Source organism: Myxine glutinosa, chromosome 6, assembly GCF_964187855.1.
Source record: "Myxine glutinosa chromosome 6, kmMyxGlut1.1, whole genome shotgun sequence".
NCBI lineage: Eukaryota > Metazoa > Chordata > Myxini > Myxiniformes > Myxinidae > Myxine > Myxine glutinosa.
This window is the reverse complement of record NC_136266.1, coordinates 69527696-69589328: the sequence shown is the minus strand read 5'-3', so window position 1 is coordinate 69589328 and position 61633 is coordinate 69527696. Positions and strand designations below refer to the sequence as shown.

The window sequence follows — 61633 nt, the reverse complement described above, 5'->3', positions numbered from 1 at the left end:
GGCCATCTTGACGATAGACCAGACATCTAGACTCGTCACTGAAGATCACGTGATTCCAGTGTCCTGGCTGCAATTGACGGTGCTCTCTGGCCCACTGCAATCGGCGCTGGTGATGTTGTCTGGTCAGGCGTGGCTTTCTCAGGGATGCCTGGCACGATAGCCTGCTTGAACCAGTCGTTGGTTGACTAGCCTTCTGGATACAGGCACATTTGTCAGTTGCTGCCACTCAGCCCTAAGCCGATTAGCTGACATGGTACGGCCATTGCGGACTAACCGGTGCAGCTGGCAATCATCCCTCCTTGTGGTTCTGCAGGGACGTCCTGGCCTCGGTATTGGAGTAGGGACACCCCTCTGAGCATTTCGTTACAGGATCTTTGACACCTGACCTTGAGTGATGCCATACTGCCGAGCAATCGCACGCTGTTTCATGCCGTAATTTCGTAAAGCCACCACACCAACACCATGACAAACAGCATTGTTGAGTTGACGGACCATCTCCAGAGGAAGCGGCAATAACTTTTGGAGACGTGCAGCAGTTGTTTTCCACAAATACAGAACGCAACAACCCTTGTATACCCGACTGTGAAGCCAATCATCAAATGCACCTGTCCGTACATTTTGCCACGCCACCTGTGATATAATCCTGTTGTTGACTTCTTGCTGCGACAGACAATCAGTGACATGGTTCTTTTAACAAATAAATCACCAAAGTGTAAAAGAAACTCACCAGATTGATATACTGAGTTAAGAAAGTAAACCCAAGTCAAGAAAAAAAAAAATACCATATTAAATGCCAAGTCTATATATATATATATATATATATATATATATATATATATATATATATATATATATATACAGTCACGTGAAAAAGTAAGTACACCCCATGTAGAGTTTTGAATTTTTCAGCATATTTCAACATACAGCTATTTGTTCTTCATTTCAACAATATTGATAGATAAAGGTGATATAATATAACAAATATCATGAAACATTTACATTTTGTCGTCCATTGTATAAGTTAAATAAACATAAATGCAAATTTTGCATGTGGAAAAAGTAAGTACACCCCTACATTTATCACCACTTCAAATACCTAAAATTAGAATCAGGTGCACCAGCTCAGGTGCAAATGATTAGAACATCGTTAGAGAGGATATTGGAGGAACCTGTCTTATTTAAACCTCATACATTTAGTTTGGTTTGCTCTTTGATGTTGAAGTGCTGAGTTGAGTTTGATGTTGAAGTGCTGAAGTGCAGGCCCTGTGCTTTTTCTGGTCTTCATCAATGATCTCTCTGACTCTCTTGAAAATCCTCTGTATCTCTTTGCTGATGACTCTACTCTCTGTTGCTCCATTCTTCATCCCTCAGATCGGCAGTCTGCTGCCTCCTCACTCTCTGCAGACCTGGACAAAATCACAGACTGGGCAAACAAGTGGAACATGTCTTTCAATCCTGACAAATCTCACACTCTTACGATGTCTCTCCGAAAAGACCGACTGGACAACCCTCCCATCCACTTTCTGAATAATCCTCTCCAAGAAGTTCTGTCACTCAAGCTTTTGGGTCTCTCTATCTGCCATGATCTTTCCTGGGAAAACCACATTTCAAATCTGGCCTCCAAAGCCAGTCGCCGACTGGGCATCCTCCGTCGTGCGAAGTCCTTCCTTGGCACACCTGAGCTCCTCACCACATACAAGGCTTTCATCCGCAGCTCAATGGAATACTGCTCTCCCCTCTGGGCTGGTGCTCCTGCCTCACACCTAGCTCGTCTTCACGCTGTTGAAACCAAAGCATTCAGAATCATTGGAATCGCCCGCGATGAAGCTAACTCCAAGGGCCTCTCACTCACTCACCGCAGGCAGGTTGGTGGTCTTTCCATCTTCTACCGACTCCTCTCTGGCCTTGCCCCCCCCCCCCCCAGCTCTCTCTGGGCTCTGTCCCGCAAATATTCCTACAGGTCGCACAAGATCTGCCTGCAACCCTCTTATGGTCAAACTGCCAAAATCAAGACTCTCTGCTCACCTTCACTCCTTCATTCCTCTTTTCTCCCGCCTCTGGAACAAACTCCCTCACTCTCTTCAATCCCACTCCACCCTCCAGGTCTTTAAAACAGCTGTTCACCACCATCTCTTATCTTCCCCCATCCAAAACCTTGATCTTTTCTACCCCCGCTAATTTCACCCCAATTCCACTTTTTTGAAATACCAACTTCTGTCCTGGAAGTCATTGGTGTCCTTGTGTTTTATACTTCTCCCTCCACCCCCCCCCCCCTTCCCATGCCTCCTCCCCCCAAGCCCTCTCCCTTCCACACATCTCCCTGCTCTCAAATGTTGTGTTTGTGTGCTTCACCTTCTCTCCCCATCTTGTTTTCCGCTCCCGCTTTTTGTGTGTTTTGTTTGTCTGGTTGATTTGTTTGTGAAGTAAATGTTAGCTCTTTCACGAGCCTCGATTCAGTATACAAAAAAAAAAAAAAAAGTGTGCGGCGTCACCATGCCCAGATCAAAAAAGCTCTGTGAGGCCTTCAGAAACAAGGTTATAGATGCCTACAAGTCTGGGAAGGGATTTAAAAATATCTCCAATCAATTTGAAATCAGTCAGTCGACTGTCCGGAAGATCATCTACAAGTGGAGAAGATTCCAAACAACTGCCAACTTGTTCAGGCCAGGCCGCCCCAGCAAGTTCAGCCCGAGAGCAGACCGCAAGATGCTGAAAGAAGTCTCTAAGAACCCCAGAATGTCATCACGGGACCTACAGGTAGCTCTTTCCACTGTTGATGTCAAAGTGCACGAGTCTACCATTAGAAAGAGGCTGCAAAAATTGGATCTAGATGGGAGGTGTGCCAGGAGGAAACCTTTGCTGTCCAGAAAGAACATCAGGGCAAGACTAAATTTTGCCAATGAACACCTCGGCAAAGACCAGCACTTCTGGAACAATGTGCTCTGGACAGGTGAGTCAAAGGTAGAGATATTTGGCCACAGAAGACATGTTTGGCGAAAACCAAAGACAGCATTTGACCACAAGAACCTGATACCAACTATAAAGCATGGTGGTGGAAATATTATGGTTTAGGGCAGCTTTGCTGCATCAGGGCTTGGGCAGCTCACCATCGTAGATCCACGATGAATTCTTCATTGTACCAGAGGGTGCTTGAGGATAATGTGAGGCCATCTGTCGGAAAGTTGAAGCTCAACCGAAGGTGGACCTTGCAACATGACAATGACCCTAAACATACCAGTAAATCCACCAAGGAATGGCTGAAAAGAAAGAAATGGAGGGTTCTGGAATGGCCAAGTCAAAGCCCGGATCTAAATCCCATCAAGATGTTTTGGGTGGGTTTGAAATGAGCTGTGCATGCAAGAAACCCCTCAAACATCGCACAGCTGAAAGAATTCTGCATGGAGGAGTGGGCAAAAATTTCTCCTTGTCGATGTCAGAGACTGGTAGACCGTTATAAGAAACGCCTACTTGAAGTTGTTTCTGCCAAAGGGGGCAATACCACCTATTAGAGCCAAGGGTGTACTTACTTTTTCCACATGCGAAATTTGCATTTATGTTTATTTAAATTATACAATGGACTACAAAATGTAAATGTTTCATGATATTTGTTATATTATATCACCTTTATCTATCAATATTGTTGAAATGAAGATCAAATAGCTATGTTGAAATATGTTGAAAAAGTCAAAACTTTACATGGGGTGTACTTAGTTTTTCACGTCACTGTATGTATGATGGGGAATGGTCTTTACCTTTTCACGAACACACCCAATCACAATTTGATAGACTGTTTATTTCCCTTTTTAAGTGCAGCACGGAAGAACAAGGTCCCAGATGCCTTGAGAACCCTGTTTCCTGGAAGCATAGCAACAAGCGAGTTACATTTCTAGACCAAGAAGATGACGGCCTTCGGAAGGAAAAACAGACATTAAAGTTAGAAAGCTGCCTCAAAGGGAGGCGAATCATCGCTGCGATGGAGAAAAATAGCTTTGAACTCAAGGCTGCATTGCCTGAGTCCTTACAAGAACTGAGAGTTTCCCGAGGGAAAAACTCTTCAATATTATGCATTCTTTGTATAGAGAATATGAAGAATTGAATAGATTGTAAATACATCGAAGTCCGACATATATATATATATATATATATATATATATATATATATATATATATATATATATATATATATATATATATATATATATATATACATACTGTATATATATATATATATATATATATATATATATATATATATATATATATATATATATATATATATATATATATGTGTGTGTATATATATATATATATATATATATATATATATATATATATATATATATATATATATATATATATACTGTATATATATATACTGTATATATATATGTATGTATATATATATATATAATATATATATATATATATATAGATATATATATATATATATATATATATATATATATATATACTGCTGTATATATATATATATATATATAATTATGCTGTATATATATATATAATTATGCTGTATATATATATATATATATATAATTATGCTGTATATATATATGTATAAATTTATATTTATGTCTTCGCTAACGAAGGTCAGAGGTCCATCAGGTAAAAATTCTGTTCCAGAGCTAACCGGTGTGTTCGGGTTCCTGTTTCTCATCCTCTATGGCATGCGATGGTCGGCAGGATGGATTCAAGACATCTGGTGCACTGGGTTTCAGATGGCTGTTGAGCTTGTGCATGAGGATGTGAGGATACACACGACTTGGGGACTTTTTGATACAGCAATCGTTAACAAAATGTTTTGTGCTCAGGAACACCAACTCTGCGGTGGCAAGTAGTGTGCACAGCACAGACCCAGTGAACATGAAGTAGTTAAAAATGGTCTTTTCCATGGGCCGAGAAACGAAGCAGTCAACGGTGTGTGGGCAGGGAGTCACTGAACACTTCACCAGTGGTAAGAGTGTAAACCCATCGTATATCTGGTAGAAGGACCATGTGAATCCGACCTGTGGCGATAAAAAGTTGGGCAGGTAGCACAATGGTAACAGGGTCAGTTTATTGATAACATTGAGGGGAGAACTGAACAGCAAGTCCATGATTGAGATTATTCAGGCTGAAATCATCGACCAGGGGGGAATGACCAGGATAAACAATATTTAGAGCTAAAAGTTAGATACAGATCAATCTAACAGTTGGATACTTTTATTATCTGATTTACACATTCCTAAAGGTGTAAACAAAGATTCCGATCTGTAATATTATTTGGAATGGGGGAAGGGAACCACAGGTACAATGTGATAATTTAGCACAGACCACGTGTATCGGGTAGGCTAGCTTTACACTTGTTATCGGGACCTATCTAGAGCCGGACAACCGGATAAACGTCATAATCAAATGGTACCCGAACATCAGTCTCAAAGGTTTCGAATGAAAGAAACGTAGCAGATCTATCTCACAAAGAATATATATATATATATATATATATATATATATATATATATATATATATATATATATATATATATATAGAAACACACACACCCCAAAGACCTAAAAGACCCTGAAAACCCAAAAGACCCAGAAGACCCAAAAGACCTGGAAGAGCCAAAACACCCTGAAGATCCAAAGACCCCAAAGACCCTTAAAGACCATTTAGACCCCAAATACCCTTAAATACCCCCGAAGAACCAAAATACCCTCAAAGGCCCAGAGGATCCAAAAGACTCTGAAGATCCAAAAGACTCTGAAGACCCAGAAGACACCGAAATGGTCAAAGATGCCTATCCCTCTGAAACGACGTGTGGTGAGGTGCACAGAGCGCGCTGAGTCACGCTAGTATATATAACTGTGAGAAATAGCAGAAACTCCTCAATATGAGCAGGGTGCCTCATTTGCATTCAATAAATAATCGGAAGAAATTAAATAAGTAGCGGACGTAGCTTCAAGACAGTCGATCTTTAATTTTCAGACAAGCTTTCGACCAACAGGTCTTCTTCTTAGTCTACAAGAACAGCAGGCATGCATATCAGACAGGTATGTATGATGTTGATATTTGAATAAAATACATACAAAGAGCAGAGTATCGTTCAGGCCGAGAAAAATATATTTCCGGGTTCTGGTCAGCGCGCGCATCGATTTTGACCCTGCGCGTCAACAATTGTTTTTTTCAAATTTGGTGTCGACGTTCGCGCACGGTTCTCCCCTACAAAATTGCGTTTAGTTTGTCCAGATCCATCCAGCCGTTCCAAAGATATGAGTAGTTATGTGTGACGTGACGTCATGAATCCAATAGAGAAGTTGCATGTGACGTCATCGTCTTAGTCACGTGACCGCTTGGGTGGCAAAACATTGCTTCTGCCACCATACGTAATGGCGGCAATTTGAAACTGGTCTCACATATAAATTGCCCCCTACACGATGGTAAAGAGTTGTTGTGCTGTCGGATGTACAGCCCCATTTCATAACATAAGGGATCCGACTTGTCATTCTACCGTTTTCCGGACGACACAACGCTAAACCGGATTCATGGCTGCCTTGACTGCAGCTCTCAGGTGAGAATATGGCTTATGAGGTTGTTACGTTCGCTCGCGAAGCGAAAAGCAGGATTATAGTCCGGCAGCTAAATAGGGATTTTTAGCTGAACCTTGCACCGAAGGTCCCACAATGGTTTTTTCTTGATTTTGCATCTTCAGACCATGTAGAATCAGAAACTCGAGGGTGCCAAGCTGGCACCCTTGAGCGTTTTGCAGAAATCGCAGGTTACCAAGGTAACCATACCCATCGATTTGGGTGTAAATAATAAACAACGAAATCTGCATATATTAGCAACTATAGCTGCCCTGATATTGATTAATATGTCAATTTGTATGTTTTCTAACACGAGGAATCCGTTGGACACATTATTCTGATGATTGAAGGTCAAGGTCATATTACAATGTCAAGGTCACAACAAAAATATCATAATTCGAACACTGTTTTATTGTTAAAACTAAATATTTCACCACACTGAGTAGTGTTATGGTGTTCTAAAGTGTACATAAAGTGGACACATTATGTTGATGATTGAAGGTCAAGGTCATATTACAATGTCAAAGTCACGCCAAAAATAATAACAGCGGTCTTCACATTGTTAATTCGTGCTTTCCTGTATTTTCAGATAAGAAGCATGGAGTGTGTATTCAGCAGAGTTGATGCCTGCAGTCACCCCAATCAGCCGCTATCAGTTTGCACAGAACGACGGATATCAAGTATTATCGATGCAAGCAAACTTAGAGACGATGGTTTGCATGTCGACATCGCGAAAAACTTCTCCGATGATTCCAATTTCACAATGCACTATCACAAAAACTGCGTTTCTTCATATACTTCAAAATCTCATCTAAATAGATTACGGAAATCAGAATCTCGCTCCGTTTCCCCACTACCTCACGGAAAACGTCAATGTCGCTGTGACCTTCGTAGTTTTGAATTCAGGAGAGACTGCATCTTTTGTGGAACGCCATGTGAACAAGATAAGAAAAATCCGAATCGCCAGAAGCGGCGGGTAGTCTTGTGTAGAACTGCTGATCGTATCCATCATAAACCATTCAAGACAGCAATACTGGACAATTGTCACGCGCGTGCAGATCAATGGGCTAATGAAGTATTAGTGAGAATAGAAGGAGCTGTCAGTGATCTGCATGCAGCCTACGCTATGTATCACTATGACTGCAAGACTAAATTTATGGCACCCAAATCGGTACAGCTTGCAGCGACACGTGCTACTGAAGTTCATGGACCATTAATAGTAGATGCAGCTTATGGCAAACTTGTTTCAGATATAAGTGCGGATCGATCGCGCAAAAGAAATTCAACAGAAATATACAAACTTTACCAAAGCTTTGGAGGCACCGTCATGTCAAAACGAACATTACTGAGTGCAGTGTCTCCGCATTTTACAGACGATCTCCTCGTTTTTACAGCAACAGGCATTGCAAGTATACTTGTGTTCCGTGATAAAGCCAAAGATGTCTTCAATATGGTTCCTGATGATGACGATGATGACTTAGAACAAGCTATTAGAAAAGTGGTGAAACACGTGAAAAGCGATACTAAGACGATTCCGCACCACAAAGAAATATATCATTGTCGAATGAACACTGATTTAGCAGATGAATACACAAGCCAAACAATGATGGATCTTCTCACCAAACTGCTACCTGGCACTACTCAGAAACTACCGGTGATAATGATTTGCAATATGATTACGAATCTCCTAACCAAAACCCCCACACCATTGCAAGTTACAATTGGTGGACTGATAAAAGAAAAAGAACTAATTCAAAAGTTATATAAGTTCGGTGTCGTGTGCTCATACGATGAAGTGTTGAGGTTCCGCAGGTCTGCAGCCATTGCATCAAAAGAAGTCACGACCAAAGCTCATATATCTGCCCCCTACCAATGAATCTTTTCAACTTAATGTAATGAGGGGCCACTTACAAGCCTGCCTCTGGAAACATGCCGCAGAAGCTTGTCCGCCAGACATGGACCCTACCATGTATGGATGGACACGAGATACAGAGAACAAAACTTTGCAACCTGTGATGGTTCCACAGGACACATCATCTGCACCGGATGACATACTCAAACTGATCAAGTGCTCTTGCGAAAATTGCAAGTCATCAAGGTGTTCATGTTCATCTTCAATGTTGCCCTGCACAATATTCTGTCATTGTGAAGGTGGATTGGACTGTTGTAATGAACGTACTAAAATGGTAGTGCCAGACGTACCTGATGAGGAAGATGTAAATGCAGAATTATAAACAATTAACGTGATAAACTGATTAAACTAGGACGCTGAAAAACATTATCATACACAGCACAAATACCTTATTTGTGCTGCTTATTACGGCATCGCTTATCTCACATTTTGCTGAAATCCCAGGGGGGGGGGGGGGGGGTAATAAACAGTACCGACTGTACATATAATATACATGTATATAAAACCGTTGATGCTCATATTGTAATAACAATTAAGAGCTTTATCATATTTGAGCAAATTGTGTTGGGCTGACCGCTGAACTTTTCCGTGCTTTAGACTCATATTTAGCTTCGTAATAATATGTTGCCCTTATGGTCGGACTTATACACACTTATTTTCGTGTCAACATTATTAAGTTTTCGTTTAAATATCTAGTGTTTAAGTTGTATCTACAACTGGTGACATTTTATGTACACTTTAGAACACCATAACACTACTCAGTGTGGTGAAATATTTAGTTTTAACAATAAAACAATGTTCGAATTATCATATTTTTGGTGTGACCTTGACATTGTAATATGACCTTGACCTTCAATCATCAGAATAATGTGTCCAACGGATTCCTCGTGTCAGAAAACATACAGATTGACATATTAATCAATATCAGGGAAGCTATAGTTGCTAATATATGCAGATTTCGTGTTTATTATTTACACCCAAATCGATGGGTATGGTTACCTTGGTAACCCGCGATTTCTGCAAAACGCTCAAGGGTGCCAGCTTGGCACCCTCGAGTTTCTGATTCTACATGGTCTGAAGATGCAAAATCAAGAAAAAACCATTGTGGGACCTTTAGTGCAAGGTTACCTCAAAGTTCTGCTGGACTATGAGGCATTTGGTTACGTACATGTGGAGTGCGTATGGCGTACGTGTGCAGTGTGTGTGGCATACGTGTGGCGTACGTGTGCAGTGTATGTGGCATACATGTGGCGTACTTGTGCAGTGTGTGTGGCGTACCTGTGGCGTACGTGTGCAGTGTGTGTGGCGTACATGTGGCGTACTTGTGCAGTGTGTGTGGCATACGTGTGGCGTACTTGTGGCGTACATGTGGCGTACTTGTGCAGTGTGTGTGGCATAGGTGTGGCGTACGTGTGCAGTGTATGTGGCGTACTTGTGGCGTACGTGTGCAGTGTGTGTGGCGTACATGTGGCGTACTTGTGCAGTGTGTGTGGCATACGTGTGGCGTACTTGTGGAGTGTGTGTGGCGTACTTGTGGCGTACGTGTGCAGTGTGTGTGGCGTACGTGTGCAGTGTGTGTGGCATATGAGTGGCGTACTTGTGGAGTGTGTGTGGCGTACTTGTGGCATACGTGTGGAGTGTGTGTGGCGTACATGTGGCGTACTTGTGGAGTGTGTGTGGCGTACGTGTGGAGAGTGTGTGGCATACGTGTGGCGTACTTGTGGTGTACGTGTGGCGTACTTGTGGCGTACGTGTGGTGTACTTGTGGAGTGTGTGTGGCGTACGTGTGGAGTGTGTGTGGCGTACGTGTGACGTACTTGTGGAGTGTGTGTGGCGTACGTGTGGAGAGTGTGTGGCATACGTGTGGCGTACTTGTGGCGTACTTGTGGTGTACGTGTGGCGTACTTATGGAGTGTGTGTGGCGTACTTGTGGTGTACGTGTGGAGTGTGTGTGGACTGTGGAGTGTGTGTGGACTGTGGAGTGTGTGTGTGTGTAGCGTACTTGTCGGTCCACACGGGTCCACAGGCAGATGACACAGCCTCAGTTTCTCGCAATACCGCGAAAACGCCTCAACGGGCAAGCTACGGGCGTAAACTGACAGGTCCGTCTGATCAAACGACAGCTTTCCCGCCATGTTGTTTATGCCACCCAAGATGGTGGGCGGAACCGGTTGCCATGGACGACGCTCACGCGATGCAAGGCCTCTATCGGCTGGATATTGTCATTTATTGAAACGAAGACGTTCTTTGTCGGGTTCGTGTGAAGCAACCAGAAGGCCTAGAGAGCTGCGGATGGTCTCGTTAGTTAGGCCTGGATCCTATCTCGTTTGTCTTGAAGTGTGTGTGGAGTGTGTAAGTGTCTGTGATAATCTGGTGGACTGGGAGAAGAGATCCTGGGAAACCATCGGCCTGTTAGACCACTTGCGCATGCGCAGTGTTGACGCGATCGACGCATTGGAATGTTTAACGGAACGGCGAGGCGATCTCGAGAACGAAATAGCAGTCTATAATATGCTTGAAGAACTTAATAATTTTCAGAATAAATACATTTTAAAATAACTTAATCTTGTGTTCATTATTTACAAAAAAAAAGGCCTACAAGTCCCATTGGCTGTCTTTAATTTCTCTCTGGACGGCGCCACAGCAGATGAGGAGGACCGCAAGGCATGAGGACATGTACTTTGAATGTATCTTTACTTGTTTCTTCTTTTTTTTTTGGAAAAGCATGGATTGCACATATAGAGGTTTTTTTTTGTGTCCTCATGCCTTGCGGTCCTCCTCATCTGCTGTGGCGCCGTCCAGAGAGAAATTAATTCATGCCAAATAATTCAATATTCTACAGCGCGTCATATGCCGGGGCAAATCAACAAATATGAAAACTATTTTCATATCACAATGTTAAATATAGAATATATAGAAGATAATGTCAAAAAAAAAATGAGCCCGATCTTCCAATGGTAAAAAAATCCTTCAAAAAATTCCTGGATCGGGAATAAAATCCTGAGCTTCACCAAAAACGAATCAATTCTTCCTTATCCCAAGGGCAATAATGCCACCAACTTTCAGCCAAATCCGTTCAGAACTTTTCCAGATATCTTGTTCACAAACACACGAACACACACACACACACGGACACGAGTGAATGCATTACTCCCTGGCGGGAGTAACTAACACATGCGCCATACCAACACATGCGCGAAACTAACACATGTGCCAAACCGACACATTCGCCATACTAACACAGGCGACAAACTAACACATGCGCCAAACCAACACATTCGCCAAACGAACACATTCGCCGAACTAACACGTGCGCCAAACTAACACATGCGCCAAACCAACACATTCACCAAACTCACACATTCGCCAAACCAAGATATGTGCCAAACCAACACATTTGCCAAACCAACACATTCGCCAAACTAACACATCTGCCAAACTAACACATGCGCCAAACCAACACATGCGCGAAACTAACACATGTGCCAAACCAACACATTCGCCATACTAACACAGGCGACAAACCAACACATTCGCCAAACGAACACATTCGCCGAACTAACACGTGCGCCAAACTAACACATGCGCCAAACCAACACATTCACCAAACTCAGACATTCGCCAAACCAAGATATGTGCCAAACCAACACATTTGCCAAACCAACACATTCGCCAAACTAACACATCTGCCAAACTAACACATGCGCCAAACCAACACATGCGCGAAACTAACACATGTGCCAAACCGACACATTCGCCATACTAACACAGGCGACAAACTAACACGTGCGCCAAACCAACACATGCGCCAAACCAACACATTCACCAAACTCACACATTCGCCAAACCAAGATATGTGCCAAACCAACACATTTGCCAAACCAACACATTCGCCAAACTAACACATCTGCCAAACTAACACATGCGCCAAACCAACACATGCGCGAAACTAACACATGTGCCAAACCGACCCATTCGCCATACTAACACAGGCGACAAACTAACACATGCGCCAAACCAACACATTCGCCAAACGAACACATTCGCCGAACTAACACGTGCGCCAAACTAACACATGCGCCAAACCAACACATTCACCAAACTAACACATTCGCCAAACTAACACATGTGCCAAACCAACACATTCGCCAAACTAACACATGCGCCAAACTAACACATTCGCCAAACCAACACATGCGCCAAACCAACACATTCACAAAACCAACACATTCGCCAAACTAACACATGAGCCAAACTAACACATGCGCCAAACCAACACATTCGCCAAACCAAGACATGTGCCAAACCAACACATTCGCCAAACCAACACATTCGCTAAACTAACACATGTACCAAACGAACACATGCGCCAAACCAACACATGCGCCAAACTAACACATGCCCCAAACCAACACATGCGCCAAACCAACACATGCGCCAAACTAACACATGCGCCAAACTAACACATGCCCCAAACCAACACATGCGCCAAACCAACACATTCGCCAAACCAAGACATGTGCCAAACCAACACATTCGCCAAACCAACACATTCGCCAAACTAACACATGTGCCAAACTAACACATGCGCCAAACTAACACATGCGCCAAACTAACACATGCCCCAAACCAACACATTCGCCAAACTAATACATGTGCCAAACCAACACATTCCCCAAAACTAACACATGAGCCAAACTAACACATGCGCCAAACCAACACATTCGCCAAAAGAAACACATGCGCCAAACCAACACATTTGCCAAACAAAGACATTCGCCAAACTAACACATGCTTCCAAACTAACACATGCGCCAAACCAACACATTCGCCAAACCAACACACGAGCGAAACCAACACCACTGCCAAACTAACACAAGCGCCAAACCAACACATTCGACAAATTAACACTTGTGCCAAACCAACACAATCGCCAAACTAACACATGTGCCAAACTAACACATGCGCCAAACCAACACACTTGCCAAACTAACGCATGCGCCAAACCAACACATTCGCCAAACCAAGACATGTGCCAAACCAACACCTTCGCCAAACTAACACATGTGCCAAACCAACACACTCGCCAAGCTAACACATGCGCCAAACCAACACATCCGCCAAACTAACACAAGCGCCAAACCAACACATTTGCCAAACTAACACATGCGCCAAACCAACACATCCGCCAAACTAACACAAGCGCCAAACCAACACATTCGCCAACCTAACACATGTGCCAAACCAACACATTCGCAAAACTAACACATGCGCCAAACCAACATATCCACCAAACTAACACAAGGGCCAAACCAACACATTCGCCAAACCAACACATGTGCCAAACTAACACATGCGCCAAACTAACACATTCGCCAAACCAACACATTCGCCAAACCAACACATGCACCAAACCAACACATTCGCCAAACAAACACATTCGCCAAACTAACACACGTGCCAAACCAACACATTCGCCAAACCAAGACATGTGCCCAACCAACACATTCGCCAAACCAACACATTCGCCAAACTAACACATGCGCCAAACCAACACATTCGCCAAACTAACACACGTGCCAAACCAACACATTCGCCAAGCCAACACACGAGCCAAACCAACACATCCGCTAAACTAACACAAGCGCCAAACCAACACATGGATCAAACGAACACATGTGCCAAACCAACACATTCGCCAAACTAGCACATGCGCCAAACTAACACATGCGCCAAACCAACACATTTGCCAAACTAACACATGCGCCAAACCAACACATTTGCCAAACTAACACATTCGCCAAACCAACACATTCGCCAAACCAACACATTCGCCAAACCAACACATTCGCCAAACCAACACATTCACCAAAATAACACATGCGCCAAACCAACACATTCGCCAAACCAAGACATGTGCCAAACCAACACATGCGCCAAACTAACACATGCGACAAACTAACACATGCGCCAAACCAACACATTCGCCAAACTAATACATGTGCCAAACCAACACATTCGCCAAACTAACACATGCGCCAAACAAACGCATGCGCCAAACCAACACATTCGCCAAACTAACACATGTGCCAAACTAACACATGCGCTAAACCAACACATTCCCCAAACCAACACATTTGCCAAACCAACACACTCGCCAAACTAACACATGCGCCAAACCAACACATCCGCTGAACTAACACAAGCGCCAAACCAACACATTCGCCAAACTAACACATGTGCTAAACCAACACAATCACAAAACTAACACATGCGCCAAACCAACACATCCGCCAAACTAACACAAGCGCCAAACCAACACTTTCGCCAAACTAACACATGTGCCAAACTAACACATGTGCCAAACTAACACATGTGCCAAACTAACACATGCGCCAAACTAACACATTCGCCAAACGAACACATTCGCCAAACCAACACATGCGCCAAACCAACACATTCGCCAAACCAACACATTCGCAAACCAACACATTCTCCAAACTAACACATGTGCCAAACCAACACATTCGCCAAACCAAGACATGTGCCAATCCAACACATTCGCCAAACAAACACATTCGCCAAACCAACACATCCGCCAAACGAACACATGCGCCAAACCAACACATTCGCCAAATTAACACATGTGCCAAATGCGTGATACTGCTCCTCCTAACCTGCCAGTGCCTTATTAATAAAGGAGCACCTTGCTTCACTGTTGATTGTTAAATCTTGTTCAAGGAGGTGGCGTAGCTGGCAACCCAAGTCTATCATCTTCTTGATGTCGGCCATGGATAATCCGTCACGCCTCACATTTACCCCTTCCTCATCCTCTCCTGAACTGTCCTCTTCTTGTGCTACATCATCTTCCTCAATTATTTCGTCGACAGTAACTGCAGCAAGCTGAATCATTTGTCGGATGTCCTCACCAGTAGTCTCAGCAAAACCAGCTCCAGGGATTCGGCGTGCCTCTTCCGCCGCTGCTTCTACTTCTGCCTCAACAGTCTGTGGCGTACCTGGCAAAGCCACCTGGCGGTCCTCAGGCAGACCTCCAAAATGTTACGCCAGGCATGTTTGATACTGGCAGGCGTAACATTGTTCCAGCAGTCTACCATTAAGTCGATAGCCTGTTTCACATTGTGGTTTTTCCAATACCGAATCACTTTTTGTTCTGCCTCAGTATCCCATTGAACCATGTCCTCATCCTCATCCTCACTATCTAGCAATTGCTGGATAAAGGCGGTGTCTTTAGTTGCCTGCCGCATCTTCCTAAATTGCCGTGTGGAATAGGACGCCTTCACAACTGATATGACCTCCTGATCGAGGGGCTGGATCAAGGAAGTCGTGTTTGGTGGCAAAAACTCGACCTTCACATTAGCATGCTCGGCCCTTAGAAGTGGCGAATGTCCAGGGGCATTGTCGAGGAGCAGGAGAATGTTAAACCTTATGTTTTGGGACTTGCAAAAATCCTCAACCTCGGGAATGAATGCCTCCTTCAGCCAGTCCTGGGAAAGTTTGGCCGACATTTACCCCTTCTTTGATGTCCTCCAATGCACATTTAATTTGTTCATGTTGCATCCTTTGTAGGCCCTGGGTCTTTTAGCTCGATGCACAACTGTGGGTTTAAGGCGGCACGTTCCTGACGCATTCATAGCGAACAGCAGGGTGAAATGCTCCTTTATGGCCTTCCTTACACGAACTTTGGCTGACTTGGTAGTGATAAATGTTCGCCGAGGCATTGTTTTCCAAGAGAAATTGGTTTCGTCCATATTAAAATTTTGATCGGGAGTGTACTGGCCTTCATCGATAATATTTTTTAGAGATTCAGGGTACTCACGGGCTGTAGACTTGTCCCCACTTGCCGCCTCGCCAGATATCTTAACACTTTTCACTTTATGACGGGACATAAACTTATCTACCCACCCTTTGGATGCAAGAAAGACTGGAGGTTGTTGCACACCCATCTTACGAGCCACAGCAGCATAAATGTCCTTGGCAGTGTCCATAATTTCACGAGTATCAATCGCCAACTTTCGCTTTGCTTGCCTCTCCAGATATCGTCCTAGTAATTGTTCTGTCTTGAGGAGCAATTGATTACGGCTTTGCATAGCTTGGGCACCTGCTTCTGATGAGGCAAGATTCATATGGGCCTTGATATGGTCACGGTTTTGGTAAATACCTCGCACTGTTGACTCATTTATCCCAAATTTCTTTCCAACACTTCGCTTTGTTTCAACATTGTCTATCAACTGCACAATTTCGAATTTCTGAGCGTAAGTTAAGTTCTTCCTCTTCTTGATTTCCCTTGCAGGTGCCGCCACATTACACTGGGCAATGGTGGGAGGACGGGGTCAGGGTATATTGGCCATTGTTATATCACAAAAAAGGCCTGGACACTGCTATTACTTCACTCTGAGGCGACGCGCACTTGAATGCCACCGGGCGGCCAATCACAGCGCCCCTGACGTCCTGACGTCACAACCAATCAGCACGTGAATCACCCCACGCTCGGTGAAGACGTCGCACCCGGACTGTTTGAAATTTTTCCACCATTTCCGGTGCGCTATAGCCCGTATTTGGGGTGCGATAGTCATGTGTTTGTGCAGTTTTTTAGTTAGCCGCGACTGCAGAGAAACACGATAGCTGAAGTCGCGATAGCAGAGGGTTGACTGTATATATATATATATATATATATATATATATATATATATATATATATATATATATATATATATATATATATATTGTTACGGTTTTTAGAACCTTCACATGCAAATTTAGTAATAAATTCCCTTATAAATGACCCCTGTGTACATGTCCCCTTAATTGGCTGTTAATTAAAGATTGCACCTTAGTTAGTCCATGTACAACACGAAGGACACTTTAGGACCTCTCTTTAGTTATGTCATTATTATGTGTTCCAGCTAAGGCTGTGTTCCCAACAGTGTGACCCTACGTTGCATCAATCAAATAAGATAGGTCCCCCTTCAATTTTCCCCAATCGTCTCCCGCTCTTCAAGTGCAGTAGTGGTAAGGCAGCGTTCGCTGGCAATAACAGTTGGGCTGTTTCGTTGGCATTACACCGCCAAAACTCCATTGCCCACGAGGGCAAGATCGGAGAAGAAGGGGGGAGGAGCCGCCAGAGCACGGGCATGGCACCACCTCATCATCAAAGGTGGAGTCAGAGAGCCCTTAACGACCAACCAGGACTCAGTGGGCATGGCTTGATAGGGCGTGGCAAGAAACATCGAGAGAGTTCGAGAGGGTTCCAAGGGCATGAATATAAAACCCTTGGAGCGAGGCCCCCACAAGGGACGAGTGAGAAGGTAGAGACGCAGGAGGAGGTGCAAGAGATGCATGAGAAGGGAGCACGAGATAAGTGTTGGAGACGCATGAGAAAGGAGCGCTGGAGAGAGACGCGCTGATGATCGGGTTCCTGCTGAACAAAGAGTGATGGCGTGCACGTGGGCCACCAACGGCGTGCCGCGATTCCCGAACCTCCATGCCCCCCAGTTCTGTGGACCGTCTGCCCTTCTCATCCTTCCCGCCATTCCTGCCTGGAAACCCCATTAGTGTACGTGAGTTTGTGCTGTCTGTATTGTCCTGGGGGGGATAAGGTAAGCCTGTGCATATATAAGTTTGCTCTGTGTCTTCTTCTTCTTCTGTATATTGCTTTCGTTTCTCCTTTGGTTTCATTGGTTTTGTATAGTAATTAATAAATCCCTGTTCCTTCTTATTCCTTGGCTTCTTTCTCGTCCGGTCGCTTTGGTGATTTCCCCATTGAGTACCTGTGGTGCGATTTCGGCCGAACCGCTTATAATCGGGTTTAGTCTTTTGTTAATGGCCCGCGTCGCCGCTCGCTTCGCTCGGCGCAATCCATCAATTATGCTGCGGCCCGGGGTGGAGTATTTCCTTGCGTACTGGAAGGCGCTGGTACTTAGGTCATAGGACGAATCGGCCTACTACCCTATTCAGCGCTGACCGGGCGTGACGTCATACCCCCAGGACCGGTCGGACGGCCACCTTAACAAGACAAGGGGATTAAACCCCCCTTGCTAATGGGAGTGCCGTCCCCCGGATCCCTAACAATATATATATATATATACACAGTGGAACCTTGACTTACGAGTGCCCCAACTTACGAGTTTTTCGAGATACGAGCCGTCGCTCCGGCGGTTTATTGCTTTGAGATGCGAGCCGAGATCCGAGTTACGAGCTTTCGCCACCCGGTCACGTGGTTATCTTGCCGTTCAAGTACAGTATCTTTGTCGTATAGTGCTGCATTTTAGTTTTCGCATTTCGGTTATTTTGAGTTTTGCCGCCAGGTGGGTTCTGGTCACATGGTTATCTGGCCGTGCACGTACAGTATCTCTATCGTATAGCGCTGCATTTTAGTTTTCGCATTTCGGTTATTTTGAGTTTTGCCGCCAGGTGGGTTCTGGTCACGTGGTTATCTGGCCGTGCACGTACAGTATCTCTATCGTATAGCGCTGCATTTTAGTTTTCGCATTTCGGTTATTTTGAGTTTTGCCGCCAGGTGGGTTCTGGTCACGTGGTTATCTGGCCGTGCACGTACAGTATCTCTATCGTATAGCGCTGCATTTTAGTTTTCGCATTTCGGTTATTTTGAGTTTTGCCGCCAGGTGGGTTCTGGTCACGTGGTTATCTGGCCGTGCACGTACAGTATCTCTATCGTATAGCGCTGCATTTTAGTTTTCGCATTTCGGTTATTTTGAGTTTTGCCGCCAGGTGGGTTCTGGTCACGTGGTTATCTGGCCGTGCACGTACAGTATCTCTATCGTATAGCGCTGCATTTTTGTTTTCGCATTTTGGTTATTTTGGAAAATTTCATGTTCATGTCGAACATTTCATGTTCATGTTCATGTTTTCATGTTCATGCCATGCCAGGCCACAACTTGTTCAGAGTGCCGGCGATAGCTCGCCTTCTCTTTGTGGAAAACACGGTGAGATCCTTAACATCCAACAACTAATGGGACGCAAACGGGGCGCCCAGTTTAGCGGTACACACATTGATGAATCACCCTGCCTGTGATTCACCCATGACAGGTTATAGCTGGGTCGGGATTCAAACCCAGGCTGGACAGTTTAGACTTTAGAGTCAAGTGTGCATACCTCCAGTCCAGGCCATCCTGCCAACTTGTATGCTGCATACAGGTGAAATATAAAGCGCGAGATATTTTTATATATACTGTATATTTAAAAAAAAATTGGTGTGGTTTTTGGCGGGCTGGAACGGATTAATAGCATTTCAATGCATTTCAATGGGGAAATTTGATTTGAGATACGAGCAATTTGAGTTACGAGCTCGGTCACAGAACGAATTAAACTCGTAAGTCAAGGTTCCACTGTATATATATATATATATATATATATATATATATATATATATATATATATATATATATATATATATATATTCGTATATACAGACTTGGCATTTAATATGGAATTTTTTTTTTGTGGGGGTGAACTTACTTTTCAAAATGACTTCGAACCAAAAGTTCATTGGAATTATGTTGAAATTATTCTAGATTTTGTTAATGTGATCTTTAAAAGAAACAAAAAACACATTTGACATTTGGAAGCAAATAAATTGATCCTTGAAAGTGATGTAAACTGATATCGAACTCAATTCACGGACAGTACTGTGTTAAACTTCTGTACGTTTTCCAGAAGTATCTCTTTATTTTGCACATTAGCCAATTTTTTTTTCAACAAAAACAAAAGCTAAATTATGACTGGGATTACGGACAGTAAAATTACAGTTCAGTACTTCGTGTAACCCCCACGAGCATTCAGGAGAGCACGTACACGTCGAGGCATGCTGTGCTCACGAGATTTGCCAAGGTTTGGACAGGAATCGCTTGCCATGCAGTGACAATAGCCTGCTGCAATTCATGCACAGAGGTCGGCTGCTGGTCCAAGTTGTCGATTTGACGCGTTAATTCTGCCCACAAGTTCTCTATCGGATTCATATCCGGGGACATGGCAGGCCACTCCATATGCTCTACACCATGGTCAGCAAGAAAGTGTTGGATCATGCAAGCACGATGAGGCCATGCATTGTCATCTTGGAAGACAATGTTTCCTCGAAAGGCTGCACGAGCAAATGGAAGCAATGTTTCTTCCAGAATGGCCCTGCACTTGAACTTGTTCAGGTTTCAATTCAGAACAACCAGGTCAGTTTTGCCCCCTGCATGAAAAGCAGCCCAAACGATCACCCCACCACCTCCAGCTTGGACTCTTGGCACTATACAATCTTTGTTGTAGGCTGCATGCACTTGTCTGCACACTCGGACATGGCCATCTTGACGATAGACCAGAAATCTAGACTCGTCACTGAAGATCACGTGATTCCAGTGTCCTGGCTGCCATTGACGGTGCTCTCTGGCTGACTGCAATCGGCGCTGGCGGTGTTGTCTGGTCAGGCGTGGCTTTCTCAGGGGATGCCTGGCATGATAGCCTGCTTGAACCAGTCGTTGGTTGACTAGCCTTCTTGATACAGGCACATTTGTCAGTTGCTGCCACTCAGCCCTAAGCCGATTAGCTGACTTAGTACGGCCATTGCGGACTAACCGGTGCAGCTGGCGATCGTCCCTCCTTGTGGTTCTGCGGGGACGTCCTGGCCTCGGTATTGGAGTAGGGACATCCATCTGAGCATTTCGTTTCAGGATCTTTGACACCTGACCTTGAGTGATGCCATACTGCTGAGCAATAGCACGCTGTTTCATGGCGTAATTTCGTAAAGCCACCACTCCATGACAAACAGCATTGTCGAGTTGACGGACCATCTCCAGAGGAAGTGGCAATAACTTTTGGAGACGTGCAGCTGTTGTTTTCCACGAATACAGAACGCAACAACCCTTGTATACCCGACTGTTAAGCCAATCATCAAATGCACCTGTTCGTACATTTTGCCACGCCACCTGTGATATAATCTTGTTGTTGACTTCTTGCTGCGACAGACAATCAGTGACATGGTTCTTTTAACAAATAAATCACCAAAGTGTAAAAGAAACTCACCAGAATGATATACTGAGTTAAGAAAGTAAACCCAAGTCAAGAAAAAAAAATATTCCATATTAAATGCCAAGTCTGTAAATATATACATACCTGAGGAGGCAAAATAAGGCCAGAATTTTTGGTTGGGGAACAACTTTGACCAATTCAAAATGTCAGATTGCTCATTCACCATGAAAAGTAGCTTATTGGTCTGGAGGCTCAGGACTTTCAGCCCTGATAATTTATCCATCATTATTATTTAGCCAAGCATCAAATCATCTTCATTTGTAAACAGCACAAGGCTGTGGGGTAGCAACATTGGCTGAGGACGCTGCTGTGCTGCTGATGCTGTGTCCCCTGTAGGTTCTGACAGGAATACGGAATTTGTTCATGGTGCCGGCGATAGCCCACGTATTCCTCGCAAAGGACACCATGACATATGTAATGTCCACCAACTAACACTGTCAGACAGGACGCCCAGTTTAACGTTCATCCGAGGCACAGCATACACAATTATGAATCGCCCTGCCTGTGAAACACCAGGATCACAGTTTATAGCTGGGCCAACATTCAAACCTAGGCTATACAACTGGGAGACGAATGTGAATTTTCTTAGAATCATAGATCGCCATGAATATGATTCCGCAATGATCGAGAAAAGGAAATGATTACCTCAAAACAAATGCGAGATGACAGACTGAGCATATACGTCCAAAAAAGGCCACCTCTTACAAGGTGTTCTTGACCCACTGTGATGCGCTGCACCTTGCGCTTTTTTCTGTGCCAGACGTGCGCAGAGACGAGTAGCGTAGGTGTGGACACGAAGAGCATCTAAGAATAAACAAGAATAATTCGGTGAAAGACTTCAAATGGTGTGAACAATTCAGTAGAGGAGATTGAGGTAGAGCCAGTAGTACCTGCATAGTCCAAAGACGGATATGTGATATAGGAAATTGATAATTGTAACACATGTTGGTACATCCTGGCTGCTCTGTGTTGCACTCAAAATCTGAGCGCTCATCTTTCCAGACAAATTCGGCTGCAATGCCCAACACGAGAATGCGGAACAAGAAAAGAGCCACAATCCAAATCTGCAAACACAGCGAGGGGGGTGCAGTCGTTCAGAGTGAGTGTATTATGTGACAGGAATTGTCCCCTGATAAAGATTATACAATGTGTAGTGTGTATACATTTATATTTATATATATATATATATATTATATGTACATGTCGAAAGATCTGTAGATCAGGATTTATCAGTATTTTGTAGATCAGGATCAGGATTTAGATCAGGTGAGAAAACCACTACCCAAATGCAGTTATCAAATCTTGTCGCCGAAAATCCAACTACAACAACCTAGGCTATATACAATTCATGGCTATAGGGAGAACTAGTTTGTTCTTGAAATATCAGGCTATTAATAAATCATTTTTAATTATTTTACTGCTCAGTGTGCTATCATTTACAATATATGTATATATATATATATATATATATATATATATATATATATATATATATATATATATATATATATATATATGTATGTATGTATATATATATATATATATATATATTTATTTATTTATATATATATATACATATATATATATATATATATATATATATATATATATATATATATATATATATATATATATATATATACATATATATATATATATATTGTTATGGATATGAGGATTGTGTTTTTTTATTGTGTTTTTATTATTAGTGCTTTATTCTGGACCCTCCTTACTCCAGTTATGTATAAAGGTCAAAGGGCGTCCCATAATTAGGTCATAAACAATCACGTCAGCCAATCATAGATTTCCCCCTGGTTGATAGTTATATCTTTATTATGTGTATTAGGGTAAGGCCTTGTCTTCCATTAAGATGACACTCCATTGCACCAAGTGAAACAAGATAGAAACCCTTTCATTCCCACTCCCAAAACTTTCATTGCCAAGCCTCGATTGCCAATTACATCCCCTCCAAAACCACCATTGAACATGTGCTCGGCTCGGGGAAGAAGGGCGTGCCGCCCATCGTCATCAAGGGCGGAGCCAGAGGGCCGTGCCGACCAACCAGGGCCGAGGGGAGCACACCGATGGGCGGGTCCTGAAGGCCGGCGGCTTTATCGCCGGAGGCGCTATAAAAAGCGCGCGCGCAAGAGCCGAGTAGTTGTTGGACCAAGAGAGAAAGAGTGGTTGGACAGGGAGACGTGCAAGAGAGTTGTTGTGTTGAGGGGTTGGACCAGATGAGCTTTGACAAGACGAGAGAGACGAGTCCTAAAAAGAGCACGCGACGTCCACACAGCCGCAGCAGGAGCAGCAGCCACAGCAGCAACAACAGCCGCTTGGGGCCTGGACGGCGGTTTTGAGCAGGGCCGCGAAGGAGCGGCGGCTGCGAAACGCGCCGATCGTGCTGCAGGACCCATTGGACCTTCCTCTCCCTCCAGCCATCCACCTCCTGCCTTTCCATCCTTTTGTGTACGTGAGTTTGTTCTGTGTGTCTTGTCCCTGGGTTAATTAAGTTTGTATAAGCTAGCGTTGCACTGTGTCTCTGAATTCTTCTGTAAATTATTTTCTTATCTTTCCTTCTTCCTTGGTTACTTTTGAGCATGTAAATAGTAGGAATAAATTTAGTAGTATTTCCAACCTTTTTGTCTTCTTCTTCTTCTTCTTCTTCACATCCGTCATTTTAGTCTTTTCCCCATTGAATATCTGTGGCGCGATCCGGCCAACGTTCGGGAATCGGGTTAGTCGGGGTAACTGTTCGGCCGCGGTGCCATCCGCTCGGCATACAACATCTTATCCGCGGTCCGTAACAATTGGTGTCGGGAGCGGGGTCGGACCCGAAGCGCGCTTAACGCGCTCAAAATTACGAGCTGCCGAAATTTGTTTTGTTTTTAAAAACCCGAATTTTGAAATCGCGCCATGGATGGTCAAGGCGACGGGATGCCGGTGGGAGAGATAGACGGGGTAGAATCGACCCAGGACCTCGGGGAAATGTATGTGGAGGAGGGCAATGAGGAGGTGGTAGAGCAGGTTTCAGGCGCGCAAAATGGCGTTCTCGCGCACGTGGTTACAGCGGCACCAAATTTAGCGGCGCCCGTGACCGTAGCAGCACCGGTGGATTTGAACCTTTTTATGATACAAATGGGGGCCCTTATGGAAAAAATGGGTGAGCGATTGGAGGGCCAAATGGGGGTAATGAGGGACGAAGCGAGGGGTACCAGTGCCCAAATTGGGAAGATAGACAGTAAATTTGAGGGGTTAGACAAGAAAATTGAGGGGTTAGACAAGAAATTTGAGGGGTTAGACAAGAAATTTGAGGGGTTAGACAATGGGATAGAAGGGGTGAAACATGGGTTAACGGGGGTGGAAAATAGAATGGCTGCCCAGGAGAATCAGATAGAGGGGGTGAAAAATGGGTTAAGGGGTTAGAAAACACAATGGACGACAAATTGCGGGAAGTAGGGGAGCAATCCGCCCGGGAAATCAAACGGATGGGGAACCAGATAGAGGAGGTGAAAATCGGGTTAGAAGGTAAATTGGATGCTCAGAGGGATGAATTGGGACAGATGAGGGTGGCATCTACTAAGGAGATGGAGGAAATGAAGGAGGAGATACGACGAGGTGTAATGGAGGAGATCTCGGGGGTACGCGAGGAGGTAAAGCGAGGTGAGAAGCGTATGGAGAAAGAGGTGAGAAATGGAATGGCAAAGTTAAAAGGGGGCATAGAGGACCTGACGCAGGAGGTGGAACAGCTGACGATGGGACAGATGGAGTTAGTAGAGCAGGTACAAAAGAACACTGCGGTACTAGGAGGGTTAAAAGCGACACAAAGAGACATCAAGGACGACTTGATAGCGACGAAGAGGCAATGTCAGATGGTACGTGAGGGACTGACAACGAGGCTGGACGAGGTGACAGAAGTAATGGAGACGAAGGACCGGGAGGTGAGGATGCAAATAGAAACGGTCAAGGTAGCCTTTGAGGACGAAATTGAGGAGACGCACCGGGAAATAAAATAGGTGAAGAAAAAATTAGAGAAGGTGGAAGAGGGGGTGAGTGAAATTAAGAAGAGATGGATGGAAACTAAGAGAGAAATACAGGAGGAGGTGATGGAATATGTGCAAGGTCGGTGCTCAAATCGTGATGATGTGCTCGCTAACCAAATAAAGAGTTTGCAGGTGGCGAAGGAGGTGCGGAGACGAGGTGCCAAGGTGAGTGGCGATATACGTGGAAATGTATATGATGTGAGGAAAGCTTCAGTCGGCTTGGGGGTTGATTTGGATCCGGGTGTTCGTGAGAGACCGCTGGTGAAGTGTGTGACAGGTACGGTGTACGAGAGAGGAGGTGTGCGAGAATGTCCGACTCTGGGGTGTGTGAGGAAAAAGTGCGCGCCGAGGAGTGAGTGTGCTGTCGAGAGTGAGTTAGTCGTAGCGCGTGTGCGAGGAGGCACATGGAAGCGCGGGGTGGTGCGTGTTACGGATGAAGTAACGAGAGAGTGTGCGCAAGAGGATGCGTGAGAAAGGCGTGTAACGGACGAGTGCATGAGGAAAGAGTGCGCTGTCAAGAGTGGTGGTGAGAGTAGTGAGAGTGACACGGAGCGTGAGTTGGTTGTGGCAGGTGAGAGAGGATGTACACCTGGAATGGAAGGATGCACACCTGGAATGGTAGAGCGCGTATGGGAATGCACACATGAGTTAGTAGTGAGGCACGTGGTTGGGTGTGCAAGTGAGAGCACACATGTGGTTGTCACAGAGGAGGTGACCGAGGAGGGGGCGCGAAGAGGTGTGTTGGTGAGGTGTGCGAACGACGAGTGTGTGCAAAGGTGTGCGGTGGTCAGGTGTGTGACAAAGTCTGTAAGCGGATTGAGTGTACCTGGGTGTGTAAGAGAAGGTGCAATGACGAGGAGCATGGGAACAGCTGGACGTATGAGCAAGGAACGGGCTGCGGGGTGTAAGCATGCAGGTGAAGCATCGACGGTAACCGGGTTAGCGGTTAGAGCGACGTATAGCCGAATCGGGCCCTCGGTGCGTGCGGGGCAGCTTCGCGTGCCGCAAGGACCAGCGGGGACCCGAACCACGGCGGTTTCGAAAGAACCGCCGTACGCGATCCACGCCGGGCCGCGCTTTGAACGGCCGCGTCCGTGCTCCACTAGGCGGAGCGGGCAGCCCGATAGGAAGGGTCGTCATGGCGACCCCTTTTTGTTGAGGCATTCCGGCAGGTCGAGATCGGGCCATTGGATGGCTCGGTGCCGAGGTGGTGCGTGGGATCTCGGCCCGGGTAAGCCCCCGTCCTTGCACCGAATGTCGGACGCATCCAGCCGCCGGCACCAAACAACCCGCATTCATTGCTCGGCTTTACGAAGCCGAGCTTTGGAGATGAATTGGCGCACCGAGAGGCACTAGTGAGTAGACTGATGACGAGGATAGTGTTTTGGCCCCGAAATTAGAAAAACAAAATTTGATGATTGGCAAAGGATTGGCAGAGTGATGATTGGCAGAGGATTGGTAGTGATTGGCAAATTTTTGATTGGCTGGAATTTGGTGAGCAAAATTGGTAGTGGAAGATACCCGATGTGATGGGATGGCAACTCTGCCATCTCTCACAGCGGGGGCAAAGGAGCACTAGGTTATGGGGTTTGGCATTGAAAACTAGCCCGGGAGGGTTAGGATATAATGATAGGGATCTAGAGAAGATGATCTTAGGTAACGTGAAGGTTAGTTAGTGACAATGATACCTGTAGTGGGGACGCAGGTAGATTAGAGTGGATGATAATGACGTGGTATGTGCTTAGTTTAAAGGGAAGACGGGGAGCACTAAGTTAGCAGGGCAACAGGTAGTTTAGATGATGCCGTGTGAGTGTTGGAGGTGTATTCAGAAGTGTATTGTGAAAAGTGTGTGAGGAACAGGTGTGATTGCACAGGTGTGCAACTGGACAGGTGGATGGAGCAGTGTATGAGGGAGTGATGGTGATGTGTGTTGTGTTGACCAAATGGTCCAGGAAGGAAGGAGGGTGCAGGTGGCACCAGGTGTGATTGCACAGGTGTGCAACAACAGGTGTATGTGGTTGTGTGGAATAAATGGTATGGAGTACATGGAGTATTGGAATGGATGGTCGTGGAGTGAGTATGGGGGAAACTGTGGAGTGGAGTGGATGGTGCGAAGGTGTGAATGGGGGAAGGATAGACCCCCATCAGGAATACCCAGGGAGGGTAGTTTAAGTGTTAGGTAGAGGGTACAGGTAAATTGTGGTTGGATATTGGCATCTGTGGTGCAGGTGAAAGAATGGTGTTTGGATGGGTACATTAGTGTTGTGGAAATGGCTGGGCGTGTAGCCTGTTAGTGTGTGTAGTTGGTTTGGGCACTCCACCACTGTGAGGATGTCGGCCAGGTGAGGCCGCAGGTGGGCTCTGGGAGCCGGTAGAGTTGTTGTGGATGGGGCCCGAGGATTCGGAGGACGGCCCCGGGTAGCCCAGTGCCAGAGGGCACCGAGGGGTGACAGAGCCAGGAGGGGCCTTCCCCAGTAGATAGGTTAGGTTAAGGAGCAGGTAAGCTCGGGTGGCAACTACAGTGGTGGAGGTGTGCAGGTGGGTAGACCTGCTGGGAGAGCTGCACGACCCAGCCCAGAAATTGTGCAAGGGCACAGGGAGATGAATCAGGGGAGTGAGACCCCAAATTGAGAAACACCACAGTTTGGTCAATGGGAATTGATTTTAAAACCACATAGTGTAAGTTGGCCAATGGATTGGCAGGGAAGACCCCGGGTAGTGTAAAGTGTGTTAAAGTCATTTAGAGGATAGTTAGGATTGAAGTCTCCTCGCACCATCTGCATCCACTCACCTGGGATGACGTAACTCCACACCATGCCAGGTTGTTTTTATTATTTTAATGTGCAAATGTTTGGAATATGAGACGCATCATGACGTGGGTGTGACATTGTGCTGATGTTCCATCTCTTCCTCCTTATGAGGATTGATGATGAATTGGGTGATGGCAAATTTTGGATAGAGGGATTGTGGGAACGAATTTGGTGTAGAAGAGATATGGGGAGACGTGACAGTAGTGACGGATTTGTGAAGGTGTAGATTTTGTAAATATGGGGTAAGGGCAAGGGTAGTGTAGGTGACAGGGGGGGTGACATACGGTAGGGACGAGCTTTCTCACTTCGCTCTCCGTACGCACTTCGCCTTGCATTGCCTTGATTGATGTGTACCCTTGTGACCTTACCCCTCGCTCATCTGTCTTTTCCCCCTTTTGTCTCCCACATGAGGACCTGTGTGCCACCGGGCGCCGAGGGGAGCGTGCGTGAGTCGGCCATTGTGCGCCTGAACCTCTCGCAACCACAGCTGTCTGCATCGATGCACCACCTTATGGACCACATGTCTGTGGCCGAGCACCACTGATGGACCCCATGGGTTGGGGCATGGCCCCTCTGCTGGAACCGGCCATGAAGGCCCGAAATCTTGCTGGCGGACCTTGGCCACAGGGCACCGATGCCCCACAGGTGAACCACACTAGTCAGCCCCTGTGGGCCATAAATAAATAAAATGGACACGTTGGGTGCATTTTAATAGTGCAGATAGGCCGCCAGCAAAGAAGATGACAACATCAGGAAAATAGTAATAGCCAGCAGAGTGAGCCGAAGAGCAAGAGACCACATGCAGGGTTAGGGGTTGTCGATTTATTTTATTCATAAACAATGATGACTGTGCACCGATTGGTGTTTGAGGGTGTGTTGGTGCGTTTTGGGTGCTTTCAGGGTGCATTGATGCAGAGCAGACTGTCTCTCCCCCCCCAAAAGAACAATCACAGGTCCTGGGTTGCATATTGTAAATAAAGTAGAGCCATTGTAAATAATGCGCCCCCACCGTAAATGTATAGCTTGAAGACCATTCTGCAATTCGGTTAGCTGTGGGCGTGAATCTGTTAGGCAGGGTGCAATGGAGCAGCGGGACATATTTATTTATGTTTTAAAACTGTCGCACTCAGGGTTAGGTTAAAAGTAGAGGGAACTACACCTACGTGTCACACTAAGTTAAAGTTATAGGCCCGGGACGTGCCTAAGAGGAGGAGGGTGCAGTGTTATGGATATGAGGATTGTGTTTTTTTATTGCGTTTTTTATTATTAGTGCTTTATTCTGGACCCTCCTTACTCCAGTTATGTATAAAGGTCAAAGGGCGTCCCATAATTAGGTCATAAACAATCACGTCAGCCAATCATAGATTTCCCCCTGGTTGATAGTTATATCTTTATTATGTGTATTAGGGTAAGGCCTTGTCTTCCATTAAGATGACACTCCATTGCACCAAGTGAAACAAGATAGAAACCCTTTCATTCCCACTCCCAAAACTTTCATTGCCAAGCCTCGATTGCCAATTACATCCCCTCCAAAACCACCATTGAACATGTGCTCGGCTCGGGGAAGAAGGGCGTGCCGCCCATCGTCATCAAGGGCGGAGCCAGAGGGCCGTGCCGACCAACCAGGGCCGAGGTGAGCACACCGATGGGCGGGTCCTGAAGGCCGGCGGCTTTATCGCCGGAGGCGCTATAAAAAGCGCGCGCGCAAGAGCCGAGTAGTTGTTGGACCAAGAGAGAAAGAGTGGTTGGACAGGGAGACGTGCAAGAGAGTTGTTGTGTTGAGGGGTTGGACCAGATGAGCTTTGACAAGACGAGAGAGACGAGTCCTAAAAAGAGCACGCGACGTCCACACAGCCGCAGCAGGAGCAGCAGCCACAGCAGCAACAACAGCCGCTTGGGGCCTGGACGGCGGTTTTGAGCAGGGCCGCGAAGGAGCGGCGGCTGCGAAACGCGCCGATCGTGCTGCAGGACCCGTTGGACCTTCCTCTCCCTCCAGCCATCCACCTCCTGCCTTTCCATCCTTTTGTGTACGTGAGTTTGTTCTGTGTGTCTTGTCCCTGGGTTAATTAAGTTTGTATAAGCTAGCTTTGCACTGTGTCTCTGAATTCTTCTGTAAATTATTTTCTTATCTTTCCTTCTTCCTTGGTTACTTTTGAGCATGTAAATAGTAGGAATAAATTTAGTAGTATTTCCAACCTTTTTGTCTTCTTCTTCTTCTTCTTCTTCTTCACATCCGTCGTTTTAGTCTTTTCCCCATTGAATATCTGTGGCGCGATCCGGCCAACGTTCGGGAATCGGGTTAGTCGGGGTAACTGTTCGGCCGCGGTGCCATCCGCTCGGCATACAACATCTTATCCGCGGTCCGTAACAATTGGTGTCGGGAGCGGGGTCGGACCCGAAGCGCGCTTAACGCACTCAAAATTACGAGCTGCCGAAATTTGTTTTGTTTTTAAAAACCCGAATTTTGAAATCGCGCCATGGATGGTCAAGGCGACGGGATGCCGGTGGAAGAGATAGACGGGGTAGAATCGACCCAGGACCTCGGGGAAATGTATGTGGAGGAGGGCAATGAGGAGGTGGTAGAGCAGGTTTCAGGCACGTAAAATGGCGCTCTCGCGCACGTGGTTACAGCGGCACCAAATTTAGCAGCGCCCGTGACCGTAGCAGCACCGGTGGATTTGAACCTTTTTATGATACAAATGGGAGCCCTTATGGAAAAAATGGGTGAGCGATTGGAGGGCCAAATGGGGGTAATGAGGGACGAAGCGAGGGGTACCAGTGCCCAAATTGGGAAGATAGACAGTACATTTGAGGGGTTAGACAAGAAAATTGAGGGGTTAGACAAGAAATTTGAGGGGTTAGACAAGAAATTTGAGGGGTTAGACAATGGGATAGAAGAGGTGAAACATGGGTTAACGGGGGTGGAAAATAGAATGGCTGCCCAGGAGAATCAGATAGAGGGGGTGAAAAATGGGTTAAGGGGGTTAGAAAACACAATGGACGACAAATTACGGGAAGTAGGGGAGCAATCCGCCCGGGAAATCAAACGGATGGGGAACCAGATAGAGGAGGTGAAAATCGGGTTAGAAGGTAAATTGGATGCTCAGAGGGATGAATTGGGACAGATGAGGGTGGCATCTACTAAGGAGATGGAGGAAATGAAGGAGGAGATACGACGAGGTGTAAGCGAGGAGATCTCGGGGGTACGCGAGGAGGTAAAGCGAGGTGAGAAGCGTATGGAGAAAGAGGTGAGAAATGGAATGGCAAAGTTACAAGGGGGCATAGAGGACCTGACGCAGGAGGTGGAACAGCTGACGGTGGGACAGACGGAGTTAGTAGAGCAGGTACAAAAGAACACTGCGGTACTAGGAGGGTTAAAAGCGACACAAAGAGACATCAAGGACGACTTGATAGCGACGAAGAGGCAATGTCAGATGGTATGTGAGGGACTGACAACGAGGTTGGACGAGGTGACAGAAGTAATGGAGACGAAGGACCGGGAGGTGAGGACGCAAATAGAAACGGTCAAGGTAGCCTTTGAGGACGAAATTGAGGAGACGCACCGGGAAATAAAAGAGGTGAAGAAAAAATTAGAGAAGGTGGAAGAGGGGGTGAGTGAAATTAAGAAGAGATGGATGGAAACTAAGAGAGAAATACAGGAGGAGGTGATGGAATATGTGCAAGGTCGGTGCTCAAATCGTGATGATGTGCTCGCTAACCAAATAAAGAGTTTGCAGGTGGCGAAGGAGGTGCGGAGACGAGGTGCCAAGGTGAGTGGCGATATACGTGGAAATGTATATGATGTGAGGAAAGCTTCAGTCGGCTTGGGGGTTGATTTGGATCCGGGTGTTCGTGAGAGACCGCTGGTGAAGTGTGTGACAGGTACGGTGTACGAGAGAGGAGGTGTGCGAGAATGTCCGACTCTGGGGTGTGTGAGGAAAAAGTGCGCGCCGAGGAGTGAGTGTGCTGTCGAGAGTGAGTTAGTCGTAGCGCGTGTGCGAGGAGGCTCATGGAAGCGCGGGGTGGTGCGTGTTACGGATGAAGTAACGAGAGAGTGTGCGCAAGAGGATGCGTGAGAAAGGTGTGTAACGGACGAGTGCATGAGGAAAGAGTGCGCTGTCAAGAGTGGTGGTGAGAGTAGTGAGAGTGACACGGAGCGTGAGTTGGTTGTGGCAGGTGAGAGAGGATGTACACCTGGAATGGAAGGATGCACACCTGGAATGGTAGAGCGCGTATGGGAATGCACACATGAGTTAGTAGTGAGGCACATGGTTGGGTGTGCAAGTGAGAGCACACATGTGGTTGTCACAGAGGAGGTGACCGAGGAGGGGGCGCGAAGAGGTGTGTTGGTGAGGTGTGCGAACGACGAGTGTGTGCAAAGGTGTGCGGTGGTCAGGTGTGTGACAAAGTCTGTAAGCGGATTGAGTGTACCTGGGTGTGTAAGAGAAGGTGCAATGACGAGTAGCATGGGAACAGCTGGACGTATGAGCAAGGAACGGGCTGCGGGGTGTAAGCATGCAGGTGAAGCATCGACGGTAACCGGGTTAGCGGTTAGAGCGACGTATAGCCGAATCGGGCCCTCGGTGCACACGGGGCAGCTTCGCGTGCCGCAAGGACCAGCGGGGACCCGAACCACGGCGGTTTCGAAAGAACCGCCGTACGCGATCCACGCCGGGCCGCGCTTTGAACGGCCGCGTCCGTGCTCCACTAGGCGGAGCGGGCAGCCCGATAGGAAGGGTCGTCATGGCGACCCCTTTTTATTGAGGCATTCCGGCAGGTCGAGATCGGGCCATTGGATGGCTCCGTGCCGAGGTGGTGCATGGGATCTCGGCCCGGGTAAGCCCCCGTCCTTGCACCGAATGTCGGACGCATCCAGCCGCCGGCACCAAACAACCCGCATTCATTGCTCGGCTTTACGAAGCCGAGCTTTGGAGATGAATTGGCGCACCGAGAGGCACTAGTGAGTAGACTGATGACGAGGATAGTGTTTTGGCCCCGAAATTAGAAAAACAAAATTTGATGATTGGCAAAGGATTGGCAGAGTGATGATTGGCAGAGGATTGGTAGTGATTGGCAAATTTTTAATTGGCTGGAATTTGGTGAGCAAAATTGGTAGTGGAAGATACCCGATGTGATGGGATGGCAACTCTGCCATCTCTCACAGCGGGGGCAAAGGAGCACTAGGTTATGGGGTTTGGCATTGAAAACTAGCCCGGGAGGGTTAGGATATAATGATAGGGATCTAGAGAAGATGATCTTAGGTAACGTGAAGGTTAGTTAGTGACAATGATACCTGTAGTGGGGACGCAGGTAGATTAGAGTGGATGATAATGACGTGGTATGTGCTTAGTTTGAAGGGAAGATGGGGAGCACTAAGTTAGCAGGGCAACAGGTAGTTTAGATGATGCCGTGTGAGTGTTGGAGGTGTATTCAGAAGTGTATTGTGAAAAGTGTGTGAGGAACAGGTGTGATTGCACAGGTGTGCAACTGGACACGTGGATGGAGCAGTGTATGAGGGAGTGATGGTGATGTGTGTTGTGTTGACCAAATGGTCCAGGAAGGAAGGAGGGTGCAGGTGGCACCAGGTGTGATTGCACAGGTGTGCAACAACAGGTGTATGTGGTTGTGTGGAATAAATGGTATGGAGTACATGGAGTATTGGAATGGATGGTCGTGGAGTGAGTATGGGGGAAACTGTGGAGTGGAGTGGATGGTGCGAAGGTGTGAATGGGGGAAGGATAGACCCCCATCAGGAATACCCGGGAAGGGTAGTTTAAGTGTTAGGTAGAGGGTACAGGTAAATTGTGGTTGGATATTGGCATCTGTGGTGCAGGTGAAAGAATGGTGTTTGGATGGGTACATTAGTGTTGTGGAAATGGCTGGGCGTGTAGCCTGTTAGTGTGTGTAGTTGGTTTGGGCACTCCACCACTGTGAGGATGTCGGCCAGGTGAGGCTGCAGGTGGGCTCTGGGAGCCGGTAGAGTTGTTTTGGATGGGGCCCGAGGATCCGGAGGACGGACCCGGGTAGCCCAGTGCCAGAGGGCACCGAGGGGTGACAGAGCCAGGAGGGGCCTTCCCCAGTAGATAGGTTAGGTTAAGGAGCAGGTAAGCTCGGGTGGCAACTACAGTGGTGGAGGTGTGCAGGTGGGTAGACCTGCTGGGAGAGCTGCACGACCCAGCCCAGAAATTGTGCAAGGGCACAGGGAGATGAATCAGGGGAGTGAGACCCCAAATTGAGAAGCACCACAGTTTGGTCAATGGGAATTGATTTTAAAACCACATAGTGTAAGTTGGCCAATGGATTGGCAGGGAAGACCCCGGGTAGTGTAAAGTGTGTTAAAGTCATTTAGAGGATAGTTAGAATTGAAGTCTCCTCGCACCATCTGCATCCACTCACCTGGGATGACGTAACTCCACACCATGCCAGGTTGTTTTTATTATTTTAATGTGCAAATGTTTGGAATATGAGACGCATCATGACGTGGGTGTGACATTGTGCTGATGTTCCATCTCTTCCTCCTTATGAGGATTGATGATGAATTGGGTGATGGCAAATTTTGGATAGAGGGATTGTGGGAACGAATTTGGTGTAGAAGAGATATGGGGAGACGTGACAGTAGTGACGGATTTGTAAAGGTGTAGATTTTGTAAATATGGGGTAAGGGCAAGGGTAGTGTAGGTGACAGGGGGGGGTGACATACGGTAGGGACGAGCTTTCTCACTTCGCTCTCCGTACGCACTTCGCCTTGCATTGCCTTGATTGATGTGTACCCTTGTGACCTTACCCCTCGCTCATCTGTCTTTTCCCTCTTTTGTCTCCCACATGAGGACCTGTGTGCCACCGGGCGCCGAGGGGAGCGTGCGTGAGTCGGCCATTGTGCGCCTGAACCTCTCGCAACCACAGCTGTCTGCATCGATGCACCACCTTATGGACCACATGTCTGTGGCCGAGCACCACTGATGGACCCCATGGGTTGGGGCATGGCCCCTCTGCTGGAACCGGCCATGAAGGCCCGAAATCTTGCTGGCGGACCTTGGCCACAGGGCACCGATGCCCCACAAGTGAACCACACTAGTCAGCCCCTGTGGGCCATAAATAAATAAAATGGACACGTTGGGTGCATTTTAATAGTGCAGATAGGCCGCCAGCAAAGAAGATGACAACATCAGGAAAATAGTAATAGCCAGCAGAGTGAGCCGAAGAGCAAGAGACCACATGCAGGGTTAGGGGTTGTCGATTTATTTTATTCATAAACAATGATGACTGTGCACCGATTGGTGTTTGAGGGTGTGTTGGTGCATTTTGGGTGCTTTCAGGGTGCATTGATGCAGAGCAGACTGTCTCACCCCCCCAAAAGAACAATCACAGGTCCTGGGTTGCGTATTGTAAATAAAGTAGAGCCATTGTAAATAATGCGCCCCCACCGTAAATGTATAGCTTGAAGACCATTCCGCAATTCGGTTAGCTGTGGGCGTGAATCTGTTAGGCAGGGTGCAATGGAGCAGCGGGACATATTTATTTATGTTTTAAAACTGTCGCACTCAGGGTTAGGTTAAAAGTAGAGGGAACTACACCTACGTGTCACACTAAGTTAAAGTTATAGGCCCGGGACGTGCCTAAGAGGAGGAGGGTGCAGTGTTATGGATATGAGGATTGTGTTTTTTTATTGCGTTTTTTATTATTAGTGCTTTATTCTGGACCCTCCTTACTCCAGTTATGTATAAAGGTCAAAGGGCGTCCCATAATTAGGTCATAAACAATCACGTCAGCCAATCATAGATTTCCCCCTGGTTGATAGTTATATCTTTATTATGTGTATTAGGGTAAGGCCTTGTCTTCCATTAAGATGACACTCCATTGCACCAAGTGAAACAAGATAGAATCCCTTTCATTCCCACTCCCAAAACTTTCATTGCCAAGCCTCAATTGCCAATTACATCCCCTCCAAAACCACCATTGAACATGTGCTCGGCTCGGGGAAGAAGGGCGTGCCGCCCATCGTCATCAAGGGCGGAGCCAGAGGGCCGTGCCGACCAACCAGGGCCGAGGTGAGCACACCGATGGGCGGGTAATGAAGGCCGGCGGCTTGATCGCCGGAGGCGCTATAAAAAGCGGGCGCGCAAGAGCCGAGTAGTTGTTGGACCAAGAGAGAAAGAGTGGTTGGACAGGGAGACGTGCAAGAGAGTTGTTGAGTTGAGGGGTTGGACCAGATGAGCTTTGACAAGACGAGAGAGACGAGTCCTAAAAAGAGCACGCGACGTCCACACAGCCGCAGCAGGAGCAGCAGCCACAGCAGCAACAACAGCCGCTTGGGGCCTGGACGGCGGTTTTGAGCAGGGCCACGAAGGAGCGGCGGCTGCGAAACACGCCGATCGTGCTGCAGGACCCGTTGGACCTTCCTCTCCCTCCAGCCATCCACCTCCTGCCTTTCCATCCTTTTGTGTACGTGAGTTTGTTCTGTGTGTCTTGTCCCTGGGTTAATTAAGTTTGTATAAGCTAGTGTTGCACTGTCTCTGAATTCTTCTGTAAATTATTTTCTTATCTTTCCTTCTTCCTTGGTTACTTTTGAGCATGTAAATAGTAGGAATAAATTTAGTAGTATTTCCAACCTTTTTGTCCTCTTCTTCTTCTTCTTCTTCACAACCGTCGTTTTCGTCTTTTCCCCATTGAATATCTGTGGCGCGATCCGGCCAACGTTCGGGAATCGGGTTAGTCGGGGTAACTGTTCGGCCGCGGTGCCATCCGCTCGGCAAACAACATCTTATCCGCGGTCCGTAACAATATATATATATATAATTATATATATATATATATATATATATATATATATATATATATATATATATATATATATATATATATATATATATATATATATATACATATATACAGTCGGGGCCAAAAATACCAAACCAAAAATCTTCCAGAAAATTGTTGCAATCAAAAATGTATTTTGGTATTCACAAAAGTATTTCTTTGGTTTGCAGTGGCACAAAAAAAAAAAGTTTAAAATTTTACTAAATTTTAGCTCATTCCACACAGAAATCCTAAAATGGCCCAGACAATATTATTGGCACCTTTTAGAAATTGTTAGAAATAATTTTATTTCAAGCAGGTGATTCTCTTTTACTTTGGAATTGAACTCACCTAAGGGGATTTTCAGGTGCCTGCAATATAAAAATCATTCATTCAACCAGTTTGAATCGAGAAAAGGAGTCATTCTGCTGTTTTGTGTTGCCGTGTGTACCACAATGAGCATGGAGAAAAGAAAAAAACCAGAGAATTGTCTGAGGAGGTCAGATACAAGATTGTAGCCAAGCATGGACAATCTCAAGGTTACAAGTCCATCTCCAGAGAAATTGATGTTCCTGTGTCCACCGTATGCAATTTTATCAGGAAGTTTAATGCCCATGGCACTGTCGCCAACCTCACTATACGTGGCCGCAAGAGAAAATTGCTTGAAGATTGCAGCAAAGGATTGTTCGAATTGTGGAGAAAGCACCTCGATCAACAACCAAACAGATTCAAGCTGACCTTCAGAAACAAGGTACGAAAGTTTCAATTCACACCATCTGTTGCCAACTCAATGAAAGGGGGTTCTCTGGTAGCAGAACGAGGAGGACTCCACTGCTGAGAGAGAGGGAGACATAAGAAAGCCCAACTGGAGTTTCCAAAACACACCTGAACAAGCCAAAATCCTTCTGGGAGAATATCCTGTGGACAGATGAGGCCAAATTAGAGCTTTTTGGTGAAGCACATCATCTCTATTTTTAAAGAAAACAAGATTAAACCTTCAAAGAGAAGAACACCTTCCCTACAGTCAAACATGGAGGAGGTTCAGTGATTTTTTAGGGTTGCTGCGCTGCCTCTGGCACTGGGTGCCTTGAATGTGTGCATTGGCATCATGAAATCAGAAGATTACCAATGCATTTTGAAGCGCAATGTTCAACCTTGTGTCAGAAAGCTGTGTCTCCGTCGAAGGTCATGGGTCTTGCAGCAGGACAATGACCCCAAACACTTCAAAAAGCACCCAGGAATGGTTCAAGACAAAACGCTGGCCTGTTCTGAAGTGGCCAACAATGAGTCCAGATCTAAATACCATTGAACACCTGTGGGGAGATCTGAAAACAGCAGTTGGGAGAAGGCACCCTTCAAATCTGGGAGAACTGGAGCAGTTTGCACAAGAAGAGTGGGCCAAACTGCCAGTAGAGCGGATAGGTTGAAGGTGCAAGATAGGAGGAAAAGAGGTAGACCACGGTTGAGATGGGAGGTTTTTTGTAAGGAGAGTTTTCAGTCAGGTGGTGGTAGTTGGAGAGTGGAGAGAGTTGGTTGAGGACAGAGGTAAGTGGAGAAGGATCGTGGTCAAGGCAGAGCAGAAGCTTGGTACCATTGGACCTCACCCTTTATAAAGGGAAGAGTGGGAGGAGAATAATTGTTAATAAAGACATCAAGGTAGACGAGCTACATGTATAAACCCAGATGGATGTGTGCATTTTAAAAGCTTTGTAAACCTTCATCCTGTTGAGTGGATAGAATGTTTAATGTTTGCTACATTTGATAAATTTATGAGTAGATTACTCATTTGAAGTAATGGGATCAATTGATTTAATTTGTGCAATGATGTGATTGTCAATCATGTACTCTCATATAGATTTTATATTAATCAACCTATCCACTACTTTTGTCTTCTTCTCTCAATTTTCCACAAATAAACTCATTGTGCATTGAGAACGTGTTCCTGTCTATTCAATGAATCAATGGATACACTTAGACCAGTATACTTGTTCTTTTGTATGTAACACATGGCTGCAGGTGGCATCACTTTATTGGGGTGCAGCCCTGCCCCTCATGCAGTTCCCCCTGTAGGTTAGAGCAGGAATTTGGAACTTGTTCAGGGTGCCGTCGATAGATATTTACTCTTTTGGCGAAGGACATTATGCGATCTTTAACATCCACCAACGAATGCTGGCAGACAGGATGCCCATTTGACGTCCATCTGAGGGAAGGCACACACATTGATGAATCACCCTGCCTGCGAACCACTACGATGACGGTTTATAGCTGGTTTGGGATTCAAACCCAAGCTCGATAGTTCTCAGGTGAGTGTGCATACCTCTATGCCAGGGGTTCTTAACCTTTTTCCCTGTCAAGACCCCCAACGGATTGCCCGCGATGTCCCCATACCCCCTTCGCCAGACTGTTGACTGACCAAGCAAGGCGCACCGAAGGTGCGTATAGCTAGGGGGGATTGGGGGCATGTCCCCCTAGAATTTTTTGATTTATAGGTGCTCTGTGGTGCATTCTGAGGGGTGTTTTTACCTTAATTGCCTATTTTTTTGGATGAAAATTGGTAACTTACAAGTCAGGAGACGACGATGGTTCATGAGCGAGAGGCATTCAATGTCAAAGGACGGACTATAACCGAAACAGGCCAGGACAGGCCAGGCCTGGAAATGTCAAAACGAAGGTTACTGACATTGAAATGAGATAGAAAATAATGTATAATCAGTTATGAGGTTAGTTAGCTACACAATACCGAAAATTCGGTTCGATTACGACAACTTTGAAAATTTGACCTTTGTGACCTTGAAATGTCAAAACGAAGGTTACTGACCTTGAAATGAGATAGAAAATAATGCATAATCAGTCATGAGGTTAGTTAGCTACACAATACCGAAAATTCGGTTCGATTCCGACAACTTTGAAAATTTGACCTTTGTGACCTTGAAATGTCAAAACGAAGGTTACTGACCTTGAAATGAGATAGAAATAATGTATAATCAGTTATGAGGTTAGTTAGCTACACAATACCGAAAATTCGGTGAAAAATGAAATGAAAAAAAAAATGAAAAATGAAAAATCGAGCTCCGTGGGGCTAGACACATGACATTGGCCTAACCAAATATCGAAACCCCTGTCAGATTCCACCAAACCCTTTGGAGAAGATGTAGCTTGAACTCGATTACCCCCTAAAAAGACATCTTTTTTGGCGTGGCTCCGCCCACAATGGGCGCAATACGCCCACTCTAGGCAGGACACAACTAGATCATGATATCAACCTCCCACCCAATTTTCATCAAGATTTGATGATATCATCGGGTAGTTGTGCTGCGGACAGACAGGCAGACAGACAGACACACACCCAAGACGAATATAGTGGTCACTTGATAACTCGTGAACCAATTACCCAGAAAATGGGCCAAGTTCGGGGATCCGCACTAGATTACCAGTCCCATTCGATTCCAGTGTGACTTCAAAATATCTCAAAAGCTTCGTTTTATATATGGATAATTAGGAACAGAACAGGAAAGAAAATCGTTAGGATTTTATTGGTTCACGAGTTATCAAACAGAGTAACCACTATATTCGTCATGGGTGTGTGTCTGTCTGTCTGTCTGTCCACAGCATAACTACCCGATGATATCATCCGAATTTGATGAAACTTGGGTGGGAGGTTGATATCGTGATCTAGTTGTGTCCTGCCTAGAGTGGGCGTATTGCGCCCATTGTGGGCGGAGCCACGCCCGAAAAAGATGTCTTTTCAGGGGGTAATCGAGTTCAAGCTACATCTTCTGAGGGGTTTGGTGGAATCTGACAGGGGTTTAGGTATTTGGTTAGGCCTATGTCATGTGTCTAGCCCCACGGAGCTCGATTTTTCATTTTCGCCCCAAGGTCAAGGTCACAAGGTCAAGAAATTTAGAAAAGTCGATTTTTGATGGTTTTATTACATTGTTCCCTTCCTGATAGGGTGAAATGTCGTACATGAGCTTATATTATCACATACATCATGAAATACAAGTTTTCCAACAAATTTCAGAATCTTCGACCTTTTACCTTTGAAGGTCACAAAGGTCAAATTTTCAAAGTTGTCGGAATCGAACCGAATTTTCGGTATTATGTAGCTATCTAACCTCATAACTGATTATACATTATTTTATATCTCATTTCAAGGTCAGTAACCTTCGTTTTGACATTTCAAGGCCAGCACCACACACAATTACGTACAGCTGGCTCTTAAAGGCCTGCGCACGCAGCGCATTGGGGCCCTTTGTAAATAGGCATGTACACCGCATGTCGGGGGCCGCCGACCCCCCAGTCCGGGCCTGTTTCGGTTATAGTCCGTCCTTTGTCATTGAATACCGCTCGCTCGTGAACCATCGTCGTCTCTCTGACTTGTCCCTATTTATTTCTTTGCTTGTTAACAAAGAAACAAATCAAACTAAACGAAACTAAAACGTGCAAGTTTTATGCAAGCCGTTTTACTAATCTAGTGAGATTGTTGCTGCTGTTTTCGTGCAATCAGAATATGGAATCGGGGCACAGTTCGTGACAAGGCCACTCGCATATCATCGGACACATCAAGTCGATTTCTCCACTTTGATTTCAGGTTCAATAATGCAGAGAAACCTGTTTCACAGAGATACATATTTATTATATATTCAAAGTTCATATTTCATTGAATTTATTACAATTTATTATTACAATTTATTACGAATCCCATACCCCCAGATTTTGGTCCCCATACCCACAAGGGGTATGGATACCCCAGGTTAAGAACCCCAGCTCTATGCTGTCATATATGGACAAGTCTAATCCAGATCACTGGAGTAAAAAGGCCTCCATAATTGTGCAGTTTGACAGACTTTTGCAACAAACTCTGAAGCAACAAACAATGTCACTTCAATCAAACTTATGGCATAATGTAATTCCCACACCAGGGATATTGTTACAGATAAACAGGTTACACCAGGTGCAGTTGTACATTGTTCAAATTGAAATACGATCTGGACACTGCACCCTCATTGTGCATGGTCGACTCCAACTTTGTACAGCTTTCGCTTATTTTCTCTTTGTTGCAAGAGCACTTTGACTGATACTTAAGTCAGTAAATAATGCACCATATAAAACACAATGTGTGTTTGTACGTTTTTGCATATGTCTGATGTCTGTCTCACTTGATTAGGGTAAGTTTTGAAGGCTTTGAGTGGAGTCACAGACTGACGAACCCGAACCCTAACCCTAAACCCTCTGAGTAGTCAAAAGACCCATAAGACCCCGATGATTCCAAAGTCCCCGAGAACCCAGAGGACCCAAATGAACCAAAATACCCTGAAAAGGCCAAAAGACCCGAAAGACCCTTAAAGACCCCCAAATACCCCGAAGATCCAAAATATCGAAAAGACCCTGGAAAGATATCGAAAAAAATCCCGGAAAATATCAAAAAGACCCTTAAAAACTAAGTGGACCCAAAATACCCCGAGGACCCTTAATAAACCAAAAGACCCAAAAGATTCAAAATACCCTGAGGACCGAAAAGACCAAGAAGACCGCCGAGGACCCAAAAGTCCCACATGACCAAGAGGTCTCAAAAAACAACGAGGACCAAAAAGACCCAGAGGACCCATAATACTATGAGGACCCAAATGACCCCAAGGACACACGAGACCCCGAGGACCCAAAATACCACAGACCCACATGACCAAAAAACCTAGAGGACCCAAAATAACCTAAGAACTCAAAAGAAGCCAAGGACCCAAAAGACCCACAGGACCCAAAAGACCCTGAAAACCCAAAAGACCCGATGACTCAAAATATCCCCAGGAATCAAAAGAACAGTAATTACGTCTCTTCTTTTGGAATTGTAGATAGTCACTTGCAAACCGAGTTGATGTTCCACTTTGTGCTCAAAATATTACATTTTATTCATAATTAAGGTGTTCCTCGATTATAAACTGACATTTGTAGGCAGACAGACCGAAGTGAACCAATTGCTTAACCTCACTCTTTGCTTCACGTGGACGGGGTGACGAAAGTTACCCGTCCACCAATTACAACTGACCTTTCCCAGAGGAGTGGAGTATTGACTCACACCATGGAGAATTGTCTCAAGCCCCGACAAGTTCATGCTGATTTGATGAGAGCTCCTTGGCTGCTGTCATCCACTGTGAATACAATGGAATAACATCATGGCCATGAATGCAGGCGACAAAACTGATATTGTAAAAGCAACGTTTTGCTACGACGTAAACAACCTGTAATACAATATGTGGCCATTATTCTGCATCAACATTACACTACATAATGAAACAACCTGTAATATGTGGCCAAAAATCTAGTATGACAGCAAATCAGCTGGATTATGCCTATCTTAGCTGGACCTGAAAGGGGACCACCACTTAAGACAGGTTTTACTACATGGAATATTCCTAATGTATGAGAAATATTACCTAAACTCCGGAAAACCGTTTGTTCCTTTTTGGAGATGACTTCACGTCGTATAGCACAGTACCACATCCCACTGCCAGGCAGACAACAGCTGCGTCTCTCTCTCTGTCTCTGTCTCTGCTGATCTGGAAAGGATAAGGCACTACTCCAATAAATGGAGCATGCCCTTACATAACTGGGAAATCTCACCACTTACACAATCGCTTTGGAAGGATCGTCAAATAAATCCACCGATTTCCTTTGCAATCCACTGGAAGAGGTTCAGTCTCTTGATCGTCGAGGCCTCACCATCAGCCACGACCCTTCCTTGGCCAACTCCATCGCAAAGCTGGCCTCCAAAGCTGGTAAAAGACCAGGCATCCAATTCTTTCCTTGGAAGATCGCAGCTGCTCACAGTCTACAAGGCCTTTGTCAAGAGCTCAATGCAGTCCTGTCCTCCGCTATAGGTTGGTGCCCCAGCATCACAGCTGTCTCTCAGATTCTGTGGAATCTAAAGCTCTCAAAACGATTGGATTATCCCATGATGAGGCCGAATCTCAGTGTCTGTTGCTCTCACATCACAGGAAGGGAGATGGTCTCTGTTTTCTATCATATATTCTCCAACATTGCTCCCTCTGCTCTCACAATCCTCCGACACACCTTCAACTCCAGGATGCACAAGTTCTTCAAATAAACCCCTCCTGGGTAAATTTCAAAATCTAGCTTGATGACATAATACCTCCAACTCCTTTGTTCCTCACTAAGGAACTACACTCTACATTCTGCTCTGTCTCACTCTTCCCTCCAGAACTCCAAGCTTGGAGTGTACCAGCATTACTTGTCATCCCCAATTCTGACCCCTGATCTTTATATACCCCCTTTAACCTACCCTAACCCAACCATCTTACTAGCTAGTTTCAGTAGCCTGTGCTCCTCCCTCTCCTGTGACTCCTCTTTCCTTGTTCATTCATTCCCTTGATTGCCCCACAGTCAATTTAACTTGCTCTTCCATGAGCCTCGCTCCTGCAAAGAAAAAAAAAAAGAAACATTGCATATTCATAAGGCTTTGAAAGTATTTTTCTCCAGTACTGGAAACACGTGATAACACCTACAATGGGTCCCGGAGTGGAAGAAGAAGAAGAACCACCTTCAGAGGCCATTTTTCCCCCGCAGAGCAGGGGTTGGCCTTTTTTGGGCACCATGGTCCCTTTTTGAAGCAATGTTTTATGGCCGGATGCCCTTCCTGCCGCCAACCCTGTTAGTCGCCTCTTGCAACACACCGGAAATTACCAGTGAACTGGTATTCAATTTGCCGACCTCGGAAGGATGACAGGCTGAGTCAACCCACCTGGTGTTAATTCAGCAATCGACCGGGATTCGAACCCAAGATCCTAGGATCCCAAGATGGCACCCTAACCACTAAGCCAACACCAAGCTTTAGGTACAGGAGTGAGTAATATGAATATAAATTTGCTCGTCAGACAGTCAGGGGCGCCGTCAGGAATTTTGGGCCACATGAAAAGATATCACAATGGGCCCCTATGAAGCACGTGCGCACATTTTAACCTATAAATGTTCGAATAATTTTTAGGGCCCCTGTCAGTGCAGGGCCCTTGGAATCATCCTAACTTCCCCCCCCCCTTACAGCGCCCCTGCAGACAGGTACTTTTACAAAGGTAATTTATACAGTACAGGTAAATTTGCTCCTTGGAATGACATTTCAACCGACCTGCAGCCCGCGACAAAACCAGTTACCTGTTGGAGCCTACCTGCAGGCCGTGACAGTTTACGTAGATGTACATTCATGATTACCGTCCTTTCACATTATTACCCAGAAGAATACATTTTAATATCTCCGCAAGACGTAACGAACAACAACTAAGATCAAAATAAAACTTTACCTTTGTATCAGCAATGGTTGCGAAAGTCACGGAAGTCCTCGAGAAAGGTTTTTAAACTTTTTGTAGTTGTGAATAAAGTTTTGATTGTGCTGAGTTTGAAGGAAGCCTTCGCATGCAGGCACCACTTTATTTTAGAACAACGCACAAACTGGTTTTCTGGTGACGCCAAACTGCCATCACCCTAAGGTGTAGCTTGCGACGTGTCAGCTGCATTTTCTGTAATCGTGTACCTGTTTAAAGTATGGAATACAATGTTTATAAAGTTGATCTACTTTTCTCACAGGTCCTCCTCATAATGTCAAGTGTTTTGTGTTTTATTTGAACTAACTTTTGTACATTACTTTCATGTTGTTAGAAATAAATAACCTGTGAGTTGGTGATGAGAGGGTTGGGTGATGTGGGAGATTGGGGGGAGGGGAGAAATACTTGTGAAGGGAGTGACAAAGAGAGCAACGTGGAACATGGGAGTTGGGTGTGATCATCACAAACATCGGTGAGAAGCCTGAAAACCCTGCCACGTAGAGGTTGTTTGAATGTTGTGCCATCTTTGAGACAATATTTGTCCAACTTATAATATGATTTAATTTATTATACAGTGCATTCAGAAAGTATTGAGACCCCTTCACTTTTTTCACATTTTGTTGTGTTGCAGCCTTATGCTGAAATCGTTTAAATTCATTTTTCCCTCATCAATCTACACTCAATACCCCATAATGACAAAGAGAAAACAGGATTTTAGAAAGTTTCACAAATTTATTAAAAAGAAAAAACGGAAATATCACATTTACATAAGTATTAAGACACTTAGCTATGACACTTGAAATTTAGCTTAGGTGCCTCCCATTTCTCTTGATCATCTTTGAGATGTTTCTACACCTTGATTGGAGTCCACCTGTGGTAAATTCAATTGATTGGACATGATTTGGAAAGGCACGCACCTGTCTATATAAGGTCTCACATCTGATAATGCATATCAGAGCAAAAACCAAGTCATGAGGTCGAAGGAACTGCCTGCAGAGCTCAGAGACAGGATTGTGTCGAGGCACAGATCTGGGGAAGCCTACAAAAAAATTTCTGCTGCATTATTGAAGGTTCCCAAGAGCGCAGTGGCCTCCATAATTCTTAAATGGAAGAAGTTTGGAACAACCAGGTATCTTCCTAGAGCTGGCCGCCCGGCCAAACTGAGCAATCGGGGGAGAAGGGCCTTGGTGAGAGAGGTGACCAAAAACCCGATGGTCACTCTGGCTGAGCTCCAGAGATCCTGTGTGGAGATGGGAGAAACTTCCAGAAGGACAACCATCACTGCAATACTCCACCGATCTGGGCTTTATGGCAGAGTGGCCAGACGGAAGCGAAACAGTTCAATCTTGGTTTCATCAGAGCACAGAATCTTGTTTCTCACAGTCTGAGAGTCCTTTAGGTGCTTTTTTTGCAAACTCCAAGCTGGCTTTCATGTGTCTTTCACTGAGGAGAGGCTTATATAGACAGGTGTGTGCCTTTCCAAATCATGTCCAATCAATTGAATTCACCACAGGTGGACTCTAATCAAGGTGTAGAAACATCTCAAAGATGATCAAGGGGAATGGGAGGCACCTAAGCTAAATTTCAAGTGTCAAAGCAAAGGGTATGAATACTTATGCCAATGTGATATTTCAGTTTTTTCTTTTTAATAAATTTGCAAAACTTTCTAAAATCCTGTTTTCTCTTTGTCATTATGGGGTATTGAGTGTAGATTGATGAGGGAAAAATGAATTTAAACGATTTCAGCATAAGGCTGCAACACAACAAAATGTGAAAATAAAGGGGTCTCAATACTTTCTGAATGCACTGTCCGTATCTCTGTGAAACAGGTTTCTCTGCATTATTGAACCTGAAATCAAAGTGGAGAAATCGACTTGATGTGTCCGATGATATGCGAGTGGCCTTGTCACGAACTGTGCCCCGATTCCATATTCTGATTGCACGAAAACAGCAGCAACAATCTCACTAGATTTGTAAAACGGCTTGCATAAAACTTGCACGTTTTAGTTTAGTTTAGTTTATTTTGTTTCTTTGTTAACAAGCAATGAAATAAATAGGGATAAAATCGTAATGCTTTTCTTTCCTGTTCTGTTCCTAATTATCCATATGTAAAACTAAGCTTATGATATATTTTTAAGTCACACTGGAACCTAATGGGACTCGTAATCAGGTGCGGATCTCAGAACTTGGCCCATTTTCTGGGTAATAAGTTACCAATTTTCATCCAAAAAAAATAGGCAATTAAAGGAAAAACACTCCTCAGAATGCACCACAGAGCACCGGGAAATCAAAAAAAATTATCGGGGCACATGCCCACCAGTCCCCCTCAGCTATGCGCTCCTTCGGTGCGCCTTGCTTGGTCAGTCAACAGTCTGGCGAAGGGGGTATGGGGACATCGTGGGCAATCCGTTGGGGGTCTTGACAGGGAAAAAGGTTAAGAACCCCCATCAGTTAGATGATACAGTCTGAGAAGGTTAGTTGATATGCGTATCAACTAACCCTACCGACCTGCATCAACTAACCCATTCATTTTTTTTTTTTACAAGACAATGCTGTAGCCATTTGTAACTGGGCTTCATACATCATAATATATGTAGGCCTATATAGCCTACACTGTACATCTTTAGAATATAAGAGTTGTGTGCATTTGAGTTGTGAATCTTGTTCCTTTCCTGATATTTGATGCTTGCCGATTCATTTGTTTGGCAGATCTTTTTTTTTTCTCTGACGTAAGCTTTAGCCCTATTGTTAGATATACTTTACATTACCTATGTATACATCTTATCATAGCAGGTATACAACTGGATAAATAACAAACAAACAGCTTTAATTAGCAGTGCTCATTGACTCTGAAAATACCATTAGTACAAATATTACACAGAAATGATGGTATGTAGTCTAGTTTGATGTGTATCTGTAATTATGTGCATGCTAATTTGTTACCATTGGCAGAAATACCATGTAAATCGAAGTATCATCGAACTCATTCACCATGTAAATCGATGTATCATCTAACCTACCAAGGTGTATCAACTAACCCACTTTATCAGGTCAGATGATATGTTTGACAAACAGTTTTTTTGTGAGCCACCATTCCAAGTTTGATAATGCAGTGGATCTGGCATGCTTCACAGATATGTACAAGACCCTGATATTTCTTTTGGACAATTCATGAATCCTGTCGAGCTAACAGTCTTCATATAGGCCAACATAACTGAAAAGTGTATCAACTAACCTCCCCTACAAGATTTTCAATCTGGATATATTTTCTACCAAACCAATAACCTAGTCTTGCAAACCATTCAAAACTTTCAATAATACTGTCACCAAAATGACTTGCGAGTTAATGAGGGGTTAATTATTCACCAGTTACAGTGCTTAGAAAGTCTCCACCCCCTTTCAAATTTTTCACCTTTTGTTGCCTTACATCCTGGAATTAAATTGCATTAAATCAGATTTTTTTTACAACTTTATTTACACATCGTAACCCACAACGTCGAAGTGAAAAACAAATTGTCCAAATTTCAGAAAATTACTTTAAAATACAAAACTATAATATCTTGGTTGGATAAGTGTCCACCCCCCTGAGTTAATACTTGGTGGAAGCACCTTTGACAGAAATTACAGCTGTGAGTCTGCGAGGATAGGTCTCTCCCAACTTTGCACACCTTGATTGGGCAATATTTGCCAATTCTTCTGTACAAAACAATTCAAGTTCAGACAGGTTGCGTGGGGAGCGTTTATGGACAGAAATCTTCAAGTCATGCCACAGATTTTCCATTAGATTTAGGCCTGGGCTCTGACTGAGCCACTCATGGACATTTATCTTTTTGTTCCTTCACCACTCCAGTGTAGCTTTGGCTGTGTGCTTCGGGTAGTTGTCATGCTGAAAGGTGAACTTTCTTGCAGAGGGAGCAGGTTTTCCTCATGGATTTTTCTGTATCTTGCTCCATCCATTTTCCCCTCTATCCTGACAAGTGCCCCAGTCCCTGCTGATAAGAAATAACATGATGCTGCCACCACCATGCTTCACAGTAGGGATGGTGTTCTTTGGGTGATGTGCTGTGTTGGGTTTGCGCCAAACGTAACATTTTTCATTTAGGCGAAAACGTTCCATCTTGGTTTCGTCAGACCACAAAACTTTTGCCACATGGCTTCAGAATCTCTGGAGTACGTTTTTGCATACCTCAAATGCTTTGACTCAACGTGAGCTTTTTTGAGTAATGGTTTCCATCTTGCCACCCTAACGTACAGGCCAGACTTATGGAGTGCTTGGGATATTGTTGCCACATGCACACAGTGAGCAGTCTTTGCCATAAAGACCTTGAGCTCTTTCAAAGTTTCCATTGGCCTCCTGGTGGCCTCTCTGATCAGTCTCCTCCTTGCTTGGTCATCCACTTTGGAAGGACGGCCTGATCTAGGCAGGGTCTATGTGGTACCATTCACCTTCCAATTCTTGATGATTAGCTTGACTATGCTCCAGGGAAGATTCAAGGCTGTTGAAATATTATTATACCCATCCCCTGATCTGTGCCTTTCCACAACTTTATCCCAGAGATATTTTGAAAGCTCCCTGGTGCTTATGGTTGAGTCTTTGCTGTGAAATGCACTACCCAGCAGAGAAAACCTACAGGAACAGATGATTTTATTCTGAAATAAATCAGTGTTATGTATTTGTCACTTCCACCTTTGTTGTTATGATATACTTAGGATTTTTTTGTTTCAGGTAATATTGTTGGTAACATTTCTGTGTGAAATGGAGATGACTTTAGTAAAAGGTAAAAATTAATGTTTGTGAAGGAAAAAGGAAAACGCGGCAAAGAAACCAGAAGAGGAGAGAGGAGTAGATCGGAGGGAGAGGAGACGGCGATGAGAGAGACAGCCGTGAGTCGCATCAAGGCTGCGAACGGACTTTTTTGAGATTGGTCGCAAATGAGTTGAGGCATTCTGTGAAAGGGATTGCCCGTGACATCGTCCTATATTGCGATTTCAATTAAACCTGCGTCTCAGGATTTATTACCAATCATGAACTATTGTTGGCGGGAAAGCAAGAGCCTCCATTACAGGCTAATCGTCCATTTTTTTCTCGAAGAGGACATCCGCCTGGTGCTTCGTGTTTTGTCGTTGGGATTCCCTTATCGACATCATAGTGTGGATCGCCATTGGTTCCCATATTGGCTCAATCCCCAGATCGACCTCTCACCTCATAACTCCTCGTCCGCAACCGTGCCGATACCTGCCTGTTCTTGCCGTTCTGTACAACTTCAATCTTCACCCAGCATGGAAATTCTAGCACAGACTTTGGAGAATGCTACATTCCACTCACGTTTGGCGTATCGTGAGTTTATTGATTGGAGAGCATTGGGGAATGATCGTACCATCATATGTATTGTTCATGAGATGCAAGTGATATTTTCATGGTACTTTCTTTAAGAGTGTTATTATTGTGTATGTGAGAGTCCTTAATACAGTTACTTATTTTGTTATGCACAATTGCATTGGTGTGGTTTTACCATGGTTTATTGGAACAATCAAAATAACAAATCTTTCTGCCGCGTTTCCTCTCGAGACTCCGAGGGGCACCGTAACCGGGGTTTAGGGAGGTAACACGTAACATCCGTCACCACAATTTAACACAGGTGGAAGCCAATTAACTTGGTGTGTGATTTTTAAGGTGACTGGTTACACCTGAGCTAATTTACAATTGCTATTATAGGGGGGTGGACACTTATTCAAACAAGATAATCTAGTATTGTATTTTTAATTAATTTTCTGAAATTTGTAGAATTTGTTTTTCACATGGAAATTGTGGGTTACGATGTGTAAATATAGGTGGGAAAAGTTTAATTAATGCATTTTAATTCCATTCTATAAGGCAACAAATGGTGAAAAGTTTGAAAGGGGGTGTAGACTTTCTATAGGCACTGTGTATCGTAACGAGTGTTAGATAAGTGTTTGTAAACCCCAATTAGCATTGACCAGAATCGCATGTCTCGACAGCTACCTTGTCATCCGAATTCTCACGTCTGTTTCTTCCCCCCATTTTCCAATCTGTGTTTAATTTAAATCACCCCATTGTGCTTAAATACCATAAATCTCACTCCACAAATGGCTGCTACACCTGAGTTACCACAGAACCTCTCAAACACATTTTGTCAACATGGCGCATCCAGCTTTAACACTGCAAGAGCGCAGGCATGGTACCTGCGTGAAGAAGGAAGGGGGTGGCACCGACAATAAAAAGGCAGCAGCGATTGCGCCTCACGACAAGCAGCCCAGCCCAGCTTCCCAGGAACTCCAGACATCGAAGCAACAACCCGAGTGCAGCCACATACGAGATGTACACCTCGGACAGGGACAGCAGTGTCGGACAGGGAGAGCAGTCCACGGTCGTGCCACAACTTGGGATTTTGCAAAATACAGTCACAAATAACTTAGGTGATATTAATAAAAGTTGGAAAGTGATGTGGGAAATGAAAATTCGAGTACATTTAGGGATAGGGGTCTGGGATGTGGGTTGTGTGTGGGGGGAGGGGCGCAGGGACGGGGTTAAAAACGTATCAAACCAGAAAGAAATCATTAAACGGAGGATTGTCCATGAGGTCTCATTGATCTTCATGAAACCTATCACCAGAGGGAATCATTATTACACGTTCAAGTTAAATGGTGTCTGTGTGGGTATTTAGTGTGTGGGTAATTAGTAATCGATCATATTCGGTGGATATTATGGATGTATAATGGGCAGAGATCAAGTAAATCAAACAAAGAGATTAATCGCAAAAGCATTAAGAAATATCCTTCATTTCCACCATAATTGCATTTGTAGTGAACGTTCTATTCACCACAACACAACTGCCTTGGTCACCAAATCAAACCTGGTAATTTGTATATCCACAGAATAAGATTGGGTGTGCGGAGTTGGCTCCACCAAGAGAGGTGTTGCAACATGCTCCTCGCCCTGCCAACTTCGGTTCACCTACTCGGTCCTGGTTACAGGATCCATGTTCTGAATATCTATTGAACAAAAGGCCCGAGGAGGAGGAGGAGAGGGATGCATGTCTCCAGGTAGGGTGGAGTATGGAGGGGGGATGATGAGATCTGAACACACCTTACTATACAATGTTGGCAAAGGGCAACTCAATCATAATGACAGATTTATTGAATTGTTGTTGTTAGGGTTTCGACGGAAGATTAAAACATCACGCAATGTAACCAATAAAAAGAGTTACTGTGACTGGAGCTACAAATAAACACACCTTGTTCAAAAATAGATAGATAAAATAATAAAACCGAAATGCCTGAGGAAAGAACTGCGGTATTCACCACACGCAACGAGAGATTGCTCACCACACCCAGGTCGAGGGTATTCACCACACCCGAGCTGTTAAATTGTGTGATGTAACATGCACAACAAGTATTTCACGATCCTCACCCGGCTGAAAAGTCCAATGGTGACATATTTGATTTAAATGGCATCGTTCACATGCATGTACCAATTGTACCATCTCTGTGCTTTTTTGCAGAGTTCGTGGATGCCCTGGAAGCTTTAAGGATGTAGTACTGGTGAAAAATTGAGAAAACTACATAGGTACCTTTGAGAGGTATCTAATTTTCAGTTTTTCTTGAAAGATATAATCTTGGCTTTAACTCAGACCAGTTTCAACGCTTCTTTGTCATATTACATGCATATAATTTGCATAAATTAGACCGTCAATAAAAAACAAGGAAAAACAAAGAACACATTTCTACTTCTATCTTCTATGTCACCCATCATTCTTTTCACACAAAACTTGGTACATGTATTATACATGTGTTACTCTACTACCTGATGAGAGGATTTTGTGAAATTATGTCAAATGTTCACTAATTAGCTAATTATGCCAATTACCAGATAAAACTTGGTTGTCCTTCAATAAATCCACAATGGCTACTCCTATAAACAAAAGCCTTCATCATTTTAAAGGAAGTGATATTCTGAATATCCTGTCCAAATTTCAGCCCAAAAGAATGATGCAAATTAAAGTTATAACAAATAAATCTACTTCCGGTTATTGAGGGTTATTACTTCCGGTTATGTATGAAGGTTATTTGACGGTTATGAAGGTATGTATGACGGTTATTCTACTTCCGGTTATGTATGATGTTAGAAAATTTGGAAATTTTTCAATAATTAGGGGTACTTCTATGACCTCTAATAGCATGATTCTTGTTTATAAGACTATAAGGAAACTGTTCAGCTAAAAAAAAAAAAATCAAAAAAAAATCACCTGTTCACCAGTACGCCACCCTTAATGAAAGGATGAAAACCTTGCAAATGAACAAAAGGAAATGAGACCAAAAATAAATAATAAATGTGGATTCATTGGGGTTTTGTGTTTGGTTTTGTTGAAAGAGGTCTGAATGGAAAAGCATTAACAATTCAAATAGAGTTCAAATAAAGACTTTGCTTCCTGTTTTGATTTGTATCACTGATGTGAAAATACAATATCGAAATATCAGGTAAAACATCGGCTCGAGTAACATCCGATGCTATACTGCACTTGGTTGTCTTTCATAACTGAAGGAAGCAGTTCACACGAAACATACAAACTACCTGGTCAGGTTTGTTTATAGTGCCTGAACTGTTGTCAAGCCAACAACGACACTCTACTACAGCAATCAAAGAAACCTCCAAAAAAACCAGACCACTTACTACCTGCAGTCCAGGTATGGATTTGTTATTTTGTCAGTGTGCCGGGGATAACTCACCTACTTTTGATGAAGGACAAGGTTGGATTTGTAACGTCCACCAAGCACAAACAAATATTGCCAGATTTCACACTGAGCTTAACGTCCATCCGTCGGAAGACACACACCTTGATGTGTCGTTCATCCAATGATATAGATGTGCTTTGCAGATGCCAACGATACATTGATTAGATTTGAGAATCAAATAATTCCGCGTCCTATAAAAAACAAATCGCACCCGTGTCCAAAAGAAGCGGTTCAGTTTGGCATTTTAAATATGAAATAGGCAAAGCCTAGAAACAAACGAAACCCATGAGAATTACCTTTTAGAACCCTTTATAATTACCCTTTAGAACCCTTCAGAAGCACCCTTGCAAGCCGATTAGAATTACACTTTCGAACTCTTTCGGATTACAGATGGTGGTTATAAAGGTTCTTATTCTTCTTCTTCATTTTTTGACGGATGAAAGGAAGGGCATATCAAAGAGAGGCGCAAAGCCCCCCTCCCTTTATATAAGGGATCGTTTCTCTGTATGCACCTTTAACATGGGGACTGAAAATACGTTTCTCGGCTTCTACTGGTATTCTTGTGTGAAATGCCAGGGGCATAGAAAAGGCCCTTTTATATAAGGGTATCTGCCATGTGGCACAGTACAGAAAAGAAGGGACATTCCATAGCTTGTAGAAAATGCCAAACAATACAAAATAAGTGATATTCAAAAGGTCTCGTGTGCATGCTGGACTACCCTTGTGTTCTTAAGAGGAACCAAGTAATGCTCTAGAAAAGTTAATATAAAGGGGCGCCCTACATCTGGCAAATGAAATACATTTACTTCTTCATGCAGCTGGATGAATCAAATTGGTGCCCCTTTATATGAACCTTTTTCGAGCATTAATTGGTTCAATCCAGACGGGATTACAAACCCACAATCCCCAACTTGGGAGTGTGGTGCTTTATCCATTAAGCCATTAAGAGCAGCATGCTAGATTTGTGTAATAACATTTTGAAGAGTTATAAAGTGTGTATATATTTTTATATATTTATTTATGTGTATATATTTATATATATTTATTTTTAAAGCAAAAACTACAGCACTTACGTGGAATTTGTTTCAAAAGCCAATAACTAGACCTATTGGCCGATGTGTATTCCAAGTTTCAGCTGGCTTCAATGTATACTCCTTAAAATATGAGCGCCAACACATTTTGCGCGGACGGACGGACGGACAGACACCAACGTGATTTTGAGGGTTTTCTAAATATAACTCAAGAATGCATAAACGGATGTTGCTGAAATTTGCAACATATTACCTCAACATACAAAGCATTTACTTCTGAAATTTGCAGCCGATTCCGTCCAGTCGAAGCCGAAAAACGTATTTTTAGTCCCCATGTTAAAGCTATTGACAGAGAAACGATCCCTTATATAAAGGGAGGGGCGCTTTGCACCTACCTTTGATATTGTATCTATAAATATACATATTGTTGCAGATTCGGGGGTCGGCTCTCCCCTTATCAAGGGGGGGTTAATCCCCTTGTCTTTTAAGCTGGCCATCCTGAGTCCTGGAAACTACTACGCTCCTCCCGGTCGGTCTTGGGTAGGGGTATTGGTCAATTTGGGTCCCAAATACCTAATTACCAACACCGACCGCAAGCAGGGAAATAACTCCCGCTCGAACCACGGACGTGATGGTGAATGCCGTGGGTGGTTAGCAGTCCGTGATCCGAGCCGTTAACAATAACTAAACCCGATTCTGAGTGGTTCTGAAATCGTGCCACAGGTACTCAATTGAGAACGAATAAGAGAGGAAACCAGAAGATAGGAAGAACAAATATGGGTTTATTAATTATGTACAAAACCAAAGAGGAAACGAAAGGAAAGAATGTACTGGAAGGGAAGAAGGAGAAGGACACAGGGCAGTCTTACCTATACAGTCTTAACTTATGACCCTGGTCAAACAGACACACTCACACGGGATGGTAGCTGGTAAGGGGGGAAGGTCCAGGTAGATGGTTCCAGGTAGGTCGACTCCATCCAGGCTCCGGTTCCGCGGCGAAGAACGGCAGGCAGCTTCATGTGTCGACGACCGCGAGCGGACCTTGCAAATATCGGGGGGACTGGGATGCTGCGTACATACTAAAACGTATAGCGTGCCAAACGCTCTCTCTCTCTCTCCCGATCAATGGTCATATCCACAAGGCAGTTCGTGGCGCAGTCCGTATCAACCATGCTCCCTCACGCAGTTCGTACAATGCCAATCCGGGTGCAGTCCATTACAATCAACCGTCTCCGTGCAGTTCTCCAAAGGGCTTGGCGCGCGCGCTTATATAATGCGCTCACAGATCAATGCGCGCTTCATCAAACCACGCCCGCCAGTCAGCTCACCTCAGCCCTGGTTGGTTGGCGAGGTCTTACCGGCTCCGTCCTTGATGGTGAGTTGACGTGGCCACACCTTGTTCTTGTGTCCCGCCCCCTTTTTCCTCGGCCTGAGACCGCATGGTCAATGGCTTTTGGAGCGAGCGCTTAGGCGACGAAGGCTCAATGCAGCGAACGCTGCTAATCAAACGACGTGACAATTTGGGGAGAGACAAGCCCCGACGGTAGGGGCGCATAATGGCGTAGCTTGGAGAGAGCGGCTGCAAAATGAACGGAACGGCCTATTCTTATTTAATTGACACAACGCAGATTCAACTATTGGGAACACGGCCTTAACTAGACACATAATAAAGAAATAACTGAAAGTCCTATGGTGTCCTATGTGTTGCTGTGGCCTAACTATGGGTGTGACCTTTGACCTTTTAATGATGAGAATTATTTACAAAAGTGATTATTTATTTACAAAAGTGTGGGTTCTCAAAACCGCAACAATATATACACCCTTTTTTTTCCTTTTTTTTTACTCCAGCATGCTTGCTCAATGGCCTAATGGATAAAGCATCAGACCCCCAAGCTGGGGATTGTGGGTGCAAATCCTGTCTGGGTTGAATATTTTTCCCGCTTACTTTTTCAAGTCTTTTCTATCGTCTTGAAGAAAGTCTTCTACGATAAACAAATGCATTTTGTTCATATTTAAAATGTATCTTGTGACAAATGCCAGGGACCAAGAAAGGCCCCTTTATCTGGGACTAGCAGAAGTACCCGGCATTGCCGGGTGGGGGAGGATGGGAGGGGGGAGCGGGAAGGGGAGGAGTGGGGGGGGGGGAGGGGGTTGGAGGGGGGGGGAAAGGGGAGGGGAGGGGAGGAGAGGGAGGAGGGGAGGCAGGAGAGGAAGGCGGTTCATATATATGCTGGTGGGTGAATATGGCGTTCATCACGTTTCTGAGTTAAGTGTGATGCCGGTCAGGAAGAAGAAGAAGCTGCACGACCAACTTCGTACACTTCCGGAATTATTTGATTTATTTGTATTCAAATGTCTGGTGATTGTTTTGTATTTATTTATGTGAATGTGTACTTGTATATAACTGTCATTAATTAAAAAAGGCTTCAGCACTATCGGGCGATAAAAAAAAAAAAAAGCTCCAAAAAAACGACCTTTTTTTTTTTTCGCCTAAAATACTCCGAAACAGTCTCTGATGAACCTCTGAAAGTTTGACGAAGATCCATTCAGCCATCTCTGAGAAAAATGGCGACACAGACAGACAGACACACAGACCAACATCTCTCTTAAATAGTAGATGTGCCATGTGGCAAACTATAGAAAAGAAGGGACATTCAAAATAAATCTATCACGTCAATATATCATGACCTAACACGTCAAAAAATTTTGATTTCTGATTTTGTTTTTGGTCAGATTATGCACAAAAAATATTATATTCGTGGGATTAACGGTTCTATTTGTCGAATTATAACCTCGTAACGTTAGCACTTTTGGTTATCTCGATGAATATATATATTTGGTCCCAATTCAGAGTTCTTCAGAATGAGTCATGAATCAACTTTTTCCATTGAGCGGTTCCGGAGATATAGAGTGGCAATGTTGAAGGTTTTTTTCCAAGATGGTGCCCATACCAAGTGAACTATGACGTCATAATTAGCCTTACAAAATTCTACATGTCAAGCCAATCACTTGGTGAAAAATTAGTGTCAATCGGACCAGCGGGTACTGAGAACATTGTTTTCAATTTTCAGACATGGAAAATAGTGGGGGCGGGGGGGGGGGGGGTAATGATGAAGAATAAACTCAAGCAGTAACAATAGGTATTCCTCTACATTATATGTAGAAGAAACCTAATTGATTAGTAATGAAAATAAATAGATAATAATAAAAAAATCAAATATTAATCAATTGGCTCGTAGCATACCTGAACCACCAGTTTCATCTGAATCAGTAACTTTTTGTAAGTTAATCAATAACTTGGATAATTAAATAATTAATCGATTAATTGATTAATCAATAAGTCAAAAATACTCTTTACAGCCAAATCACTTGGTCATTTTTGTGGCAAAATATCAGCTTCCTAACTCAAAAGGTGCCTATAATGCTACCCAGATGAAAAATAAATAAGTATTTAATAATGAAAATAAATAAATAGTAATCAAACACGATTTCAAATATTAATCAATTGGCTTCATAAAATACCTGAACCACCACTGTTTCATCTGAATCTGTAACTTTTTGAAAATTAATGAATTACTTTTACTAGCAACGGCACCTGCCCTGTGGGCGGGGCTTCAATTGGAAGGCCCAAATGAAAAGGTAAAATATCAGAAATTGAAGGGTTTTTTTGTTTTTTTTAGTAAGATAATTACGTAATTAATCGATTCATTCATTCATCAATAAATCAAAAATATCCTCTATAGCCAAATCACTTGGTCACTGTCGTGTCCAAATATCAGCATCTCAGCTCAAAAGGTGTCTGAGATATTGCCCAGATGAGAAGGAAAATAAATAAGTACTTAATAAATCGTTAATAATCAAGTAATTAATAATTGGTTCATCAAAAAATAAACAAGAAATATGTCTTGCATAGCATGACACTTGTGAAATCCCTAAAATAAGTTGTTGGCCTATGATGACCACAAAAATAATTGGTGGTTGAATTCAGTGACCAGACATGCAAACTCTTAAAATTTCAAGTTAATCAGATGAAAATTGAGGATTTTAGAAATCTTGCCTGTGTTGACCTTTCTTTGGCCTATGTTGACCTCAAAAATAGTTGGGGGTTGAATTCAGTGACCAGATATGCAAATCCTTTCCACATTTCAAGTTAATTGGATGAAAATAGAGGATTTTAGAAACTTGGCCTATGTTGACCTTTTGACCTTTTGACCCCAAAAACAATAGGCTTCTTGCTTATGACTAACTCTACCATTGGGTGAAGTTTCGTGAAGATCGGTTGAAAATTGTTACCTGTTGGCGACTGACATACAGACAAACAGCATGGATACCATCGGAGGAGAATTTGGTGAGCAGGGTGGTGTGCCATACCGTATCGAAAGCACAAGATATGTCAAGGGAGACAGCTCTGATTTCCTGTTTGGCTGAGATATCGCTGAGAGGATGGCTGAGATATCGCCCGGTAAAACAAACAAGAAAACAAGCAAGTGCAAATACATTCAAAGTACACCACTCCCATTCCAAAGAAATAAATAACATTTCCTGCAGCACATCTTGGTCCTCGGTGCCCAGCGATGCCGCCGTGCAGCAGATAGAGACGGTATTGGGAGGGAGAGGTGTACAATAACTGCTTGATTCATTGGTAATTAAAATAAATAAATAAGAATCGTAAAATAATTAATTTCTTAATCAATTGGCTAATAATATACGTAAACCATCAGAGCTTTATCTGAAGCTGTAACTTTTTGATAATTAATTTAATAATTAATCGAAAAAACTTAATAATTAATCGATTAATTATTTAGTGATTAATTAATCAGGGGTTACAGTTAGTGATCAGGGGTTCCAGTAATTAATGAATTGTTTAAACATGAGGTTAAAATCAAAAATATCCTTTTAGCCAAATCACTTGGTTATTGTTGAATCCAAATATCAGCTTCCTAGCTCAAAGGATGACTGAGATATCGCCTGGACAAACAAACAAGAAAACAAACAAATAAACGGAGTGAAAACTGAGAACTCCCTTTGACTGCTTGCCCCCTTCGGTGCCCGGCGATGACGTCATGCAGCGCCTGAAGATGGAATAGGAAAGGAGCGGTGAACAATATCATCAACATTCCGATAGTATAGAATGGGAGCATCCACACCTTGCCGACCAGTAAGTTTCTGCATTTTGTGATTGCCCACAAAGATGTTCGCAAGAACTTGACCTAAAAGAGAACTTATGGTCGGTCACTCCATCAGTTTGGACATACATAATGTTGTTGAAACTGAATTCAACTGCCCTTATTGCTGTGTTCATTAACTCCACAAAGACTTGTTCAGGGATCTGAGGATGTTCCAGATCACTGTGATGTAGCAGGTGTGCACATATATCAATAGTCTCCGTCAGTGGGACATTCATGAACAAACTTTGTATATCAAAGTAGGTCATTATGTTGTCCGCACTTGTCGGTATTGTAGCACAAATTGCTTCTGCAAATGTGAAAGAATCTTTCATCACGAATTGTGAAGTGACTCCAATACTGGTTGCAGGACCTCTCCTAACCACTTGGCCAGTTCATGTTGTGCCGAACCAACCATGGACAATACTGCCCTACTTTGACAAAAGGAAGCAACTGCCTGAAAGGAGTTTTCTTGTAAATGAGGAAAATGTGTTTTTCTTTCTGCTCTCTTTGGCAGAAATGCCAAATATCAGAAATGATATCTCAGAAATGGAGGGTCGTGTTACTTTATTTGGTGTATGAACGTGTAGAGCATACCTCAAAATACCTCAAATACCCTAGAACAAGTGATAACTCAATTTCGACAAAAATGACAGTTGCTTCCTTTTGTCAAAGTAGGGCAGAATATCGGTCTTAGTGGGACATTATATTTGTGGGTCTTGGGCAAGCTTACATTCTTCAACATTGGGCTCCAACAGGTTTGATTCTGTTGTATAACTCCTTTGATAGTTCACTGAACTTGTGGAGCTGTAACAGCCGTTTGGTAATCTGTTGTATCGTAAAGTACTCCAATAATGAGGAATTCAATAATCTTCAACGGTTTATCCTACCCAACATCGGAAGGCACGTTTCGTACAAATCCACTCTCCGTCCTCTCACCCGGAACTGCTCCTCTCCTCCTCGCCTCCTCTAGCGTCCAGTCTATGCACAACACCCCCACTTTACCCACATGCATACAATAACTATGTGGACCACAATGTTGAGCAGTTAACTAGAAGATAAAATGCAGTAATGCTGCAGCATGGATTAACCATAAAACAAATAATGATAGACATAGCAACAGTTTATCTCAGCTTCATTGTCTTGCTCTCTAAGAACTT

The 61633-nt window shown here is 44.3% G+C and overlaps 1 protein-coding gene across 4 annotated transcripts; it reads right to left on the bottom strand.

The window, feature by feature from the left end:
* Positions 1–4584: 4584 nt before the first annotated feature.
* LOC137418721 (gap junction beta-2 protein-like) lies at positions 4585–51980 on the bottom strand. Of its 4 annotated transcripts, none has more exons than XM_068104831.2 (5): positions 51728–51980; positions 43237–43339; positions 22438–22611; positions 22193–22351; positions 4585–5024 (listed from the first exon to the last, which is right to left on the bottom strand). In XM_068104831.2, the coding sequence occupies exons 2-5, from the start codon at positions 43300–43302 to the stop codon at positions 4644–4646; spliced, it is 780 nt and encodes a 259-aa protein (XP_067960932.1). In that variant the 5' UTR covers positions 43303–43339; positions 51728–51980; the 3' UTR covers positions 4585–4643. The 4 variants fall into 4 exon arrangements, with proteins under 4 accessions (XP_067960932.1, XP_067960930.1, XP_067960934.1 ...); XM_068104829.2 differs by lacking the exon at positions 51728–51980 and adding an exon at positions 45503–45781; XM_068104833.2 differs by lacking the exon at positions 51728–51980 and adding an exon at positions 43819–44446.
* Between the last annotated feature and the right edge of the window lie 9653 nt (positions 51981–61633).

Bases quoted from the DNA above. Each gene is read 5' to 3' on its own strand.
- LOC137418721 (XM_068104831.2), bottom strand. From the start codon at position 43,302: ATGAACTTGTCGGGGCTTGAGACAATTCTCCATGGTGTGAGTCAATAC. The intron at 22,612-43,236 runs GTCAGTTGTAAT...CTGTGTTTGCAG, and splicing joins ACTCCACTCCTCTGGGAAAG to ATTTGGATTGTGGCTCTTTT. The intron at 5,025-22,192 runs GTAATCATTTCC...TTATCGCCACAG, and splicing joins CATCTCGCATTTGTTTTGAG to GTCGGATTCACATGGTCCTT.